Below are 72,089 nucleotides of genomic sequence, written 5' to 3'. Positions count from 1 at the left end.
AGTAGTGGCGCCCTGTGGAACGCCCTTCCAGCAGATGTCAAAGCAATAAACAACTACCTGACATTCAGAAGACATCTTAAGGCAGCCCTGTTCAGGGAAGTTTTTAACGTATGATATTTTACTGTATTTTTGGTTTCTATGGAAGCCGCCCAGAGTGGCTGGGGAGGCCCAGCCAGATGGGCGGGGTACAATAAATAAATTATTATTATTATTATTATTATTATTATTATTATTATTATTACTGCATTTACCAAAGTGATAAAGCTGGCACAGTGCAGAGAAGCATGCAGAAGATGTAGCATTTAATGTAAATAGGGTCCCCAGGGAATAGGGATTTCCTACTAAGAAATCCAATCACTTTCTCCATGACCTGAAGCAGTATGTGTGGTGGGGATGATTACCTATGCCAGATGTTATGGGACTCCAATTCCCATCAGTCCCAGCCACATGGCCAGTTCTCAGGGATGGTGGGAGCTGCAGTTCTACAACATCAGGAGAATAATAGATTCCCCATCTGTGTTTCTAGTATCTGCAAATACAAAAAAACCCATGTATTTCTTCCTGAACTACTTTACTTGCATGGGCAAGAGAGGTATAAGAAATCTAAGAGCCCTAGGAAAGTTGTGCAATAATCAGAGGACTAGTAGTTTTTAAAATAAATCAGATAACTGAAGAATTTCACTTGCAGACTAATATGAAAAATAAATGTAGCAAGAAAGTAAAGGTTAATAACACTTTGGTAAACATATACTATTTCTCTAAAATTGTGTCTGTATGTAATAATGAGCAACTTCTTATAAAATAAGCTGGCTTTGTTGATAAAACTATTCATTATTTTCCTAAGGGACAAATGTAATTTCCCAGCATTTGGCTATATATATCCTGGCAACTACCTGTAAATTAAACATTACTTTGAGGCAGTGCTTTTTTCTGGGGGTACTCAAGTGTACACAGTACTGGCACCTTTTTTTTCCTAGAAGAAAAGCATTGCTTTTAGGCCCACAAGTTCTGTTTCATTCTTTATATATCTGAATAAGATTTTCTTTGGAACTGTGACATTCTGTAATTTGAAACATTAGAGGTAAGATTTCTTTCAAGACTTCATTGATATTTGGACATGATGAACAGAATACAAAGAGTGGCACCTCAACACCTATTTTGTGCATTTTAATAAATGATGCTCTGTTAAATAGTGTTAAACACCAATGGTAAATTATTTTTTAAAATACATTTTCCTTTATATTAGCACTGATTACATTCCAAGGTCAAAGGATTGCTACCTTGGTGGCCACATTGCAACCATTACCACAATGGTTAGAGCTGAATTGGATTAAAAAAAAAGGAGAAAGGAGAAAGTAATGGTGCAGATGAGCTAGTGATAGACGGTCAGTAGTCCAAAGAGAGCAAGAGAAAGAAAAAGTCAAAGAAAATAGGCATCACCAGAGTAGGGTAGCCATTTATCCTGATTTACAGAGGAGAGTCCCTTATCCGAGTGGCTGTCAGAGGATAGTTCTCTTTTTGAACCCATTTAAAAGTGTGCCTTGTCCAAATGCTGTTTAAAGGTAGAAAGAAAAAGAAAAACCCTAAGAAGGGACAACAAGAATCTTGAAGCTGCTCAAGAATAGTTGGCATCTGGGCAGCAGACTGAATAGGAACACTGGTCATCTGGTCACAGTCGTAGACCTCCCCTTTCTCTTTAAATTATAGGAAGCTCTTCTAAATATGCATCTATATATAGAAAATAGCATAGTGAATTTCATGCAAATACTGTTTTGTGTATCTGCTTTTCTTGCAATGTATAACTGACCACTCTAGTCCAGAACCAGCTGGTTGGGAAAGGAATCTGGGTCTAGCAGTCTCTCTCTCTCTCTCTCTCTCTCTCTCTCTCTCTCTCTCTCTCTCTCTCACACACACACACACACACACACCCTACCTCTTCATGTCATTTTGAAATCAGTGTACTAGCTATCAAATGTTTCTCACAATCTTCTGTAGAAACATTCACTTTTCTAGAGCTGCCTTCTATTGCTAGCAGGTGAGAGCCCACAGTTGAAATATAAAGATGTCAAAGTCCCCTAGAGATGGAAATGAGTTTACTTTCACTCATAATGTCATCCTCCAATAAAATGTCCCAGCTCTACTCTTGTTTTCTCTGTGCTTTAACCTCTTCTCTCTAACATCTGTGGCCTGGCTGTGATTTTTCAGCAGCTGTTCCCTTGTGACATGTCCCTCTTTTAACTTTCTTTTTCCATTAGAAAAGCTAATCTGGGAGTTCTTTGCTCCTGCTCCCAATTCTGTACATTTAAATAGAAAATAAAAACCACAACCAGGTGGCTGGGCAGCAGAGCTAGGACCAAGAAAAGGTGCACTATTCACCATCTCTATTATTCGCTTTTTCACTGGCCTTAGTCCTTGGTGTAGCATGTCATTTAATAGTCTTCAGACCTTAAGTACAACCAACAGCACTTAATCTAGCTGTGTATTTTAAATACAGGTTGCTGTTGGTGGTGGTAGTGGTTATATATTTATTTATAACTCACCTTGTTCCATGACAGGTACTCAATGCATCTTATAGATAAAAGGTGGATTATGTACATAAAGTCTAGGCTGCACTCCTCAGATCACTGAATCTAGAACAGGTCAGTGGAGTTATCTAGTACACTAAATTCAGAACAAAGTTGGAAAAGAAGCAGCCTATAGATCAGGATCCAGAATTGTTTTGGCATGCCTAAGGGGTTGGGCATGGCTAGTAGGGTATTCTTTCTACCTTTGTATGATAGAGCCCCATGCCATTTCACAGTATTGCTCTTGAAGTTCCTCTCCATTGCAAAAACTGTCCATCATTCATGGAGAATAGATTTTTGAGAAACAAAAGTCCAAACTGCCCTTGGATGTGTGGAACATGTTGTGTTTTGGGGGTGGGGAGGTGTCCAGGTCATTGTCTGTAATGTAGCTGCTGCATCCAAGCCAACATAATTGGTCTAGGGCAGCCTTTCTCTACCTGAGGCACTCCAGATGTTGTTGGACTACAACTCCCACCATGCCTGACTGTTGGCCATGCTGGCTGTAGCTGATGGGAGCTGAAGTTCAACTTAATTGTAATTGTAATTAATTGTAATTGTAATTAATTGTAATAATTGATTGTTGTCCTGAGAATATTGAGGGTGTCATGAATGAAACGAACACAGAGAAGAGTGTGGTTGGTATCAGGCAATCATAGCCAGTAATGGCAGTTTTGGGGAAAATAGATCGGGTCACAGCCATTTCAATTAATAGCTGTCCCATTTTATTTTATTTCAGTCATATGTGGAGTGCTTTTCAAAACCTTTGCAATTAGCAAAAAAGAGGGATTACATATATCTAATATATGTGGATACAGTAGCAACTTAATAACATACATCAAGAATAAACAATTTTAATGATTATGACAATATGCATGCATGCTTTAAAAGTTTTATTTAATTTACATAATCCCAAAGCCAACTCACGTCAGCCTATTGCCCATTTGCAACCTGATTATGAGATGCGTTTCCCACTGGAATTCTGAGGCTTTACACCTGACTCCTATGGAAAATACTGAATGGTAATTGGTCCAGCAAGATCCAAATATTCTCTAGGATGGCCACAGAGAAAGTTTTAGAATAATTAAACACTAGAGCTGAGCTTTCATTGAAATGCTTACCTTTCCTGAATGTTAGATTTCAGATGAAAATCTGCCTGGTTCACCATACCTTGACTATTTGGAAACTGCCTTAGTAATATATTATAACACTTTAATAATATAGCATTCTCATAATAAACAGCTAATAAACCAGAGCTGACCTTTACTTTTTCTTTGTATTAGTTTCCACACCTCTTTATGGCTGAGAGGAATTCTAAGCACAGCACTTCGGTGAACAGGGTCAGGTTGCAGGAAACGGAATCTTGTGTAAATAAGGAACATAAGAACTTCTGGATCAGGACAAAGGCCTATCTTATTCAGCACCCTCTTCTCACAGTGGCCAAGCAGATGAGTCTGAGAAGCCTGCAACAGCACTGCCCCCTCCCTTGATTCTCAGCATCTGGTGTTCAGAGGCCTCCAGCACTGTAGGTAACACATAGCAATCATGGCTAGTAGCCACTGACAGCCTTAACCTCCATGAATTTGTTTAATTGTCTTTTAAAGCCATCCAAGTTGTTGGCCATCAGTACCTCTTATGGAAGTGAATTCCAATAGACTTTGTGTTTTGTGAAGAAGTCATTTTCTTTCTTCTGTCCTGAACCTTCCAGTGTTCAGCTTCATTGGATTGTCCTGAGTTCTAGCATTATGAAAAAGGGAGGAAAATGTGGGAACGCAGCCTTCACAGCTGCATCTCATCATAGCAAGCATGATTACAGTGTTGGGACATGATTCTCAAGAGATATAAAATGTGGTTACTGATGTATTTTGCCTTTGATCTGAATCAACTCTTTGGGATGGTGTCTTCTTCTTCTTTAAGTGCAATCTGTTAGTGTAATCAATCATTTAAAAATTAATCTGATTATACATGGAACCACCACGACAAATGTAATCAGTTATTTTAACATTCCTAGGGAGAATTACCTAGGTTGAATGGCCTTGTCATAATGAAGACATGATGGTTCAAAGCAGTGTGGAAACTAAGGAAAGGAGTGAATGTTCCCATGAAGGGGACAGTGGTTCTTTGCTAAGAGTACAAAGAAAGAGGTGACACTATTATTGCATCAATGCCGTGTTCCAGAATACTCTCACGAAAAGCTCACCAGTCTGGAGGGCCTCTTAGTCTTCTGCTAGAAGTGGCTACCTGCTATTTTTCCCTGTTCTTTTGCCCCCATGCTATATAGCAGCAACTTACCTGAAGGTAAACATATCAGCACAGGTGCTATTTGACAATGGAATAGACTAGTTTGGAAGGTGGTGGACTCTCTGTCATTGGAGGTTTTTAAACAGAGGTTGGATGTCCATCTGTCAGGAATTCTTTAGCAGTGATTCCTGCACTGCAGTGGGTTGCACTAGATGGCCCTTGGGGGTCCCTACCATCTCTACAATTCTATGATTCCACATTAATTCAAATGCTAGGGCAACAGCGAGAAAAATAAGAGCAAACTAGAGACGGGAGGGGGGAATGCACAAGAAGACATTCTGGGAATAGGATTAATCAAGCTGAGATTACTCCAGCCCTTCCTCAGAGCTTCTTAGGGTGGGGCTTTCAAAGCAACCTGAAGATCCCAGAACTAAAATGACATTTTCATCTGACATTACATTCATGCAGTGTGTCATTAAGCTGCCATGTTGCAGCTGAGAAATCAAACAATGCTGTTCAAATGGCATGTCCCTGGAAGCCCTTCAACACTTTGTTGCCGTCTAACCATATTTCTAATCTCCCTCTAACCAACGTGGCTATTCCTCAAAAGTAAATATAAACCGAAAGTCTACGGTATTTATATCTGTTGCCCTATAAATCTGATAACACCTATCTATCTTTTCCCTTCCAATAAGCAAGTAGTGCTAAGCCTGAGGCATGCCAGAACATGGACTTCAAATAAGTGGTAGGCTTGTCTGTCTGTCTAATGTATATATTTTATCGCTGTTACAGCAGTAGCCCTGAAACTGACAGAAAGCAGTCCTTGATCAAGGAGCTGAGAAATACATCCTGGCTGTATATTTTCTCCTTGTGATAAGACAGCTTACTCCTTCGGGATGCCTTGACAGCTTCCCCAGCCCATTCTTCAAGGCATTGCGCCTTAGCCTGTTCAGGTTACAGTTCTCAGATTAGACTTTGGCCGTATAGATATATTTTTGACCATGGCTATTTGAACTTTCATTTGCATTAGCCTCCAGGGGCATGAACCAAGTTTGAGTCTAGCTGTGTTAAAGAAGCAGTATTACATCAGGGCCAAGTTACAGTTCATGCTGGGCCACATGGCTGTCTACCACTTAAATTTAGCATAAAAATGGTAAAATGCATGATGCAGAAGGACTGAAGCTCAGTGGCAGAGCATGTGCTTTACATACAGAAGGTCTTCGGTTCTATCCCTAGCATCTTCAGGGAGGACTGGGAAAGATTCTCTATTTGAAATCCTGGAGAGCTTCTGCCAGTCAGTGTGGACAAGAGTGAGCTACACAGACCACAGATCTGATTCAGTGTCTAGAAGCATCCTATGTTCCCAGTGGTTCAACTTCTGAGCAATGCTTCTGAGCAATCCATGGGTGGCAGCTGCTTTCCTTCATTTGCTTCCTAGAGCAATGGCTTAGAAGTCACATTATGATTCAGGCTACTGTAGCCATTTCTCATTAGACCCTGGCAATACTTTCTGGTGCCCTCTGTGCCATTTTCCATCCTGATGTGTCTGGGGAAGGCACAAGAACTGCCATGCCCGATTGGTTCCTCATTTTTTTCTTTTCCTAGATGAAGAAAACTGAAAGGCTGTGCCTGGAAATACTGGAAAAACTCACTGGGGATTATGTTTTAATTGGCTATCCCCCACACTACCAGCATCCTAACATTTCAGACATGAATATCTTAACCTTCCTAATTATATATGAGAAAGTGAGTAGGTACACACACTTTAAGAGAGCTTGCTGGTTGGCCAAGCATGCTTGTATTTCTTGCATGTGAAATTACAAACCTAGAAGCATGAGGTTCCTCATCCCTGGGTGAGGTTTACCAATATACCTGAGATTAAAGAGAATTAGAGAAGCTATTTTTGAAAAAGTGGGTTTGAGCTTCTCAAAAAATAAAATAAAAAATAAGGATTATCTGGGACACCAGGATCCAAATATTTTCATTTCTTAAGTACAATTCTAAGTAAAACAAGAGCAGATGTATTTATGAGGTATGGGTTGGAGTGGTGGTTATATTGGCGGTAGGAAGAATTAGATGCAATAACTTTATACTGAAGCCATTAAATATTGATGAGATGTGTGCACACTCTAAAGCAGCCTCTTCATTGTCATGGTAAAGGAAGACTTTATGCATCCTTTTAAATAGCTGGCTGCTTTTAGAATCTGTTTCTTTTACAAATATTACTCCTGGGAACCAGCAACTTTGAGCATTCATGATGCGATGAACCAAGCAAAGTGTTCTCTCAGTTACAGTACTTTGATCACCAAGCTATCGGGTAAGATGGAATCTCACAGTTGTCTATAAATTCAAATGAAATTAAAATGGTGAAAAGGGAAGGTACACCAGTGAAAGGTATCTGATGCATCTTTAAATTATTGGATTATATGTCAGGCTGAAGGAACTGACATAATAAATTGTCATTATGGGTCTCTCCTGCCTCATAAGAAATAAATCAGGATCATTGGAATTGTATGTTTACTAGACACTTTTTAAAAAGATTATTTTGCTCTTTCAAGTCAAGTATATGTATTAGAATGCACCATGTGTTGTAACAGAATCATAGAATCATTCCATTAAGTACATAATAGCTATAATTTTGTTGTTGTTGTTGTTTAGTCATTTAGTCGTGTCTGACTCTTCATGACCCCATGGACCAGAGCACGCCAGGCACCTCTGTCTTCCACTGCCTCCCACAGTTTGGTCAAACTCATGCTGGTAGCTTCGAGAACACTGTCCAACCATCTTGTCCTCTGCTGTCCCCTTCTCCTTGTGCCCTCCATCTTTCCCAACATCAGGGTCTTTTCCAAGGAGTGGTCAAACTGCAGATGTTCTGGGACTCCAACTCCCATTAGTCCCAGCCAGCAAGATATGGGTCAGTGATGATGAGAGTTGTAGTCCAACAACCTCTGGTTCCCTTATCCCACTATACTACCTTCTGAATTTCCTGGGTTGAATCCATTGGCTGCATGAGTGATAGGTAGCATATGCAACCAAACTTTGATTTCTCCTGCACACTGAAGTCCCTTGTGCCTCAACAAAGAAAGAAGGTAGTGAAGGCACTGCTAGGAATCAGGCTAGGCCTCCTATTTATGGTCCAGAAGCAGAGCAGGAGAGAGAGAGAGAGAGAGAGAGAGAGAGAGAGAGAGAGAGAAAGAGAGCGCACTTCCCTTTCAGGTCCTCAATGGAACTGAATCCTGAGAAGCTAGTTGCTGTAGCCAATTGACCCTGTGAAGAGCTAAAACAATGGCATGGCCAAGTGGCAGGCCTTTGGCCAGAAGGTGCAGGTCCTGCTCTTCAGCCCACTTGGAAGGTGCAGGTGAAGGCTTCTGGTAAGTGGGCACTCAGTGGCATATGCCCACATTACATTAGCTCCATAATGTGATTTGGCCCAGTGAGATAAGTTAGATGGAGAAACTGTGGCTGACCCAGTAAGATTCATGGCTGAGCATACATTAGCAGGTTGCTTGATACAGCTGAACCTAAGAAATGAAAGGGCACCTGCAATTGGTCCCTGCGGTGTCACTAGATGGACCAATGGTAGAAGGCAGCTTCCTATGTATCTATGTTCCTAACCCCCAACCAGGCTTTAGCAACTGAAGCAACTTATTAATGTTGGGATGTGGGAAGGCAGAAGGTAAAAAAACTTCAAAGCGGAGGCATATGTCCAAAGCCTTTGAGAAACAGTGACTTACAAGCATACCTTGCAATCCAGATTCCTGCATAGTCTTACCTTTGTGAACCATTTGATCTATTGAGTTCATTATTTCCACCTCCCCTCTCAGTGCTAAGAGGGCTGACTCTTTTGTGTATGAGTCATTAAAGCCTAACCTTGAATTTGAAATGTATGACTCGCTAGAGACCTTTGATATACAAAGAAGGGTTTAATTACATTACATTAACTAAAATGTACTTAGGGCAGAAGCAGTGACAGATAACTTGAAAGGGAATTAGCTTAGTATTTTTGGATAAGTTTGGCATTAGCTACAAGATCCCAGGATTGGAGATATTCCCCTTTAAGCCTCTAAATTGACATAAAAGAGATATCGATGCCACTATCTTTATGAGTCCTCTGACCAGACAAGAATCTGGTTAATGCAGTTCCTGGAACATTGACCCGGAACAAGCTTGGAACCAAACAATGGTTCATTTATCCATTCCTTTATTTTAATAATTTATATACAGCGTAATATCATACTTTTGACACAGTTTATAACAGGGATGCAGCACACATCGTAAAAATAGTCACAGTGAACTAATATTTATTGATGTTTTATTTATGTACTGTTGTTCTATTGCTGTTAGGAATTGATTGATAGTTATAATATATTGGCATTGTTTTACTTACCTGCTAGCTACCCTGAAAAGATTTAAAGTGGACTGTGGCATAGAATGTGTACAGTGTCATATGTGGCATGTATATTGTAATATGGTTCAGAATACATCCTGTAATTCTAGCAACTTAACTATAGGTTGTGTAGGAACTTGGTGGTGTATTAATTTTCTTATCAAAATGAAGAGGTGCGTATCTTTAGGGTTAAGCCAAAGCCCCCCTGCCATGGGCCAAGTCAAGGACCACCAGACCCAGATCTGGTCCCAGAACAATTCATGGGTGGGGCTAATGTTTAATTAGTTTCCCTCAACCCCCAATTAAATGTACGGTGGAGAGGAGGAGGGAGGACATGCTGCATCTCCTACACCAGGCATAGGTAAACTTGGCCCTCCAGACGTTTTGGGACTACAACTCCCATCATCCCTAGCTAACAGGACCAGTGGTCAAGGATGATGGGAGTTGTAGTCCCAAAACATCTGGAGGGCTGAGTTTGCCTGTGCCTGTCACACACACACACACACACACACACACACACACACACACACCACTAACTGAAAGCAGAAAGGGTTTAGTCCTCCAATCCTGCTGGGGTCTGCTTCCCCAGTGTATTTCTTGAAGCATCCCAACCCAGTGTGATCCAGGGTTGCCTTGATCCAACTACGCTCAAGCTGTGATCTCCCCAAGCTGGCCCAATTCAGTTTGGGCTTGGGCCAAATCTGGTGCACATTCCTATGTTTAAAAATGAAACTGGTTGGCAATATTTCAAAAACCAAAACTGATAATCCTGCAATGTTGGGTTGGAAACTGTTTTATGCCTGTGTTGTTTGGTGCATGTTTCCCTTAGTGCCTTCCACAAATGAGATCCTGGGAGTGGCAGTCTATACACTTAGTCACATGGCATGTAGCAAACAAAACACTGATGACTAGATGCATGTGACATGTTGATGTCTAGATCCTGACACTATAGTGTTCTCCATCAGAGAGCTGAAGAAGAAATAATCCAAGTAGGTCAACTCAGCCAATGAAATACCCCATAGCATTTGATGATGGTACATATTCACATGCTATTCACATGAAGCAGGTTCCTTGCATTGAAGGGGCTGCAGCTCTGATTGCATCCTCACTTATGCCTGCTGTATAGCCCTGACCTTCATGTATTGCACATGGGATTCTGTATCAGGGAAGCCTACATGCATAAAGCTCTACACGAACAGGCTTTCATATGTGATTGAGCAGGATTCCAGAATGTGTAGGAGCTGATGTGTGCAAAGTTCTAGACATGTAGACTTCCTTGCAGATGCTCATGCTCAATACATGGACTTCATGGCTGGTGCCAGTTGTTGCACACAATGCGAGGGGCAGATACAGCAGTGCAGTCTCATAGCCCCTTCACATATGAGTAACATTTGACTTATGGTGTATTTAGTTACCATCACATGTATTTGCCTCCCACCTTTCAGTGCAAATTTGATTGTGCTTCCTTACAAAACGATCTTTTTCAGCTGAAAAAACAGTAAACTACCCAAGACCAAGTAAGTTTCATAACTGAGCAGACCTTTCAGGCAGCTGCTCCTTGACTTAATAATGATAATAGAAAAAGTGGTGTTTTGTTTGAAACATTTTATCACCATGCTGCTGTAAACCCATATAATTCAGAGGTGAGAATATACTGTTGATAATGTGGACAAATAAGAAAATACACAAGTAGTTTCCCGTTGAAACATTAGATAAAATTGAACTATGGATGAACACTACTCTGCTGACCTTAAAAAAAGAAACAGACACACAAGACCCAAGGGCAAGATGGGAAGCTGAAGAGGGTACACTGAATGATTTCCCATAATCCTGACAATATTCTCCTTCAGAGAGCTGCAGTGACATTAAGTGCTGAATGAGGGTTGTTTAATGTTCAAACACCATCGATTCCTTTGCCACCAGCTGCTTCTGTACTTGCTTGTTAGCAATAACGTTCATGTCACAACACATTATTGTTCTTTTAAGCATTTGCTATGATAAAAAAACACATACACTTGATCGAGGCCAACTGTGAGAAGCTGACATGAAAGTGAAACCCAGCCTTTGGCCCTAGGGCAGCTCCCTCTACCAAACGTCTTAACCCATATTCAGATTGTGACAGAGCACTGGCATTTTCATAAAGGACTATTTCTGTACAATTTTGGAGGCTTAAAAAAAGAGGAAGGCAGAAGACAGAACTCAAATTAATTTTTCAGCAAATCACACAATGGGCTTGTACAGCTTTGCCTCCCACAGTCTTTATACCAATGAATTGTCTAGTTAAATGCCAATAAACATGCATAACATTCCTAACAAGACACAAATGGGCTAATTGATGCTGTGGTTGTCAGCTGTTTCCTGCTACTAGTCAGACGTCAGCAAGGTAGTGGTAAAATACTAAGTGTTGGAGAAAAGGAGAGGTTCTCTCTCTCTCTCTCTCTCTCTCTCTCTCAGAGCTGAGATAGTTGAGTTGGTAGAGCATGAGACTCTTAACCTCACAGTCATGGGAAAAGCCCCACATCGGTCATTTCCAACTCTACAACTCTATGATTTTATGATTCTTTCCCCCTCTCTCATGCATGCTCTTTGATAGGGCCCTTCAGCATCCAAACACCTTTAAGTGTTCAGCAGATAGACTGACAACATGCATTCAGCTTCCTAGGTCAGCCACCAACCATTTCAGCTGGTGTCATAGGCTGCTGGACTTTCCAGGCAGAATTGTTCAGCCTTTCATTTCTTCAGAAAGCAATAATGCAGTTTTTGCATGTGGCGATCCTTTCATTCTTCTCTTCACAGTGCCATGAAATGTCTGGGCAAGGATATCACATGGAAGACTGCACCTTGGAAGTTGGGGTGCTGCAGAGTCTTATTCTATGGGGACAGCTATATCAAAAGCTTGAAGAAAAAGTAGGTGCTCCTCCTCCTCCTCCTCTTCTCTCTCTCTCTCTCTCTCTCTCTCTCTCTCTCTCTCTGTGTGTGTGTGTGTGTGTGTTCCATTAGTATGTTAGACTGAGATAAGAACATAAGAAGAGCCTGATGGATCAAGTCAATGGTCCATTTAGTCCAGCATCCTGTTCTCACAATGGCAAACAAGATGCCTCTGGGAAAACAGCAAGCAGGACTTGAGCCCAAGAACACTCTCCTCATCTGCCTCTTATACCTGAAGGAACGTCTCCACCCCCATCATTCATCCCGGATACTGGGGTCCAGCTCCAAGGGCCTTCTAGTGGTTCCCTCACTTCAAGAAGCTAAATTACAGGGAACCAGGCAGAGGGCTTTCTTGGTAGTGGCGCCCACCATGTGGAACGCCCTCCCATCAGATATCAAAGAAATAAACAACTATTTGACATTTAGAAGACATCTGAAGATAGCCCTGTTTAGGGATGTTTTTAATGACTGATGTTTTAATGTATTTTTAATCTTTAGTTGGAAGCTGCCCAGGGTGGCTGGGGAGACCCAGCCAGATGGGAGAGGTGTTATTATTATTATTATCTGCAGTTTCCATCAACTGATACTCAGAAGGATATTGCCAGTGACCATGGAGGCAAAGCACTGTTTCCACAGTCCATGGATGAAGAGCATACCTTCCACCATAGACTGGGCCATAGGTTCCTTGGCACTAGCATACATTAAGAGAGCTGGAGGGAATTTTCTCAGGCTTGCAAGCAAAACTGCTCACATCAGTCCCAGATGGTGATATTCCAACTTCTTAAAAGAAAGGTAACTTGCTAAGTATCATGGGAGAGGAGGCACTATGACACAACCATGTACCCTGCTTTTCTTTGTTTGCTTCCACTACTAGACATTGGCCTTACTTACATATACTGTTTCCGCAGAGTTCAGTATGACTCAGTCAGTGCCTTTGACTAACCAGGTAATTAGTCCCACTGTGCAGTTTCACCCTGCACAGTTTTTGACACTGTATAAAATGTGTTTCGTTGCACATTAGAATAAAGCATGAGCTGTTTCCAGTCTGAGAAGACAATAATCTGATTTGCTATAAGTTACCTTCTTATGTGCTGCATCTCATGTGCTGTAGCAGGGTCTGACATCTGGAGAGCTGCACAATACAGGAGTGCTGTGTAGTTGCATGAAAACAACTACCAAGTGGGCCACACATGGATGTTCTGCATCCAAGGAACCTGGGATGTAGGACCATAGGAGATCCATGGTGTGGGAAGCCACAAGTAAACCTGAACTTTCAGGCTAGGACAGAGTGGATCTTTATAAAGGAATATTTGAGAGGCTAACTAGGACATTTCTGTAACAGGCATTTGGCAACTTCAATGGCAAAGCAATGTTTTCCTCTGCCGTGATGGCACATCTCACATAATGCACACAGGTCAACTATCATGTGGACCTTTGTTTCTGCAAGGCAACAGAACAGAGTGGGAGTATGCTACAGTTTAATACATTCTGAATGACAATGACATGTCCTTGGCCTCATTCAGGCTCATTGGGATCTAAAGTGAAAAGATAATCTCAAAAGGATCTGTGAATAAAGATACAGTATGTCCATTTTCTCCACCTTTCTTCCTCTGCCACAACCCCTTTATTTATTCACACTGAAAGAAATGATTGCCTACTTAACTACTGTGGGAATGTTCAGGGTGGCAGGAGAGGATATATTGTTTATTAATATCCCTCCTAACTTGTGTGAGCGAGTTTCTTTACTTAGCAGAGTGCATTCCCCTTACACAGCAGAAAACTAGTTGCAAACTCATGTGAGTTTCTTAAGACAATACGCAATTCCATCTAGCTTGTCCAGATTGAAATGTGTTCTAATATTTTCCTGGTAAGACCCCTTGAATCCCTCCTAAAGGAATAAAGACTCCACAGTCTTATTCATAAGCAATTAAAAAGGAGATTGCTCATGATCAGGCAGAGCACAGTGTGATCCCTGAAGGCAGGTTTTAGGCTTAAAGTTACAAACTTATATTAACAGGTTTATCCCATAAGGGAGATGACCTGGGGGACTGCTTGACTGGTAGCCAGCAGTTCATTCCAGGAAGTTTGCAGGATGAAAAGAAGATAGAAGAGAGCGAGAGAGTGGCAGCATCCATTGTCCTTTTACCAGGTCTGGAAAGGTCATGCCCACCCACTAGTCACATGCAAGGAAAGATGCTCCACGCCAGAAGGAACAGGAAGTTTCAACTGGCTGGACCAAACATTCCCTTGCATGTCGACTCTAGCAAAACAAGGAATGTTGTATTTGACTGCTCCCAGTGAATTACATCCCACAACTACCTATCTTTTTATACCCTCAGGGCAGTTTACAACACTAAGTAAAATAATCCAAATGCAGTAAAATGCCAAACAACCCAAAAAGCCATTAACATTGTAAAGATTTTAAGAAAGCAGATCTGACATATGAAACTCATCAAAACTATCTTAGATGCAATGAGTATAAGAGAAAATTGTGGATGACTATCCTTCCCATGTTTTTAGCTGGTCTTATTTTAATTGTTCTTGAAGCTACCAGCATGAGTTTGACCAAACTGCGGGAGGCAGTGAAAGACCAGTGCCTGGCGTGCTCTGGTCCATGGGGTCATGAAGAGTCGGACATGACTAAATGATTAAACAACAACAACAATTTTAATTGTAAGATGCCTGGAGGCCCTGTTAGGGGAAAAGGTGAGATGTAAATAAATATATAACACCAACAGCAACAGCAACAGCAACAATGGCATCAATATGCAAATGATATTCCCCTCAATCTCTCTGTTTAATTTGAAACAGGAGAGGTGATTGAGGTGTTAGACTGGTGCTTGGAGGCTGTGCTGGGCTGGATATGGGCCAATAAACTGAGGCTGAATCCTGGAAAGACAGAGGTGTTATGTGCCCCAAGTTCTCACATCTGGGAGATGGGAAGACAGCCTGTGCTGGATGAAGTTGCACTCCCCTGGAAGGAGCAGATCTGTGGCTTGGGGTACTCCTAGATTCAGCAATGTCACTGAGGCTCAAGTGGTCTCAGTGACTAGGGTTACCTTTTTCCAGGTCCGACTGGTTCTCCAGCTACTACCCCTTTGGGGAATAAATGACCTGGCCACTGTACTTCATGCTCTGGCAAACTCCAGATTGGATTATTGCAATGCACTTTATGTAGGGCTGCCCTTGAAGGCAATGCAGAAAGTTCAGTTGGTCCAAAAGGCAAGAGCAAGATTGCTGACTGGTGTTCCATCTGTAGAGCTCATAAAACCCCGTTCTAAAAGAGCTGCAGTTCTGGAGTTTTAGAACTGACTGCCAGTTTATTTCTGAGTCCAATTCAAGGTGCTTTAAATACCTGAAAGATGACATTTTTCTCTACAGACTCTATCAGTTGCTAAGACCAGCAGAGGGGTCCTCTTGGTAGTTCCATTACCATTCCAGAAGCTTGGGGACATGGTAGACTAAGAGAGAGCATTCCCTGTGGCAGTCTCTAAATTGCGGAACTCCTTCCTCTCAGAGGTCTGGCAAATTCACTAGACAGTTTTCGGCATATGCTGAAGATGCACCACTTTGACACAAGATATGTATACATTTAGAACCCACCCCATCTTTGTGGTTGCAATTCATTGTAAACTGCTTTTATGGTTGCATATTAAATTGATGTAATCTACTGTGGAACCTTAGGGTGATGGGTTGGTAATAAATTTAATCATCAGCATCATCTTTAGGTGACAGAGCTCCACAATGTGGGTGCTATCAGAGAAAAAGCCATCAGCTATCAGCATGTACCAGCCTCATCACAGGAGGTGGAGATATGTGAAGAAGGGCATCTGGTGAGCATCTCGGATGACAACAGTTTCGTATGGGAAAATGTGGTCCATTAAACAGCCCTAGGCTGTTTAGGATTCATCATATGCAAGCCATATATGGGGAATGTTTGGCTTGATTAGCCATCCTCGGAACAGACTTCTCTTAGGGAAAAGTAAGGAATGTGTATTATTAATTATGAGGCAAAATGAATGCATATAATGCTGAAAATTAAAGCTACTTTCCAATATAAAAGCAAATATGGGGAGTGTTGAAAGAAAATGCTTGCAAAGCTTGTTTATTTACATCACAAACGGCACTTAGCCCCATCTCTATTGCAAATCAGTTTTCCCCAAGTATATTTTTGCTGCATTTCCATTACCAACTGCATAAAATAAGAAACATGATAACCCTTCCTATGCTGGAATTTTCTATGCCAAGAAATAGCTTATGGTGCTTTGCATGAAGGATGCTAATTTGATCACTGTTAACTACTAAGCACTGAAATAATGCACATTCCGCTTTTACTTCACTTCTAATCAGATTTCTCTTTTTCTGATTTCTAGGATATGTGGATGTTCTCCATTCCAATTTTATTGTTCTGTGGGTTGGCTCTGTCTTGCCCTTTCTTCTGACTCCTGAGATTTTGTAAGTTTAATTTTTGGAACAGACATGTACACAGTTTGCCACAGTTTTCAGCTCATGTCTCCCCACCCCCTCTACTGGTTACTGATGTAGGCATTTGCATATATGCATCAATTAACACACTGAAAAACTTTGATTAAATTGCACTGCAATGAGAATGCATGGTGTTAGTGTGCAATCACATCAAGATTTCTTTTTGCATGGTGCATTAATCAGCATATGTATGTGTTTGTGTTGGTTGGCATCCGTCTGCTTTTGGAGACAATGGAGAAGTGTGCATTTGGGGGTGAAGTCAAACTGTGGCTGTAGAGACCAATACTGAAGAGACATGTTTTGTTGCAGCTGGGGAAGATGAAGGTGCCTGACTGTACTGCTGCAGATGCCCCATGGTGTTTATTTTCTCTGCGCTTCTCCTAGCCATGTACATTGGTAACAAATAAAGGTAGGGAGACCACATAGATATCACCAGAACAGAGCAACCATATCACTTAAAAAAGAGAACAAAAGAGGGCACAGTTCCCTGAAATGGAATATCAATTGAAAATTGTTGCAATTTGAAGAGCCGTAGAAGTCTGATCAAACTATGATTTTTTTAAATAAATAAATAAATAAATAAATAAATAAATAAATAAATAAATACATGGAAGAATGGTAGATTGTTAGCATGTTGGTACTGTTCTGCAAAATGAGCAGGTAATTCAGAATCCCTATATCCAGGAAGAAACTCAGATCAGGAGAATTTTGTAAGCGTCTCGTCCCCGCTGCCCTAGTCTTAGGCACATCAAGTCCATATTCTTCTACAGTTTCTTTTTAAAAAAATTTAAAAATGAGGGAAGCTTCTAGAAAAGATCATTTTGAAAGGAAATTTTTATTAAATGGCAGAAGCAGAAAGTATCACATGTGAAGGATCTAGCGTAACAGAGAGGTAGAAAGTCCCAGGTTCAAATCTTGCCTTCTCCATTTAAAAAATAGACTTCTGGTTGAGAACATGGAGAGCTGACAGAATTCATACACATTGTCTGACTTGGTTACAATAGCTCTGTATGTCTGTCTGACTCTACCCAGCCATATTGCACTTAACTGCTTTAGAACCAATTAATTGATGCAAACAATGTGTCATTAAAAAGCCTATAAATCCAAAGCAATACTTGCAAGCCGCATTCCATTGGAGAGTTAAGTCACAGCTACATGAGTATGTGGTCAGTTTATTGAATAAAGTTAGAATCATAGAATCATAGAATCATAGAGTTGGAAGAGACCACAAGGGCCATCGAGTCCAACCCCCTGCCAAGCAGGAAACACCATCAGAGCACTCCTGACATATGGTTGTCAAGCCTCTGCTTAAAGACCTCCAAAGAAGGAGACTCCACCACACTCCTTGGCAGCAAATTCCACTGTTGAACAGCTCTTACTGTCAGGAAGTTCTTCCTAATGTTTAGGTGGACTCTTCTTTCTTGTAGTTTGGAACCATTGCTCCGTGTCTGCTTCTCTGGAGCAGCAGAAAACAACCTTTCTCCCTCCTCAATGTGACATCATTTTATATATTTGAACATGGCTATCATATCACCCCTTAACCTCCTCTTCTCCAGGCTAAACATGCCCAGCTCCCTTAGCCGTTCCTCATAAGGCATCGGTTCCAGGCCTTTGACCATTTTGGCTGCCCTCCTCTGGACACGTTCCAGTTTGTCAGTGTCCTTCTTGAACTGTGGTGCCCAGAACTGGACACAGTACTCCAGGTGAGATCTGACCAGAGCAGAATACAGTGGCACTATTACTTCCCTTGATCTAGATGTTATATTCCTATTGATGCAGCCCAGAATTGCATTGGCTTTTTTAGCTGCCACGTCACACTGTTGGCTCATGTCAAGTTTGTGGTCAACCAAGACTCCTAGATCCTTTTCACATGTACTGCCCTCAAGCCAGGTGTCACCCAACTTGTATTTGTGCCTCTCATTTTTTTTGCCCAAGTGCAATACTTTACATTTCTCCCTGTTAAAATTCATCTTGTTTGTTTTGGCCCAGTTCTCTAATCTGTCAAGGTCATTTTGAAGTGTGATCCTGTCCTCTGGGGTGTTAGCCACCCCTCCCAGTTTGGTGTCATCTGCAAATTTGATCAGAATGCCCTTGAGTCCATCATCCAAGTCGTTGATAAAGATGTTGAATAAGACCGGGCCCAAGACAGAACCCTGTGGCACCCCACTAGTCACTCTTCTCCAGGATGAAGAGGAACCATTGATGAGCACCCTTTGGGTTTGGTCAGTCAGCCAGTTACAAATCCACTGAGTGGTAGCATAGTCAAGACCGCATTTTACCAGCTTCTTTACAAGAATATCATGGGGCACCTTGTCAAATGTCTTGCTGAAATCAAGGTAGGCTACATCCACTGCGTTCCCTTCATCTACCAGGCTTGTAATTCTGTCAAAAAACGAGATCAGGTTAGTCTGACATGACTTATTTTTCAGAAATCCATGCTGACTATTGGTGATCACAGTATTCCTTTCTAGGTGCTCACAGACTGTTTGCTTAATGATCTGCTTCAGAATCTTCCCTGGTATTGATGTCAGACTGACTGGGCGGTAATTATTTGGGTCCTCTCTTTTCCCCTTTTTGAAAATAGGGACAACATTTGCCCTCCTCCAGTCTGCCGGGACTTTGCCTGTTCTCCAGGAATTCTCAAAGATGACTGCCAGTGGTTCTGAGATCACATCTGCCAGTTCTTTTAATACTCTTGGATGTAGTTCAGCTGGCCCTGGAGACTTGAATACATCTAAACTAGCCAAGTATTCTTGTATTCACTGACCCTGGCATACAGCAGGCAGCCTGTGAATAGGTTGACAGAAAGGCTAAAGTTGGGTTATTGTCAGTGAAAGTATTTTACAGAAGTGGCTCTTCAATGTGGAATATTCTTTCATCAGATTTCTTACATTGAGCCTATTGTTATTTCTGCGGATAAAGCAGTCCCTATTTAATACATCACTGACATCAATGAAATCAAGATTTCACCTTGTGTGTGTGTGGGGGGGGGTGCCTTTGATTTAGCCATTGCACAGTAAACTGACTTCTTGAAACTACCCTTTAGATTTCAATTCCTAGGAGAAGTAAAGGTTAATTAAATGACTGTTTAGAGTAAACAGAATATTTTTTTCCTCTCCAAGTTGATCTTTAACCCAGTTTGGAAATATACCAGAAACAATTTCATGGAGCTGAGACACGAAATTGCTTTCTATCAGTTCAGCTCAGAAGTTTTCCTTAATTAATTTAGAGTTGAATTTTGAACTTCTTATTAATTCCTTAGATTTATAATGCATTCTTCAAAGAAATCAATGCAGAGGTCAAGTTAGTGCAGTGTGACCTTTGAAGAATGAATGAATGTGCCCCAAATTTCAAGCAGTGATAGCAGCATAGCAAATGGAAAAAGACGCTGAAAGTGCTTAAATCCTAATATGTGGGGTGTTGGGCCATGAAAGTTCTTTCTCCTAAATCCATGTGCAGTAGAGTGGGCTATGGGTATCAGGCAGGAAAAAGTGGTCACACCTTGTATCTGCCCACATGATTGAAAAACATGGAGCAAGTTATTTTAGTTAAGCATATACTGGGGGCTGGAGGGGGGGGGAGGCAGGATGACAATGACACACAATTATGCTGCAAAGTATTCACTCCAATGGTCCCTTTTGATGGAGCTCAAACATGGAGCACAATTATGTGTTTTTTTCTAGTAAATTGCTGTCCCTATTTTATCTTAGTGTTGGAGGGGAGAGAAATGGATTTCAAGTTTTATCCTCTTACCCCTGCCATCTAGAAATTGAAAGTAGTTAGGGGAAAGCATATGCATGGATGCATCTTGACTCCGTTATGTGTGTGGAAAATCCCATGCAGCAATGCTAAAGGCATGTCCACCTTTGATCATGATTTATCTGTTAATCCAATTTTCCCCCATTTGGATCAGTTCACACCTACAGGTATTTGAATTTGTACATGAGGAGCAAATTCATTCTTTCCCATTCATATCATTCATTGCAATTCAATGATGTATTGTTCTAGTACATGCTCAACCTGGGCTGCGTATGTACTCCCATTTATTCTACCTCCAGGGTGGTCTTATTGCTGGTTTGGGAAGCAGTATACACATGATTTTAGTGTGTACCACAACATGTGGTAAAATGCTTGTTTACAAAGCTATTGTACTACTAACCTTACTATATGCTTGTGAAACATGGACCACTTATAAATGCCATCTCTAACTCCTCAAAAGATTCCATCAACGGTGTCTCTGAAAAATTTTACACATCACTTGGGAAGACAGGCGAACTAATATTAGTGTACTGGAAGAAGCAAAGATCACCAGTTGAAGCAATAATTCATTGGACTGGTCATGTTGTGCGGATGCCTGATGATCGTCTTCCAAAGCGACTACTCTGTTCTGAACTTAAAAATGGAAAGCGTAATGCTGGTGGTCAACAAAAGAGTTTTAAAGACTGTCTCAAGGCAAAACTAAAAAAATGTAGTATAAACATTGACAACTGGGAAACACGCCTGTGAGCGTTCTAGTTGGAGAACAGCCTTTACCAAAGGTGTCATGGACTTTGAAGACACTCAAACTTAGGATGCAAGGGAGAAACGTGCTAAGAGGAAGGCACACTTGGCAAATCCACACCGTGATCAACTCCCACCCAGAAACCAATGTCCCCATCGGGGAAGGACGTGTGGATCCAGAATTGGCCTCCACAGTCACTTGTGGACTCATTGTTAAAACCGTGTCTATGGAAGACAATCTTACTCGGCTATGAGTGATCGCCAAAGAAGAAGAAGAAGACAGACCTCCTGTCTTTAGGGTCCTCCTGCTCATTCTGCAAAGCAAAATTTCAGTTTTAACATCTAGATATCAGTCTGGGGCCACTAAACTGGATGGATTGACAATGTCTGATGTGATTGCTAAAGGGAAAAGATTTGAAGCTCACAAGACCTTGAAATTGGCAACTGTAAGGTTTCAGTATGCTTCATTCATTTGGTGGTGTTTTGTAATTCCGCCTTATTCACCCAGCTGCTTTTGTTTGATGCGCCTTGTTTGCAAAGCTCCTCAAATCAGACAAGACTCTTTGACACCTGTGAATATTTGCTTCTCTTCTAGGCAAGATTTGTGTTTGTAGAAGAAGGAGAGTTTGTTGTATGCACAGATTAGAATTTAAAACACAATGATTTTAATAACCCTGTTTGAATGTGCTTTGTGGGCAATAATTAGAAGCATCACAGTTCTTTAAATATGACACCATCCCTTTACTGGACAGTAATGATTCATCTCCCAGTAGAAAAAGGACTGCACAGAAAATTAAGAATACAATAATTTCATTCCAGTGCCTTTCTGGGGTTTTTTAGTGGCCAATCACTCAAACATATATCCTTGTTCTGACAGTATTATTGCATCACTGAAGAATGTTAAAAGACTCTGCTAAAAAACAGAAACCTACTCACTTTAAAGCACAGAGATCAGAGCACTTATTCAGGACTGGAATGAAATAAAAGGGTCTCATTTTCACCCCTGAGTTCTAGAGTTAGCAACTTGTTCTGTCATGTCTAGGAGGCCTCAAGAACTTTGGGAATAAGGAGATGAGTGACTTCTTTGCTTTCACTGGTCTATGAAATGCATCTCCCCCACCTTGTGTACAGTTTCTTGTTTTTATTCATATGATATACTGCAGAGGCACCAAATAATGGTTATAAGTAGAGGAACAAAAAATCTGCAACAACTTGCTCAGTGAGGAACACAATTGCAAGCTGGAAGTTAAAAAAAAACATTGTTTTCACACCATTTGGCCTGAATTGCTTTCGGAAAGGGAAATCTCTTCCCCAATGAACACTTAAAATGCAGATATAGGGCTTTCATGATACAACCAAGGGCATTTTGTTTTAGAAGTGGCCAAAGAAGATGTGTGGATTTTTAATGCATTTTTTTTTAAAAAAGAGTTCTATAATGAAGCATGCAAATATGCAGATAGTTCTTCCATTTAGCAAAGCATATCCTCATCCCCACCTGCCAGTCCAAGCAATCTTGCTGTTTTCCACTTTCAAGTTCGTAAAGTGGGGTGGGTTGAGGTTAAGAGAGCAACAGAGAACAAACAGACAAATATTATTCTACTATCTACAGTCTCTTCTGAATATGATTTCTGATTCTTAGGCTTATTAGGAATGTACTATCACTATTTCCCTCTCAAATCTGACCTTTGTTCCATTGGTACTTTTCTCATACACTTTAATCCAAATACTTTCAGTGGCAAATCTAGGAAGCAGCTGGTGTCAATCCCTAGTGATCTGGTTAAAAAATAATCACCTTTCGTTTATTTTTTATTTTTTATATATTAAAAAACAAGGCGAGAACAAGCTGTGTTATATTTAGCCTGCTGTAGTCTTAACCTTTCTTTGAAATGCGAATATCAGCTCTGCCCACAGAGGAGTACAGCTGTGATAAGTGGCAGGAAAAAAAAGTTTACTGATGTGTAATCAGCAACCCAAGTAGGCAGGCAGAAGTGATTTGATAGCACCCTTTCCATGCCAAGGTGCCTAGGTCTAGCAGCCGAGTCTTACAATATAGTAGCAGATGAAAGTCATGCAAAAAGCAGCCTATGAGCAATCACGTACCAAGTGTACACTGTGCCATAGTATGTGTCTATACTTGGGATTCCAATGTTGCCATCTTGATGCTTTGCCAGAGTTTCTGAAAAAGGAGGCACACACTGGAGAGAGAAAACATCACCATACAGATGCTGTCATCTTACAGTCACAGGAGGGTAAACGTCTCAGTCTCTTGGGGGCACTAAAGTTAAATATATTTAGGAAGCAGATCCAGGAAAACAATTTTGAAGCACACGTGGAATCCATATATTTACCCAATAGCTTCAATGGCCAGCTCATGCATCTGATGCAATAGGCTGCCTTGTTTATGAAACCTCATGTCATAAAGGTAAAGGTAAAGGTACCCCTGCCCGTACGGGCCAGTCCTGACAGACTCTGGGGTTGTGCGCCCATCTCACTTAAGAGGCCAGGGGCCAGCGCTGTCCGGAGACACTTCCGGGTCACGTGGCCAGCGTGACATCGCTGCTCATGTCATAGACAATAATAAATAGACAATAAGGGTTGAGTGGAGCATTGGAATTTAACACTTGTTGTTGTTGTTTAGTCGTTTAGTCGTGTCCGACTCTTCGTGACCCCATGGACCAGAGAACGCCAGGCACTCCTGTCCTCCACTGCCCCCCGCAGCTTGGTCAGACTCATGCTGGTAACCTCGAAAACACTATCCAACCATCTCGTCCTCTGTCGCCCCCTTCTCCTTGTGCCCTCCATCTTTCCCAACATCAGGGTCTTCTCCAGGGAGTCTTCTCTTCTCATGAGGTGGCCAAAGTACTGGAGCCTCAGCTTCACAATCTGTCCTTCCAGTGAGCACTCAGGGCTGATTTCCTTCAGAATGGATAGGTTTGATCTTCTTGCAGTCCATGGGACTCTCAAGCGTCTCCTCCAGCACCATAATTCAAAAGCATCCATTCTTCGGCGATCAGCCTTCTTTATGGTCCAGCTCTCACTTCCATACATCACTACTGGGAAAACCATAGCTTTAACTATACGGACCTTTGTTGGCAAGGTGATGTCTCTACTTCTCAAGATGCTGTCTAGGCCTGTCATTGCCCTTCTCCCAAGAAGCAGGCGTCTTTTAATTTCGTGGCTGCTGTCACCATCTGCAGTGATCATGGAGCCCAAGAAAGTAAAATCTCTCACTGCCTCCATTTCTTCCCCTTCTATTTGCCAGGAGGTGATGGGACCAGTAGCCATGATCTTCGTTTTTTTGATGTTGAGCTTCAGACCATATTTTGCACTCTCCTCTTTCACCCTCAATAAAAGGTTCTTTAATTCCTCCTCACTTTCTGCCATCAAGGTTGTGTCATCTGCATATCTGAGGTTGTTGATATTTCTTCCGGCAATCTTAATTCCGGCTAGGGATTCATCCAGCCCAGCCTTTCGCATGATGAATTCTGCATACAAGTTAAATAAGCAGGGAGACAAAATGCAGCCTTGTCGTAATCCTTTCCCAATTTTGAACCAGTCAGTTGTTCCATATCCAGTTCTAACTGTAGCTTCTCGTCCCACATAGAGATTTCTCAGGAGATAGATGAGGTGATCAGGCACTCCCATTTCTTTAAGAACTTGCCATAGTTTGCCATGGTCGACACAGTCAAAGGCTTTTGCATAGTCAATGAAGCAGAAGTAAATGTCTTTCTGGAACTCTCTAGCTTTCTCCATAATCCAGCGCAGGTTTGCAATTTGGTCTCTGGTTCCTCTGCCTCTTCTAAATCCAGCTTGCACTTCTGGGAGTTCTCGGTCCACATACTCCTTGAGCCTTCCTTGTAGAATTTTAAGCATAACCTTGCTAGCGTGAGAAATTAGTGCAATTGTGCGATAGTTGGAGCATTCTTTGGCACTGCCCTTCTTTGGGATTGGGATGTAGACTGATCTTCTCCAATCTTCTGGCCACTGCTGAGTTTTCCAAACTTGCTGCCATTTAACACAGTACCCCACATTATCCCTAGTGTGTGAAAAGGCCATTATGTTTGGTTGCTTTATGAAGTAGGGAAATTACACGACAGGAGGTAAAGCTGATAATACGGCTCAAAACACGTTGCTGTATCTTAATGAAACTTGTTTATTGTAGGTGGCTGCAGTAATCAGTGCAGTATTGATTAGGTGAAATATGGGCACTGTAAACCGTCACAGTAAAACTAGTTGCAAGGGGGAACTTTGATTGATTCTTTCTGCTACTTTCCCTTCCCCTGGAACACACACAGACACACACAAGTAAGCAATGAATGCTTGTCATGGACAAAACCTCAACACCAATGACTGTCAAGACCTCTCAAACAATGGTGTACTAAACTTTGTAGAATGATGCTTTGCGGACAGAACATGGAAGATCAATTGTACAGAGCCCTGCAGTTGGTATTTATTATGTTTTACATAATGATTTTTTCAGATCTCATAATTTATCCAGTGTTTCCTGAACAATCCTCATGACAGCTTCTTCTTGCTGCTCTCCTTCCTGTTATGACTATTATATATCGTAAAATGCTGCTTATGCAGTTCACGCATAAGAAAAAAGACAGTGGCCATGCATCCCACCTCATAATACTTTGGTCAAAAAGCTATTATAAGGGCTATCTTGTCCAAGAACATAGAACAGGGGCCCTAAAATTGCCTGTCAAGAGTTAGGGTCTAGACAGCAAACAGGGCAAGCAAAAAGGATCCCTGAATTACAGCCTTCCCACTGTGTAAGATGTATTGTGTTTCTTCTTGAATTATAGTAGTTATTTCCAGATTTGCATCTACGTATATAAAATCTGTGTATGTAAATTTTATGTAAAACTGTATATTTTTGGGGTCTTTTTTTAGTGAAGCAATTCTTCCTTTTTAGTGATGCACTGGTGATAATCCCATAGATCAGAGGTGGGGAACCTTTTTTTTCTCACAAGATGACAAAATGTCTTGGTCTGACACTCCTCATTACTGGGACTCAGATCACCCTTTCGCCTTTGTCTTCAATTACGCATGCTTTCCACATTTTTAATAATAATAAATAATAATAATAATAATAATAATAATAATAATAATAAACCTTTATTGTCACTACACCACCTGTGTGCAGTGAAATTGAACGAGCCCTCCCATTCATTGTTTAACGCTACAGCTGATCTGAGAACGAGCATCTTCTCATCTTCTCTCCATCAGACCTTTCATCCTCTTCCCAAAGAATTGAAATGACCTATCATTTTATGAAACAAGAATAAAAGATGCTTTAATTTTCTCTAAAAGCAAAAGGATAATAACAGCTCTCTTTCTCTCTCACTCTTGGCAAACATATGACTATATGAAAGAGACTCGGGCTCCATCCCTTTGAAGATGCTAGCAAGTTTGCGTTCAGTGTGAAAACATACATGCATTCAGAGTTATCCTTCTCTGACCTCCTGCACTATGTATTCCAGTCTGCATCAACAGGAGCAACTAGAAGAGTTGTATCAAGAAACCACAGCAACTGACCCCTCTCCCCCACCACCCCCACCATTAGCCAACTTTGTTGTTTCAGCACAGGAGATAAAAATAAATTACATGAATGCCGTTTCAGAAAGACAAAGGTACTTAATTGGCTTGCAGTTTGCTGCACTGTAAATAATAAATCACAGTGTTATGAACGTGACCTTCCTTTCTGCTATCAGCCTGATCTTCTCTGAGCAGGGGTACAGAAACCAGCAGTCTCCATGGTAGCACTGTCAGCATCTCAGAAATTGCAGGCAATAAGTGGAGGCTTCTGGATCAACAGATATCACCCTGGCACAGCCTTGCACATCTGGCTTTGCTTTTTGGAAGCAGGTGGCCTCCACAGTACATCCAGCTGCAACATTGTTTTCACTGAAAGACAAGGAGAAAGACAAACAATGGTTGTGATGAAGCTGAAGCCATGAATTATCCTGACAAGATGCCAAACATCTTCTGCAATGAAAGATGGAATGGTTTGTGTAGGTAAAACAGGCACACGCATTATCACAGGGACTAGGGTAGTGAGCATAATCATAGCCAGCAAATAGTGCCAATTTAATTGGCAAGGCATTTACTTAAAATTTGTTAATATTTGGGGAGTTATTTACTCCGGAGGTGGTTTAAATGTTGTGCCTTGTTCAATAATCTCAGGGTTGGTTTAAAATAATAATTAGGGCTAGATCCAGCTTTACACAAGTTTTGAGCACATCCATTGAAATAATGGTTTACGACGCGGGTGGTGCTGTGGGTTAAACCACAGAGCCTAGGACTTGCCGATCAGAAGGTCGGCGGTTCAAATCCCGCAACGGGGTGAGCTCCCACTGCTCAGTCCCTGCTCCTGCCAACCTAGCAGTTCGAAAGCACGTCAAAGTGCAAGTAGATAAATGGGTACCACTCTGGCGGGAAGGTAAACAGCGTTTCCGTGTGCTGCTCTGGTTCGCCAAAAGCAGCTTAGTCATGCTGGCCACATGACCCGGAAGCTGTACACTGGCTCCCTCAGCCAATAAAGCGAGATGAGCGCCGCAACCCCAGAGTCGGCCATGACTGGACCTAATGGTCAGGGGTCCCTTTACCTTTACCTACAAACAACTCCCTTTGATTTCAGTGGCTCTACTCTAAGCACACCTGCGAATGGCTCCAAACCTCAGTCAATAAAATAGATATGTATCCAGCTAAGTTCTTCAGAAACTCAGCTGAAACTAATGTGCCCAGGTAGGTTAGACTGGAAGAGAGTGACTGGCCCAAAGTGGACTTCATGGCTGAGGGGAGATTTGAACCCTGGTCTCCCAGGTCCTATTTCAGCACTCTAAATGTAAACTGCCTCCCACATGTGCTTGCACATTTTCCATAGCATAAAAATACAGATATAAATACATATAGTAGATTTAGAGATAGTGATTACACTCCACTGTCACCTCTCTCTCTCTCTCTCTCTCTCTCTCTCTCTCTCTTTCTCTCTCTCTCTCACACACACACACACACTTGTCCTGGTCCTTTTTTTCCTGTGCTTCTCCGTTCAGGTACAATCATTATCCTACCAAAAATACACCAACAAAAAACAGTTGAACTTCAGCTCCTCCTTTCTTTGAATTGGATCCAATGAGCCTTGCACACCACACAAGAACATCCAAATCTACCATACAGGACCTCTGGATTTGCCATTACAACTGTAGCACATTATGCTGATTCATTGAGTGTCCTTGATCTTTCTGCAGTATCAGAAGAGAGTGGACCCTTGAGGGTAAGGACCCTTGAGCTGTTTGATCTTTGTGAACTGCTATTTGGCAAATAATGTGAAGAAGAAGCAGGGCTGCATTAATGGACCTGCCCCTGGCACAGCATACCCCCATTAGCCTTGCTCCCACATCGGGCACAGACACAGGCAAAGAAACCCACACAGAGAGGCTTCACGCAATCTGGACAATCTGGGTGGCTCAGGGATTTGCCAGTGGAAGTAGAGCCAGTAGCACAGCCTCACTTCTGCTTCATCACATGAGTGATTACTCATTCTGAGTAATACATGAATAGGGGTACTGGTACAGACCTATCAGTGGCAGAACCAGCAGAGCTCGTGCTCATTCTAAAAGTTCTGGATTATGCTTTTGGTGTCTTCATTTAACACAATAGATTTCTAACAGCCTTGCCACCTTCCACTTGCATATGATAAGAGGCTCATACACATGAGAATGAAAGGAGTGTTGCATTGTCATTGGTGCTAGTAGGAAGATGGCATTTTAGCTTTTTATAATAATCTTCAGGAAGTCAAAGGCAAATGTCACAACTGCAAATGTTAACACCGATAAGTAATTATTTAGTTTCCGGATCTTGAAATACACAAGAAAAAATATTCACTCCTGCTTTCCATATTTGACAGCTCCACACGTATACATGAAGGTCACCCGCACATCCTGATTTCACTTCTATTCGGTGGAAGTTTCAAGATTTTATTGAAGCCTATCTCAGGTCTCTGGATATACTGTGTTGATTTTCTGGGCAGACAACAACAGACTGAAGCTCTGCTATGTTGGAGCTGGTTCCATTCTAATCAGGGAAAAGAGAACCACTGGAGTCAATTCTACACAGTAAATTGGATTCAGGCTTTGTTCCATAGCCACTGGCATTCAAAATTGCATGCACTAAAGGCAATATCCTCAAGCAACTTATCTACAAGTAGTGCTGAAATGGACAGAAAACAGCATAATGCTGGGAGTTCCAGAGAAGCCTACAGCACTGATAATGTCACTCTGTGAATTAATTTACCAATGGAATGTCTATACAGGTGTATGAAAATTTTTAACACTCTGCAAGTTGTTGAGATTAGGGCTTGTTTTTGTATAGGTACTCAGCTGGATACAGACTTTGGCTGCCATCTTATGCACACTTACTGGGAAGTTTATTCTCACTGAAGTCTATGGAAATTATGTCTGAGTAAATCTGCATAGGCTTTTCACTGTTACTTGAACTTAATTTCCATTGAAATGAATGGGTCACCATTTAGCCATGAGGTAACTTTTCACATTGTTTTCAGTGTGACCTAAGTGCAACTAACATACTCTGGATCAAACATACGCTGTTCTGGATGTTTATGACAGGGCATATGCACCTACTTTCCTTGGAATGAGAATCAGAAAGGAGGAACAGGTTTCTGAACAGAAACTTGGGACATTATTTCAAATCCAAAAGCAGAGGTTATATACACAGTTCTCTGTGTGGTGTTGGACCTGTGATGGTTGTTTTACCTATTCAGGTCAATACAGCCATCGTGAAATGAATATGCATGCATGTTGTTGTTTTTCCTAATGAGCCTCTGGTTTTGTGTGTTCACTTCAAGAAATATCTTCCTGGTTGGCATGCAGAATTTGATTCTGTAGCTTTGTATGGGTCACTGCTTCTGTGTGATACTGTGTGATACTGTTGCATCTGCTTGGTTTCATGCTAATATATGAACTACCAGACCAATGATTCATTCGAGCTTGCTAATGAGTCTTTGACTGTCAGTGGCTCTCCACATCATGCAGAGGTCTCACTAACTCTGCTACAAGAACTTTTAGCTGCAAATGCCAGCCATTGAGCATAGCAAAAATAGCTCTGAACTATGGCCCCTCCCCTAAGAGTGCAATCTTATACACACTTACCTGGGAGTCCTACTGAACCCAAAGGACTTAATTCTGAGGGGGCAGGCATAGGATTGTACTGATAAACAATTAACTGCCTTAACGCATGTCAAAAAAGGCATGGTGCTCCACATTCTGTTCTGGGGCCAAAGGAATATCAGTGGAGGGGAAAACATGGGGAAGGAGCTACGTGTATCATTCATAGGCTGAAAAAAGTCCTTTCTTCTTGTTGCCTCTCTGCTACTGTTGGACTTGATGTGGTTGGCTGGTGCTCCAGAAACATCTGATCACCACAAGGGCTTTGGTGATACCCCAGTCCAGGCTCCAGAGTTCGTGACATTCCCATGTTCAAGCTTCCATGTTCAGTGTTATTCTGCAAAATCTATCAAATTTGTCCAAGGTGTGCTGAACAGCAGCATAATCTGCTGTTCAGTTTTGCTTTTACAGTACCTACTCAACCATCTACTTTGTTCATCTCTCCATCAGCTAAATATGGCTTCCTTGTCAAAACATCATTTTACCATTATTGCTTATTTCCAGAACATTTTTTAATTATCCAGCTCACAAACCAGCATGCAACCAAAGCTGGTGAAGCAGCTTCTGATTTACATGGGCATCACTGTATGGTGGATTCAGTCTTCTGAAAATAATGCTTGCTGTATGTATGTATGTTTGTTTGTTTGTTTGTTTGTTTGTGTGTGTGTGTGTGTGTGTGTAGAGGGAGAGAGAGAGAGAGAGAGAGAGAGATGGTATTACACAGACATCTACTGCAAAGTAATGGAAGAAATTGAAAAATGCAATTACTGCCTGGCTGATAACAAAATCACCAATAGCAAGAGTCAAACTTGTGTAGAGGCCTACTTTAAGAGTTTTTAAAGTCTCACCCACCTGTATCCAAGGACTCTTTCACAGATTGTGTAGTAAGGATTCCTTCAACACACCCACTGTCTCTCAAATATTGCACAAAGCATACAACTCTTTGGCCCTTTTATCTGCTCATGTGGGACCAATATAGATAGCTGGCCCTGATGAATACTTGAGGTTCCCGAGCCCTACATTTGAAATTCGTGGGCAGTCATTTAATTTTATCCTGATTCTAATTCTTAAGCTGTATTTTAATCAATTGTTTGGTTGTGTTTTAATGAATTTGATATTTCATGTTAGCCTCCCTGAGCCCGGTCCTGGCCGGAAAGGGTGGGGTATAAATAAAAATTTACTTGTTGTTGTTGTTTAGTCGTTTAGTCGTGTCCGACTCTTTGTGACCCCATGGACCAGAGCACACGAGGCACTTCTGTCTTCCACTGCCTCCCGCAGTTTGGTCAGACTCATGCTGGTAGCTTCGAGAACACTATCCAACCATCTCGTCCTCTGTCGTCCCCTTCTCCTTTCAATACCATTTCTGGTTTATATACTTTTAGCAGTAGTTGCCAACAATATTCCAAAATAAATTTAGCAGCGAAAACTAAGGACTCCCCCTTCCCCCCAATTCTGCAGAAGATACTGGATTTTGCACTAAAATCTAATGCTCTAGGTTACAGTCCATCACCAGTTGAGCATCTTTCTACATTCCTGGAAGAGAACAAATATGAAGCATATTTCTACACTCCTGGCAGAGAATATATTGTGAAGGAAATGCCTAAAGTCTTTGCACCCCAAAACTTTGTAACCCTAGGCTTAAAATAGAGAAATAACTCACACAGGGTCTTAATTAGAAGCTACAAAGAGCTGTTACTTAAATTCAGAGAGAAAATGATGGAAAGTTTCACTATTTATATGTTTAAGCATTAGTTGTCTGTTTAATATACCAGATGTCTCTGTTTTTTCTACTGGCTGACGCTTATGGACTTGTCCTCTCAACTTTACCTGTATGCAAATATATACCTTGTGCTATGAGTGTGATTAAAATTGGCAGAAACTGAAATATCTGAAATATCTCAAAGATTAAAGAGTTATGTAACAAATACTATGTGCACATGTATTGGGATATGCCAAGCAAAGTATAATAGTCTCAATGATTTCCTTCTCTGGGGAAGCAAATTTGGGGTTCCACCAAAGGTGGAGGTCTTGCCCTGAGGTTCTGTACTGGTGCAGCAGAAATTTTTAAAAAGGTGCTTAAATCTGGCCTGCTTTGCTTTGAATATGCCTTGCATGCATTTTTATTCCAGAAACCTCCTACTTAGGAATGAACCTGGGGTTTCTGGCCATGCCCACGATCAATGGTGGTTGATCTTCATAGCCCTTTGGGGGCTGCGAGGAAGTTCAGGCACGGGGAAAGAGGTAGTGGGGTCTGGGGAGTTCACTGCATCCCACAGTGGTACACAATCCTGTGTCTGCCAACTTGAAATGCAGAGTGCGCGCGACCTGGGAGTATGTCCCTGTCATGGACAAGCCTCTGTTACTGGCATGATTTGTACATGGCTCCTCCTTAATCTGGACAATTGGCATTCATCAAGAGGTACTCCTGGACTGACACATGCTAATGGGCTGTGATCAATCAGCTGACAAAAGGACTAGGCTTGGCTCTCTGAAGGTATTTGAATGTTTTTCTGAAGCTTGAGAATCCCTACAACAGCCGGGAAAAGAAGGACAAGGACAAGGTGCTTTGTGCTTTCTTACGGTTTTCAAATGGTCTTTCCTTTTCTTGTCCTCCCCTGCACAATGAAAGAGACGTGTGTAGCCATTGGTTTGTTACTCTGTCTGAAACTTCAAAAAGTGGAGGGAGGCTTTTTATTTATGTTCAATAAGGAATTTAATATGGTTTTGCTATGCCCCCCCCCCCCAGATCTAGACTGAATGGATTTTATCTATGAGTATCTGGACTGGGGTGTTGTAGAAGGAATGGGAGGAGGGAGAGAATGAGCTGCAGCTGAACAGATGTGGAAAAGAGGCTGAATTTGAGAAAATATCTTGCTCTTAACTGTGTGCCGAGAAAGAACTCCAGGGGGGAATTTTAATGGTGGAAGCTTGGAGGTGCGCCCTGTGTATTATTTATTGCTGCAGCTCATATGCTAGTTTGCAAACAGCAGAAGGAATGGAATGTGATCTTGTACAATTCAGATAAACACTGCAAAGAACTGGACAATGGAAGATAGTAATGAACTTTCTTGGCACATCAGGTCTGGAGCAAAAATGTATATGAAGGACTACCCACATGAACTGGATTTTATATTTATAAGATGTAACAGAGGTGCTATTTGTAAGGAGGAAAAAGCGGTCAGCTAGAAGAATGGTTTAATGGTTTAATGCGGCGATATGATTGACATATATTTGCAACACGAGCGGGAAACCTGATTTTAAGAAATTGTATTAAATTAAAGTAGTTCAATTTGTTTTGTAGTAATTTGGAAAAACCATAAAAATAAATAAATAAATAAAATGAATGAACGTGGGAGTGGAACTGGCCACCCCCTTGACAAAATGAACATTTCATGAGACTACTGACTCTTTGAAATCAGTAGACAATGATTACTCCTGACTGATATCATAGCAAGAGTTAGTGCAGCATAGTGGCTAAGGGACTGAACTACAGTATCTTACCTCTGCTATGAAATCACTAGGCAGAATTAGAACATTTGTGCAGGAGAGCAGGGGGAAAAAAAGAAAAAAAAAAGAGGAGAAGAGAGAACAACAAGAACAACAAGAAAAACAAAAATTGGACAAAGTTGGAAGATAGACCCTTTCTAAGATTGGAGATTTGAAATTAAAGATGATTAAAAGACGGTAAAGATTATTAAAAAGACGGCAAAGCGGACAGGTGAAGGATTATGGTTCAGATTATGGCTCAGATGTGGGAGCTCCAGGAGACAGTGGATACTGATGGACATTGGGAACGCAACTGGGAAAGGGGGGAGGGAAATTTGGAATCCAAAGGGTGTTAAATTATATTTTATTCTTTTTTTAACTCTTTTATGTTAATCTATATCTTATATTAAAGAGGGGAACTCGTGGAAGGGAACAGGTCGATTTTAGGGGATGGGAAAATATTTTTTAAATTGGGTTAATGATAATAATTTTAAAATTTGGGGTAAGAATTTGTTGAATCTATTTGAAGGAATTGGAATACAAGAGGGGGTGGGGAGGGGGAAGTCCTGGAAAGATGATATTGAAAATAAGGCCTTAAATTTGGATGTTTTTCTTTTTTTTTGTTATATTTGAAAATCTTTAATAAATATTATTAAAAAAAAAATGAGATCACTAGGCAGCCTTATACTCTCATCTTCCACTCTGAAATGACAGTACAGAAATAATAAAACTGATCTATCTTACAGTGCTGCTGAATGAATTAATGAGCTAATGCATTTGAAATGCTTTCAGCTCTCTCAAGCACAACACAGAAATGCAAATAACCATTGTGGAATATGCAGGTCTTTACTATTAAGAACTATGTAAAATTCCTTTAGAACATTAGAAGCTAGTATGCTTGATTGCTGACATTTTCCGTTCCTGCACATATTTGCTCTGATCCAGCAAAGACAACCTGTGGTTTGGGGAAAGAATTCCATGAATGCTGCAGAGAGAGAAATAAACCTCAAGCATGCCACTATTAAGTGATGCCCAACACAGGCATCCAGAAACCAAAAGTACTATTTCATTATGAGGGAAATTCTAAAAATGAGTAACACTGCCACTGACCTGGCTTAGTGTGGTTCTTAATTTATAGGCATTCTTGAATCAAACTTATAGTGGGGCTCAAAAAGCTGGAATTTACTTGGTTCCATACAGAACTTAGCAGAGCTCAGAGCAATCAGCCCAGGTCTGTGTCTATGGCTCTGCTTTCAAATCCTTTTATTTATTTGTCATGCTAGAACGTTAGAAGGGGATGTGTGGTATGGGATGGAACCCAGGAACTGGCTGCCTCATTTATTCTGGATTATCAGTGCATTTTAAAACTCTGGCAAACTAATTCTCTCTACAGTCACATTTCCACATCACAATGAAAACATTTGCCTTGACAAGGAATGAATTTAGCTCCTTTTGTTATAATTAAGGCCAATGCATGTCAAAGGCAGCATGTACGCCATATATCACTGAATTACCTGTCTGTTGGGCAATACTTTTTAAGCACTTTAAAGTTTTCACTACCTGCTGCTTTTCATTTAGACACAATTAATCTTGTAATGAGGTGGAACCTATTTCCCAGCCCTTACAGTTTGCTTTTTCAGCTTCCCAAACCATGCATGAAGAGGTAAATTTCCAGTGGGTCTCTCAGTTGCTGCTCTGTTTATATTCAATAGAATCGGCTTGCCCTGATTTCAATTCTGGTCTGGTCATTTTAAAATTGGAACTCCTGAAAAACAAAATGAAAAACATGCTATTTCCAAAGCAATATACAGTAAATCCAAGCATGACCACAGAGTTCCTTGACCAATCCTATATGATCAGGCCTCATCTTAACACATCCAAAATGGATCTCCTAGAAATAAAAATGTCTATGTGTCAGTAGTGATAGGCCACATATCTAAAAATGCTGGCAATGCTCATCAAAATGCTCAGAAGGTTCTACAGATGAAAGTTAGGCTTGTTGACAACTAAGCAGGATCACAGGAGGTTAATGAAGTAGACCAGGAACATGGCAATCAAATAAGGAGAATGGATCATACATAAATATCATTTGGATCAGCCCATCTAGTAGAGTACTTAACAAAGATGAGCAGGCCAGGATCTGATCAGTGCTTGGAAGAGAGACCACTTGGGAAGCCTACACATACTTCCTTCAGTTCCAGAAAGAAAGTTCGGACACAATGTAATATATCACATCAGTGAACAGAGCTGGTGTTAAGCACCCTATGGTCAGTTTAGTTGTTCTGATGCTCTTTTAATATTTGTAATGATTTGAACTCTGTTTGAAAGGTTGCATCATGTTATGTATTTTCTGCTGCTCTGAGTTCCTACAGGAGGAAAGGCAAGGTAAAAATCTTATAACTAAAATAAAGTAGTGAAACACAATAAAATAGGATAAAAGAAGGAAAAAGTAGCAATGAAGAAGTTGCAATTTTTTCTAGAATTTTATGGTGCCCTCCATGACAAGCTCTCCCAGTAGCCATCTCCTTCTCATTTCTGCCAAACAGAAAGTTCTGTGCATGCCAATCAGCCTCTTACTGCACCCCAGCCCCAGTGTGCTCCCTCCAAAACTGGCTTGGGGAGGGTCAGGAGAACCCCAAAAACAGGGCAGGGGGAAGAGAAGTGCTGACATGCTTGCTTGCACATATGGAATGTTTATAATAACATGGCATGACTTTACCTCTGAAGGCATACTCTTCCATTGTCTCCCGAGACAGACAGATGCCAACAATTCCACCTGATATTTATATGCCTTACTCCAGGCATTCACATGAGAGAAGCATTGCCTTGACATAAATGTACTTAGTACAGAATATAGCCTTGGATGTCTGATAAACCACTAATCCATTCATTTCCAGAAACATCATAATTAGATGTATGCTCACCTAATTATATCCCTGTGTTAATAAGGTCTCATTGACCTCGGCCTTTAATATTGTCCATTATTGCTTTGCGCCATGAAACCTGTCCCCAAGTACACTGAGGTTAAGCTTTTAAAGCCATGTTGACCCCCTGCAGAAAGCAGTAAATGGCTATGCCAAGACTTAATTGTACTTGAGAGGTATTTCAAGTACCTCTCAAATCTCTCCCTTGCTCTCTGTTAACCCTTGCACCCAAATAAATCTAAGTTGGAAATGAGTTGAGAGCCAGAAATATTCAGCACTGCATCTCACTTCCATTGGCAATACAAAATACCATCTTGGCATGTGTTTGGGAAAGTTCCCCTATGTAGGCTCTACGTGAACACAAATGTAAGCAGGCAACTCAGTGCTAAAGCATAGCTGATAGACGAAAAGACTAAGCCCCCTACTACAGTCATACCTCATGTTACATTTGCTTCATGTTACGTTCTTTCGGGTTACGTCCCACGGCGACCCGGAAGTACCAGAAAGGGTTACTTCTGGATTTCGCAGCTCACGCATTCACAGAAGTGCAAAATGATGTCATGCGCATGTGCAGAAGCGGCGAATAGCAACCCGCACGTGTGCAGACGTGCCGCTGTGGGTTGCGCTCTTTTCATGTTGCGAATGGGCCTCTGAAATGGATCCCGTTCGCAACCAGAGGTACTACTGTATTTATATTGGGCCTGACTTATCAGAGGCTACCGTATTTTTTGCACCATAACACTCACTTTTTTCCTCCTAGAAAGTAAGGGGAAATGTCTGTGCGTGTTATGGAGCAAGTGTCTGTGGGTGGCGGGGGGGATCTGCTGCAGTCGTGAGCAGAGGATCCATGGTTCCCCTTCCTTCCCTTCTCCGTGGTTATAAAGCATGGATCCACATGGATCCTCAGGATTTTTGCATTGGGCTACTCCAAACTCACTGTCAGATCACATGTCTGTGGCCACAGCATGAACCACAAAAATCATATATCCACTATTTCGTTTAGAATATTTTTTTTTCTTGTTTTCCTCCTCTAAAAATTACGTGCGTGTTATGGTCTGGTGCGTGTTATAGAGCGAAAAATACGGTATATACTTCTGGCCAATCAGTAGGAATATAGTCAGGAATTTTCCTGCATAAGAAAAGGATGTATAGCTTATTAAGGATTCTTCAGCCTTGGTCAGTGAATTGAGGGCTTCTTTGCAAGTTGTGTTTACCCAGAAGGCCATGGAAATCAGTGGGGCTTATCATTTGGGCAATGTGCACAAGATTGCAGTCTTAGCAGAACTGGAAGAATACAATATATTGAATATATGTCAATTTTTTTATTTAAGGATTAGAGGATTCAAATACATATTACATGAAAAAAAAAACTATTAAAAAATCTAAGGAAGTGTTTGAAAGGGGTGATTTGGAATGGAAAATCAGCAGAGGGAGTTGCTATCCCAACCCATCAGGTGGGAGGGAGGTATTCATGGTGAGTTCCACCACCTCGTCTTCTAGGAAAATGGCACTGCATAGCATTGTTTTCTCTGTATTGCCACATTCCTCTAACAGGAATGATTTGCAGCAGCACAGAGGCAAGACACAGCAAACTTTTACAGGAGAGCACTTTGCCACGTGGCACAGCTATTTTGTGTGAGGAGCCTCTCATTAACTCAGGGACATGTTTGGATTTCAAAGAAGCTATTAATTCAAAGAGCTTGTTGACCACTGCTAAATTCCCTAATAGGAGTAGATTTGGAAAGCGTTCAAGTGAATTCTCTCCTGATAAGTCAGATGCAAGCTCCTTGCCTTCCTGAAACAGAGGTTAATTTACAAAGTTGGTCAGAAAGTTTAAACAGCAATTTAATTTTTTGAAATATTAATGCATAACCATAGCTTGGCGCCAGGGAGGAAATTGCATTAGGGCTGAAATAGCCCTGCTGTCTAATGTCTACACCTAATATGTACGCTTGGTTTTTAATGCTCTGCAATTCATTTGATGGAAAACTCTAAGGATTAAATTTACAGTAAAGAAATTATTTAAGGTTATAGGTACATTTCTGAATTTATGGCATTTTGACATTCAACGTGTGAGACTGAATTTCTACTTCCATAACCTGCTAATTACCCATGCACAGAGCTGGGTAATGAATTGAGTGAAGGACAGCTTAGCCCAGGAATTCTGCTGCAATGAATCACCAAGCAGTGCATTGAACGGGAAACATCAGAGGAGGGTGGCTGAGCAGAAAATATTTTTTTTACCGGACTTAAGCCAAGGTCAAAGGAAGGAGAAGAGATAGGCCAGTACTTAGCAAGTAGGCTGGAGGCTCAAACAAGTTGAGTTAAATTTCCAGGTTGTTTTCTCCAGTTATTCTGTGCTCTGTGACCTTTAATAGGGCTGTGAGCAGGACTTTTTTCAGCTGGAACTCACCAGAACAAAATTCTGGCACCTCACAGGTGGGCACCATTGCCATTATAAGAGAACAAAGCAGGCATTCATGGTGATCTCCAGCACCTTTTTTTCTAGAAAAATAGCACTGGGTATGAGTTAGTGTTGATGTGCAGGGAGGAACCAAATACATTTGTGTGAGATATTTTGGAGGGAAGGGCCATGGCTCAGGGGTAGAACATCTGCTTTGCATACAGGTTCAATCCCTGGCAGGTTCAATCCCATGAGCATGTATGTGGTACAGCTTGACTTTCCATATTTTCATTATTTTAAAACACCTCTGTCACTCATAACACCACTGTTTTGTCTTCAGTTAGCTAACTGTATGAAAGTTGCATTCACCCACTAAAGGCAGCTACTGATCCACAGCAAGGCAGACAGGAGGTCCCCAGTGTAGGAGTCAGGCTGGGACCAAATGTGTGGCTATACTGAAATCTAGATGTAGCGGAGTCAGGCTGGGACCAAATGTGTGGCTATACTGAAATCTAGATGTAGCGGTTGGGTTCTCCAGCCCAGGTTCCTGGAGGTCCATAGCTTAAGCTAGAACTTGACATGCAGTAAGGAGAATGCCTCTGTTGACCAGACAAAGGTGGAAGACCCAGCTTCTCCCATTTAGGGACAAATCAGAGGCTTCAGAGTTCTGGGCTATCATTAGGAACTGATGTTGCATGTCCCTGTTCCCTCGGACATTTGAGCACCTGCAGTCCATGGTATCTCACTGGGCTAGGTCACATGCGTGGTTTGTGGCTCAAGGTCCAGGACAGGCAGGTCTGAATGATCTTCTGATACACTAGAACAGGGTGGTCCAACTCACCCTTGGCAACATTTGATGCATGCCTCAGCCCAGCCCTCGTGTTGCCTTTCCAAAGCTGGGAAAGCAAGGCGCTGGGCTTTGGGAAGAAGGCATGAGGGGTCTGACAGAGTTCTAGAGTCCCCCTGATGCCTTCTCAAAGCCTAGTTAGTGCTTTTCCATGTTGGGAAAGGAGGTGGGAGGGCTCTGAGTCCCTGCCAGAGCCTTGTGCCTCCTTCCCAAAGCCTGGCAACTCACTTTGGGAAGGCAGAGCAAGGCAGGGGGTGGACATCAAGTTTTGGCCTCGCTCCCCCTCCCCCAGTGTGACAAGGCAGTGTGGGCTCTATCAAAGTACTCTTGAGGCCTACTTGGTTTGAAAAGTTGGCCAGCTCTGCACTAGACAATAGCCAAGCCATCCTACCCAGGAGAAGGATGCTGCAGCCACTTCCTTCAACCAGGTTCCATAACAGTAACAGCTGTTCTACTGGCATTTTATAATTATGTTGCATTTTTGTCTCACAACAACAATAATAATGCTATTTTTCTTAGACCCCACTCTTCCTCTTATGAGTAACAAACACAATTTTCTCATGCAATTAGATCACATTCTGCAAATCAGCAGACTTTGATAAGTAATTACTGCCCCCCCAATGTTCCGTTGTATGCTTTTCAAATTAATGAATATATAAATGTATTCCAGTTACTAATTATGAATATGCAATTGTTCCCCCCTCTAGATTTCCTTGATTAATCAATTAAACCATATTATTAATCAACTCATTTTGTGTGTGTGTGTGTGTGTGTGTGTGTGTGTGTGTGTGTATTCAGAATAGTTACTGAAATTCATTACATTTGGGTGTGGGTGCTAAATAAATTAAAGACCTACAAGTTGCTCTTAGTAGTATACTTTTTGCTATACCTAAAATCATCTTCCAGTTATGGTTACAGATACCTTTCAAGTTTCAGCATTGTGGGAAGATACTCTAGGCCCCCACCTCCATTTGTATGGACACATAGTTCCTACCATGGCACTGTTGCAGTGAATCCACTGACCTTTTCCAATTGTGGCATCTGATGTTGTAGTTCATCTCTGCAAACAGATGGACAGATGAAATGAGGTGAGCTGCATTGGAGCCCTGGCTTTCACAAATATTCTTTCATTTGTGAAAAGTGCTGTTTTTCTGGTGGGGGAGGGTGTATCAGGTGTAGAAGCAATTGCGATAAAGGAATTCCAAAGCAATCAGGTTGGCACTTCCACTTTGTGACACTACACAGTGTCACAGTGAAATCACACTGTGCAACACAGAAAGTTTGGAAGTGCCATTCCAGTTGCCTGGACAATAGGCCAGAGCACTCCCTATTCTCTACATGATTCAGATTGAGGGCAATGAGGGTGGAGTGAGGGTAATTTAGCAGCCCCGGCAGGTGGCGATAGTAGAAGGAGGCCAAGTCCCAGAGAAGAGGAGCTGTCAGCCGTTGAAGCCACATTCGGCTCCACCCCTGACTCCTCCCAGTGTCTCAGCATCACACACATGCCATGTGTGCGTCATTGCGCCCCCTCCCCCCTTGCTCAAGTTGGCACCTCTGGTGCCAAGGACTACTTCTTACCACTGTACTGTTGACTCTTTGTTTCCTGTGTTTGAACTACTATATACGTAAGCTTTTGTTCTGAAGTGCCTCGGGGCAGACCTTCTCAACCAGATCATTGAGTTGAGTGAGCCCTGTCCTATTGCAATAGCTATAACAAATGCTGTGCCCCTAAATCTGGATGCTGGACTTAGAAATAGTTTCATTGGTTCTGTGGTTTATTCGAAAGGTGGTTGTTCCTTACCTGGGTAGCGAACAAGGTGGTGCAGAGGTGAATTCTTACCACATCACCATCAGTAGCTTGCAATGCATCACATTTCTATGGACTTTCTAGGCTGGGCTGTTAGGCCATAATATTCTGCGGGTGATAGATAGATAGATAGATAATACTTTATTCGGCTATAAGCCCACAAGGTAAAACAAGTCAACAAATAAAATAGCATTTTACAATCTAAAACATCAACTAAAATATTTCTATGCATAATCTCTTTCACATTACTTACAATCTCTAGATGTACTGTATTATGGCCTTGAAGATAAAGATGGTGCATAGAGTTTACTAGATTTTTAATAGTCATGCAGCATTCCATGAAGTCTTTTATATGAAAGAACTGAAATCAGGAATCTGGCAACCTGTTCTATAAGAGTCATTGTCCTGGAGTAGATAAGCTAGATGGAATTCAGGTGGTTTAGCCACAATTTCCAGAATGACTGAACTCAGAATCCTTGATCGGGGAACAATGTATAAGGGGCAATTAAACAAGATATGATAAAGGGATTCTATTGATTTGTTGTCACATGCGCATAAAACAGAGGTTTTACCATTAGAAAATCTATTGCTCAGCACATTTGAGGGGAACACATTAAATCTGGCTCTAACAAATGCGAATCTATGCGACGCAGCCGATAAGGTAGACAGATATCGAGGTATCTGGGACGTAGATGTAATGCCCTGATTTATCGGGGAACATGTACCTCCACCTCTAGTAAGATTTTGTTGCAAATCAACCTCCTCCAATCTTTGTTTGATGACCTTTTTAGCTGTAATTAGATCTAAATTAAGTATATCGGAAGGAGAGATTCCATAAGACAACAGTTTGGAATGGATTTTTGTTGCCCATGGGCTGGTGAATTCATCTCTCCAAAGGCACTGAATAAGATGGTAATTTGGCAATTTAAGCCAAAGGGACAGCCAATAATTAAAGGCATGTCTCCACATCAGAATCTCTAAGGAGGGGGTCTTAAGTTCTAAGTGAATGGCAGAGTTGCTTACACAGGAGGGTAGTTTCAAAAGGCGTCTTAGAAAAAGATTTTGCAATGTCACCAGAGGCATGAGGTTTACAAAGGCGCCCCATAAAGGGACCGCATAGGCCATAGTTGCAACCACTTTTGCACTATAAACTTTTAAGGCGGATGGAACATGCATAGCCCCCTCAGTAAAGAAGAAGCGTAATAGAGCGTAGATAAGGGCTTTAACCTTATTTTGTAAATATGTGATATGCGCTTTCCATCCCATATTATACTGTAAGTAAATTCCTAGATATTGAAATTTGTAAACTTGTTCAATTGGCTTCCCCTCGAGTTCCCATCTATACAGTTTACGACTCCTGGAAAAAATTAGGACTTTAGATTTGGAATGGTTAATAGTAAGTAAATTTGTCTGGCAATATAGCGCAAAAATCTTAAGGGCCCTCCTCAAACCGATTCGAGAATATGAGAGGATCACCGCATCGTCAGCGTACAATAATAAGGGGCAGCGATAGTCTGCAAGCCTGGGTGCATGAATGGTGGTTTGGGCCTCAGCTAGAGGAGTTCTCATGTCACTAATATAGCGGTTAAAAAGATAGGGGGCAAGGATGCACCCTTGTCGTACCCCCTTATTTATTGGTACAGAGTTTGTGAGATCGCCCTCAGGTGTTAACCTCACCCTAGCGGCTGTCCCTTCATGTAATTTAATCATAAGCCACAACAGCCTTTTATCTATGCCCCACTTTGCCAGTTTTTCCCATACCAGCTCTCTAGAGATACTGTCAAAAGCCGCCTTCAGGTCTATAAAAGCGGCACATCTGCGGGTGATTCAATGCTCATTAATGAAAATGATTTTTTTCTTGTTTTTTAAAAAGGTGCTGCTTAATATTACACTGTTGGAATTACCTTATTGCACAATAATTTCAATAAAATGGCACATGAATTAGTAATAGGATGAGATAGCTTGAAGAACAGCAGCCTTTTCAGTATGCACAAATTCAGTAATAGCTGTAATTATAATGAAGTAATAATAAAACACAATGTCTTACTCTTTTCATTCAAGGGCAGCAAGTATGAATAATGGATCCCTCTCTGACTTCCTTTTAGTCATTCTTCTCTTAATTATGGACTGAAATAAAACAGGGTTCCTTAAATTTTGAAGGTTAGTAGAACATTGTTGGCGATACTATCATTTTTCAATGCTCCCAGTTATTTGATGCAATGCCAAATGATGACTGCAGGAAACCACCATATGTATGAAAGGTTTTAGCATGATCATCATCAACATCATCATTTTATTAAATTTCCATACCACTCTTCATCCGTAGATCTCAGGGGGGTTCACAGTATGGGTTAAAACAAGAAGTGGTTTTCTGAAAACAAAGCATACACTTTTTCTGTATTCATCTGTCTTTTCCAAGCCACTGGCTGAGTTACAGGTAACTCCCTGCCACTATTGGCTGCATTGATGTGATGTCATAGAATGTTGATGGAGAGTGTAAAGGAAGTGAAAAGTATGTCTTGCTAGGGAACAAAGGAATGCAGAACTTTGGGGAAAGAGAGGTTGTTGATATGAAATGGCCAAGGATGCCAGCCAGTTTGGGATGCTGGATTTCAAAGCTGATATAAAATTGGGCTCTAGAAGAATGATAGCCAAAAGACAAGAGGCCTGGGAGCCAGAGTGCCTAAAAGACAAGCAATAGACTGAGGACTCAGAACAAGGACCTGGAGGAAAGACCACCAGAAGAGGCAACGGTCTGGTTCATGATACTAGTTATTACTATATAATTGTGTGCTTGGGTACACAAGCATGTGGACAAAGTTTAGTGAGACTTGGACGTTTAGTGGACATTTGCACAGGAAGAATCACAGTTTCTGCAAAAACAATGGTTTGCCAGGTGGAGAAGGTAGCAAACTGAAGCAGCCTGGGACTAACTGCAGAGGAAAAGGACCTCAGGAACAGGAAGTACTAATCCCTCCAAGCTATATGTTCTTGGTTGGAAGAAAAGCAAAAAACAAAGGAGCAGCAGCTGGTCTGAGAGGCAAGCAGGCCATTAGCTAAGAAATGTGTGTCTGTATATTCATTATTTGGATAAATGATTCTATCTATAGCTACAGGTTTTTAATTAAGAAGTATTTAAGTATAACATTTTAACCCAATCTTATGATAATGCTAACAAATACTTGAGACACAAGTTATTGTTTGCTAGGAATTTGCACCTTCCCTGTTGTTCACAGTTTCTTCTCTCACTTCTGTTCCCACAAGCATGGATGAAATATGTAGACCGCCAGAAGATCAGGAGCATCTTATATGTACCTAGATAGATGTGTGCCTTTGATTATGCCAATCTTTCCCCCCATTTGTTCTATTTATTGCGGCTTTAAAATATCTCTGCCAGGTCCATTTGCTTTTTTTAAAGCAGATGAAAAAAATTATGAAAGGCCCATTATGCCAAGGCTTGCTTGTGATTCCCTGCCAATTACACGGTTGCACTGATGTGAGATCAGAGTGCCAGAAAAAAATATCGAGAATTGTTCTATGTAGACATGTCTACCTCTTTGGATACAACCCATGCTGATGATTTATTGCTTGCCTGCCAAAAAAAGTGTGTGCAACATGTTGCTCTCAGTGGAGGAAGCCGCTGGTGGTGAAAATGGGAGGCTTTAAGCTGCTTTGAAAAAACATTCATGTTGAAAATACACCAATTTCTTTCTTCCTAAACAAACCACCTCAGTGGGTGAATTTAAAAGGATGATTTTCTGACAACTGCCTGTGCTTCCATTTTGGCACTGAACAGTGTGGGGAGCCAGTTCCTCTGTGTCAAACTGTCCTTTGGCCCTTTTCACTTGTATTGAAAGTTTTTCAAGGAAAGCTCTACTTTCTGCTTCCATATTTCTATTGGAATTGTGGGAGATTTCCATACCTTTGCTGCTTCCAGCCTTGCTGTGACCAAGAGGAAGATAAGAAAGCAGGTATTTTGGTGCTGATCCTCTTTTCCCCTTCAGAGAGTATAAAATGCAAATTGTTCCACTCAAAGATTAACCACAGCAGTGATAGAGGGTACCCCTCTTTTGTACCCCATTCAGTTTCTACTGACATGCTGGAGCATGTAGCTCTGAATGACAAATGCAATGATAACAGGGTTCTTTTATCATGAATACCATATTTCACCCCATACTGGTCGCCACCGCATGCTAGTCGCACCCCCCTTATTTGGACCCTGAAATTGGTTCCAGAGCATTCCCCACATAATAGTCACAGCACACACACTCTCAGCACCAGTATATTTCTGTCCGTGGTCAGCAGGCAGAGGTGGCAGCTCTGAAGAGGGATTACGGTAGCGCTGGAAAGAAAGCCAAGCGAAAAATGCAACAAGCACAGCCTGCGACCACTGAGGCTCTGCTCCTCTCTCTCTCCCTGTGGACAATTCTGGTGCCTTGGCCGAACTTTGTGGCACTGCCTGCGTACCTCTTTTGCATGGCCCTGGACGTGGTATGAGGGAGAGAAAGAGGGACAGGCTTGAGTCCAAGGAAAAGAGAAGCAGCTGGGTGGCAAGGAGGTGAAGGCAGGTGGGTGAGCGAGTGCATGAGGAGTTTCCTCTTTCGCTGCGCCTTCCAAGGCAGGTTGGATGAGGGCAGTGTGTGTGTGTGTGTGTGTGTGTGTGTGTGTGTGCGCGCGCGCGCGGAGAGAGAGCTTTGCAAGGGGCCTGCACCTGGGAACATGCCAGCTTCCAGCCACCTCACCAGCTTCCAACTGCCTTACTGGAATTCACCGCATAATGGTCACACACCTCTTTTTGGAGAGGAAAAATCATCACAAAAATGCAACCATTATGCAGTGAATACAGTAGTTGTGCAGAAAAGAGAATTGTGCCAGGTGCAATTACTAGTGTGATAGTGCTGCAGGGGTGACAAAAGCTGCATCTATCCAAACTCTTTCTTTCAGACACGGTGATGGCATTTATAGACATCATAGCCCTGTTCTTTGTTGCACGTGGTCCCCTTAAATGTTGTTGATATTTATTCTTTAATTGAATTTCTATCCTGCCCTTCCATGACGGCTATGCTCTGCCTCCACACTCCAGGCAGCAATACTTCTGATTCGCAGTTTCTGGGATCCACAAGAGTCCCCTCTTGTGCGGGAATCAGGGGCAGAGGAAGGGGTGTGTGGTGGAGGCGGGCTACCCCGGGTGTCACCACTGGGGGGGTGACAAAATGCCAGGCGGCACTCCTGAGAGAGACATGGTGGCTTGGGTGTGCACAGGCTCTGTGCTGCCCCAAATGGTCCGCCCACTGCCTTCCCCTCAGCTGTAGGGTGGCTGAATGGGAGGAGGCAGGCAGATTCCTTGGAGGCCCTGAGGAGTGTCCTGTCCCGGCTGGCCCTGCATATGTGCTGCCCCAGGCTCCCGATCAGCTTGCTCCACCACTGGTGGGAATCCTGCTTGTGGGTTTCCCACAGGCATCTGGCTGGCCGCTGTGAGAGCAGGATGTTGGACTAGATGGGCCATTGGCCTGATCCAGCAATTTCTTCCCATATCGTCCAAGGTCCCTATTTGCCAGGGACGTCCCTGATTTAGAGAAGCCATCCCAGTTTCTGATTTGATCCTGGTATGTCCCGCATTTCCTTAGGGTGACCCTATTTTCATTGGATAAATGTTGGAGGCCATGGAGTTATTTGACTCCTGAGCTGTCTGAAGACAATCCTGTATAGTTTTATTAATGTGTAATGTTTTATTATGTTTTCATATATGTTGGAAGCTGCCCAGAGTGCTGGGGCAACCCAGTAAGATGTGTGGGGTATAAATAGTAAAATTATCATTATGAAATGGGACGTCCCTATTTCCATCGGAGAAATATTGAAAGGTATGTCTTCCTATGTTCTTAGGTTCCTCCCTGGGCAGCAAATACCAAAGTAATAAAACAATCTTATTCAAAATAAAATAAAAACTTAATTAAAACATTTGAAAACAATTCAGAACTTTTATAAACACTTAAACACTTAACCGTCACACTTAATAATTCCAAGGGTGCAAGGAGCAGTATCTTTAGCCCCCACATGCCTAAGTGGGCAGCCATGTTTTGAAGTACTTATTGAAAGTTAATAATGAGGGAGACAGATGCTCGGCACCAGGGAGGGCATTGTTACAGCTGTGAAGCTTTTGGTCACACTGATAATGCTGCGGTTGCCAAATCAATCACTATTCCAGTTGATAAGCAACTCATTTCACTTCCTTTCATTTCTCATTCAGAATATGACTTCATTGGGAGCTTATTTTTAATTTCATAGCTAAAAATAGCTGCTTTAAAAATCCCTAATCCTGTATAATTAGCTCTTTGTTTACTTTTCAACAGATGTTCGCTCCTTGATGCTTTTGAATAGTAGGGTTTGAGTAATGGCTTTTGCTAGATAAGCTATTCAAAAGAGATGTAACACATAGGATTCAAGTGGCTGTAAAATGGAACACCCCCCACTCCAACCCTGAGATTCCAGGCAGAGTCACCTCTTCTTTCTATAGATATATGGGGCATCCCTTAGTTCCCCAAAGGAACTGAGATTTATTTACAGAGTGTGGGATTCACCTAATGAGCTCCATCAGCAAAAGCCCAGCATAAGGATGTCTGCTTGCACAGCAGGATTCCCTGTCCCCAAGTGCCCCCCCCCCAAAAAAAAATCTTGGATCAGGCTGGGCAGGCACCCCCCCCCCCAAGAAGCACACAGGGAGAGAGGGTGGAAGATCATTCTGCCTGACAGACTGCAATGTTCGTATTGTAACACTGATTTCCATCCAGAGCAATCCCCCCTCCCTCCCTTCCAAGGAACATTTAAAAAAATAACACGCAACATACTAAGCTGAAAATTAAATTAAATTAAATTAATGATTGGTATATGTATTGGAGGGATTAAATACCTCCTTCCATTGTCATGACTGATAATAAATTAGGTAAATCTGTTTTTCTTCTTGAGAATATGAAGCAGATATTGAGCATCTGCAGTCTCTACCACTCAAGGCTTCCAAGTCCACTGCATTCACATTAATTATAGATCCACCACATTGTTTGCTGAATGCTTTATATCAACCCAGGTGGAAACATCACAGAGATCTATTAGGTTGAAGAAAGTGCCAATGTAAGGACCAGGGCCTGCATCAAGGGTAGGCATCATTGCAACTGACAAGGCTTCAGGAGGGACTTGCAATGTGGGGCAGAGCTGCAGCAATAGCCCCTCAACAGCAGAGTGTCTCCTGCTTGCAGGGAAAGATGAAAGGGTACAGGAAGGCTGGGTCTGCAGAGATTTACCAGGGGAGTCAACCTGGTGCCCTGAGCTTGCCTCTTCCTCACTCATTGTGTTCTCAGTAAAAGTCAGTGACTGCTAAAAGGTAAAGGTAAAGGTACCCCTGCCCATACGGGCCAGTCTTGACAGACTCTGGGGTTGTGCGCCCATCTCACTCAAGAGGCCAGGGGCCAGCGCTGTCCGGAGACACTTCCGGGTCACGTGGCCAGCGTGACATCGCTGCTCTGGCGAGCCAGAGCCGCACACGGAAACGCCGTTTACCTTCCCGCTGGTAAGCGGTCCCTATTTATCTACTTGCACCCGGAGGTGCTTTCGAACTGCTAGGTTGGCAGGCGCTGGGACCGAGCAGCGGGAGCGCACCCCGCTGCAGGGATTCGAACTGCCGACCTTTCGATCGGCAAGTCCTAGGTGCTGAGGCTTTAACCCACAGCGCCACCTGCTACTGGGAGGTTATTGCTGTGGCTTCCACTCCTGCAAAGGCCCAGCCTCCAGACTATAAGTCTGTGTTCTGCAGTATTAGTGCTACACTTTGGCCCTATCCACACTACTGCTGGTTCATGTTACCAGGGTTAGAATCACCCTAAGAACGGGAGTTCTTTTGTAAGTGTTTTTGAGGACACTCCCATGCACAATTTTTGGAATACCATTGGTCTAGCAAATTCAAGCAATATGCTAAACGCTGGAGAACAACCGAGTGTAAAAAATTGAATTTATGTTCATTTTAAAGATGGGTTTGGGAACCCCAGAACACCATTTGGGGCATATGGTGGTAAGACTGGAATAGCAAGCTTTATAGTTTAGTTAAAGGGAACAGGATAGGAAGAAAAAATATTGAGATCTAGTAATTTGAGATTACACCTGTACACACACTCTGGGGAATTCTTTACTCAAAAGTAATTAAATATGTTGCTCCCTTTTGGAGTGCTTTGGCTAAACAGTATGTTCCAAACCAGCAAATTGTGAACTGAGTATCTGATCCTCTGCCCAAATGACAAACAAAAACTGAGCTTCCCATCCCATCCCATCCCATCCCATCCCATCCCATCCCATCCCATCCCATCCCATCCCATCCATTCTATCTCTTGTTTTTCATTTACCATTCTGTATATTGCTATTGATATATTGCATTATCTTCCTACCCACCCTACCCAAAACAAATCCTGGGTTTTCTGTAATTCCATGGAGTCCAACCATGGAGTAACAACATACATAATTTGATTACAAGCCTCTTTCATTCTCAACAGTTTCGTACCACATTAAAAAACTTGGGTTTTTTTTTCAAACATTCTAAATGTTCTCTTTTTAAACTTTTCTCTTTGTTCCCATTATTGTGCACTGTGTTGTAATTATAAAAATAAATTACTGATACACAACTTGAGATTTCACCCCAGATTGGTTTTCTCTGACGAGCTAAACTGGGTTTATACAACATGCAGAAACCACTAAATGAAGCCATTTTTGTGAAATAACCTTTTTTTTGGGGTGGGGGGGGGGTTTAAATCTTTGATTCCGTTTGTGTCCATGGGTCATGACACTGAATGAGTTTCTTTCTAAGTCTGGATCAAATGGAGATGGGAAGGGTAAGGGGAGGACTTCCGGGTTAGCGCCATCGGCAATGGCGGTGTTCCTCTGACTGAGAGGAACCTGCTCTGTGGAATTTGGGTCGTGCCGCGGCGGCTAAGGCGGAGACCCTTTAAAAATCCCAGGCGGAGGAAGCCTGGGAACGTGGGATTCGGCTGACACCAGGAGCCCCCCTACCCTCAGGGAAACCCCTTTTTTGGGGTTCTGAAGTGACGTGGGGTGAGCGGCGCGGTGTTTTGAATCGACCGCTATTTTTTATGGAGTGAAGCCGCGTAGCCGTTGCCGGAGAGCACTGACTTTTTCTTGTGGACAATTGGATTTCAAACAACAACCCGTGAGTAGAACGGAAATTGGACTTTTAAAGTACTTTTAAATTGGTACCGATCGGGGAAGGTCTAAACAGGAAGTCCACCTCCCCTTTCTGTAAATAAACTGAAGCAAAGAACTTGTTAACTAAGGTTGTGGAGAGTCTTACCTAAAGGATTAAAACTCCACTGATTGAAATTACTATCAATACTCTTTTTGGAAGCAGGGAAGCCTGCAGGAGAAGGTCAAAATTGGGGAATTGAAGCGCCACTTCCCTAAACCCAGGAGTGGTCTGCGAGAGCCCGTGGAGGGTGAAGAGATAAATTTGACAGCTAGCTGTCAAGATACAAAAGAAGGACTTTGTTGCTATTGTCAGTTTCTGTGTTTCTGTGTTTAAAAAGAAGGAAGGCAATTGCTACAATTTTACGTTTGGGACTTTTGGGACTGTGCTAGAAGGAGTGTAAATGGAAACTGTGTCCCTCTAGAGGGAGCTTTGGGATAGTGTTGCAAGGATGCAGCTGGGAAATTGATTTTAAAGATAAAGTCTCTGAGAAACTAGCTTTGACCTTGGACATTTCAAGGATGGCAGATGAGAAGGAAGTCGCGTCTGAACTGAATAGGACATTTTATCTGCTGGGAAAGCTGCAAGAACAGATAAACGTCATGACTACCAATGTTGAAATTTTGGGAACAAAAGTAGGCATCAGTAAAGAAGTAGACAAGAACCCGGCACAGGAATCTCTTTTAACTAAACAAATTGAAGAACCAGAGAAGGAGAAAGTTGCTGTTGTTAAAGTGATGCATGGGGGAGTCGTAACCCTACAGAGGCAAATGGTGGATTACAACTTCAGGCCTTATACGTCTGATATTAGGAGAAGCCAGTTTTTGGAGATGAAAGCCTGGCTTGGTTTGGAAAATGAAAGATGGAGAGATCACCCTATGTGGGGATCGAATAACTTTTGGGATTTGAATCTGAGTCAGGTGGAGATTGGAGCCTCTGGGGCCTTTGGATTTGGCAGGAGTGTGAAACAAGATTTGGAATATTCTATGGGCCCTACCTTTAACTATGGAAGTCTGGCAGACTCGCTAAGAAGGAATTTGACTACCATTGGGTTGGAACTCCCCCAAGATTTGTTCTTTAACACCAAAGACTATCAAAAAGATCGGCAGAGGGGACATGAAAGAGAGTTAAGAGCCTCGGACTTAAGATCTCCAGGTTGATGGGCTTTTGGAGAACTGTTGGCAGGGGCCGAGACCGGGGAGGGGAGATGGTGAAAGAAAAATTGGGAATTTAAAGTGTATATATTGTGATATTAAAAAAAAATAAATTATTTTCTTTTAATGAGAGATGGGAAAATCGTGGAATGGAATCTTTGTGACCCTAGGGGAAATGTTTTAAGAGAATAATTTCAGATATATAAGTTTTAAGGAGAAATAAGATTAAATAAAGTAAAAGTGGATGGCTAATAGGTGAATGAGAGAATGGAAAATTACAGTATATTAAGACAAGTTATAAAGATGAAAATAAAGATGAAGGATTTGCTGAAATATCTATTTGAATTAGAATACAAAGAGGGGAGGTGTGAGGAGGTCAAGGAGATAAGTTAAGAAAGGGAGTTATATTAAGGTTTAATTTGTTCTTTTGTCGTTTTTTGATTGTATTTTTTTCCCTTTTAGATGTTTTTCCTTTTTTATTTCTTTTATTTTTATTTTATTTTCATGGATGTGTTTTGTTTTTGTATTCTGTGCTCCTTTTTGTAACCTTTTAAAACTTGAATAAATATTATTTGGGGGGGGGGAGGGAAGGGTAAGGGGAAATGGAAACCCAGTACCTAAACATAGATGATCCACAAATGGAGCCCAGTCAGTTTCTGCTATGATCTAATGATTAGCAGCTTGTGGTAGCATGGAGGCAGGCTTTTTCACTGATGGCATCACTGTTGTGGAATGCTCTCCCTGCTGATATACAAAAGGCCTAATCCGGACTGGCATTCCATCAGCCTTTGAAAGCATACCTGTTCAGATAAGCATTCCCCTGATCTCCTGATGAGAACCTCCTGCTTTGTGTTAATTGCTGTTTTAACTCTTTAAATTATTCTTCTATTTTAGTGGGTTTATTTTATTGTATGTTTTCACTATGAATATTTTGATAAATTTGTTTCATTGTGCATTATAACTATTTTTTTTGTGTGCACACACACACATATCTGTTTCCTACTTGTAAGCTGCTTAGAAGCCACCTTGTCAATAAAGCTGTATATTTATTTATTTCATGAAATTTCTACACCAATTGATTGAAAATGCATCAAAGTGGTTTACAAAAGAAAACAACAACAGTAAAATCAAGAAGAATTTACAACCCTACTTTAAAACATACAAAAGTTAAAAAACTAAAACAGATTAAAATTACATCAACTTTCTAAGAATCTGGATAGGCTTTTCGAAACAAAAATGTTTTAAGCAGGCACTGAAAACAGGTGCCTGTTTGATCTCTGTAGGCGGGGAGTTCCAAAATGTAGGCACTGCCGCACTTACTGATTAAGTTCTTAGAAATGCAGATAATAATACTTGGAATAAGACATTGCCAAAAGAAAGGGCCTGAGTTTGAGGGTTTAATGAGGGATGAGTTAAGAATCCTCTGAATAATCAAATGCAATGGCCATCTAGGTTTCAACATGCCCAGATTTCAAGCTGAAAAGCTTTGGCGTAAGTGATGGGAACTTGGAAGGACAGAGAGTGAGGAAAAGAGAGGAAAGAGCAAGTGAACAAGTGCCAGGCATGCTTAAAACAGTTGGAGACCCAGAGGCAAAAGCAGCAGGAGTAGCAGGAACATAATTTAAGAATTTTTATACCTGCAAAAGGTCAAGGTCACCCCCCAAAAAACTTGTCACTCTCCAACAAGAGAGTGTTTCTTCTACCTACCTCTTTTCCTGGACCAAGAATTGTGTGGCAATGATTGCTCAATCACAAATAACTCTAGGCAAGATGCTTGAGAAGGGGATGACTGGCCAACTTCAGGAAGTTCTGAGCCAGTATTTCAAACTGTGTTTAATTTGCTCATTCCTAGTGGGGAGAGGTGAATAACAAAGTTTGGGTGGGTGAGGCAGAAATTGCATAAGAAATCTGCAGAGGGAGGATTTCCTATTCTTCCTCTCACCATAGGTTAACGTCACTGAGTGGCGTATGTGCTTGCTTTTAACCTTTGCCTCGCTTTCAGCCTCCCTGCACTCATCCCCCTTGCTTGCTGTAGTTCATCAGCCTGGCTCTGCTTGCTGGCATCACTATGGAAACCAAATGTTTTCATGGATGCTACAGCAAGTGGTGGCAAACTACAGAAAGGGAAGAGAGCCATTCTAGACATATTTGAGGCCTGGGTTTGGCATGGACGGAGCTTAGGTTGCCCTGATTGATGGTTTCTGTAATGGGAGAGGTGGGAAATGTGGCGTTGTTGACTTTCCTTGATCTCTCAGCAGCATTTGATACCATCAACCATGGTATCCTCCTGGACCAGCACTGTAGGTTGGGAATTGGAGGCATCGGTTCCTCTCCTGCCTGTGGGGCTGGTTTCAGAGGGCAGTTGTAGAAGAGGTCTGCATGGCCTCATGGCAATTGCTGTGGGGGGCCCACAGGAATCCATCTTGGCTTTCATAGTTAACGTCTGTCTAAAGCCATTGGGTGCCCCTTTGGAGACCTGAAAGAGCTCTTAGATCATCTGGGGAAACTCTACTCATGGTACCATACCCTACAGACTACATAGGGTAGAGACCAGAAACTGGCATTTTCCAGTGATAACTGAAAGCATTTCTGCTTTGCCAGGTCTTTGAACAAGAGTTGTGGGCTGTCAATAATACACTGTGAGTTATGAGAAATATTGTGATTGTTTCAAAGGTTTTCTATTGATTTATTTTCTGGTCATCTATTGCATTTATTGTATAAATTTCACTCACATGAACAAACCTTTCCAGCAAGGAGCTTGCCTCATTTCTTTCCGTTTCCAGTTCTGGGTTCCAAACTGCTTTCTTCTGCTCCTTTTTCAAAGTCAGCCATAATCATAGCTCTCAGTGCACCGCTAAGGCATTATGCACTTGGCTACATGAAGACAACCCTCTAAAAAGGAAAAAAGGAAAAAATGCCACTACAGTTGCTCATAAGGGCCCTTAACTTTCTCTACTGTGGGAAGAATCTTTTTATTCCTCCAGCTCCTACTGGGATAAATTACAGCAATCTCCTGGGGAGAAAATGCATCTGATCCACTGAGCAGCAGCTTATAAAAGCCTCACCCTACAAGTGTCTGGTTCAATCTACAATGTGTGTACATAACCCTTATTTTGATGCAAATGGTATGTAAATAATAGTTAGCAATTGGCTGTGTCCTTGATGCATCATCAATCACTTATGATAGAAGATAGCTTCCTTACAAAGCAGATTAGGACAAGATGCCTGGCAAATGTGCCAGGCTAACTACTCTAGATATGCATTCAGTTTTTCTCTCCCCATCCCCACCTCCAAAAATAGAAAGATATGTAAAATGTTGACATGTGTTTTAATCTGATTTTACCTTATCATTGATTTTAATAAATTTTTGAATGTTTAAATAACTATTTTTATGAATATTTTTTTGTTATTTTATTCTTTTTGTAAACTGCTTTGAGGTTTTGTTTTGTTTTGTTTTTACAACCAAGTGGTATATAAAGTTTATTATATGATAACTTTATTTAGCGCACATTGAAAATGTCAGAGACAGCTTGGGTTTCTAATTAGCCATCATCATATCATGACATTTAGACTCATGAGAGATCTTGAAATCAACTCTGCTGATAAGTGAAAGTCACAGTACAGGCCACTGCTTTTATGTATGCATTCATTTACACCATGTGATGCCGGAAGCTCTATTTATGTCCCAAAGCTTATGCTTCTTGTTGGCCAAAGTAGAACATACAAACTTTAAGTTACAGATAGGTAGCCGTGTTGGTCTGCCATAGTCAAAACAAAATAAAAAAAAATTTCTTCCAGTAGCACCTTAAAGACCAACTAAGTTAGTTCTTGGTTAGTTCTAAGTTAGCTCATACCAAGAACTAACTTAGTTGGTCTTTAAGGTGCTACTGGAAGAATTTTTTTTTATTTTTTTTTGATACAAACTTTAAAACATGCATGGGGTGGGGCGTGCTGCATGGAGCCTCTCCACTATCTCCTCCTCAGGTGTAGGGTGGCTGAGGGAGAGGTGGAGGGCAGATGCAAGTCCCACGCTGCTATTTCAGGCAGTGCGGAGCCTGCAGGTGCCCAAGCCACCATGTCACTCCCAGGTGAGATGCATGGCTCAGGCATGCTGCAGGCCCTATGTTAAGTGCCAGCGCCTGCGGTGTGGCACCCAGTGCCAGCTGCGTTTTGTTACATTTGTTGACTGAACTAAAAAGTTTCGTGAGCCCAATTTTTTATTTTTATTTTTATTTTTTTTATTTTAAAATCATTTTTATTGATTTTCCAATAAAGACAGCCAATCAACATGTCCACATCATAATCTATTTTTAAAAAAGCACTAAAAAAATAAATAAAAGAGACCAAATTGTAATCCAAATTTTAATTTTTCCAGGCTCCCCATAGTCTGGAACTCTGAAGCATATTATTTTTATCTTTGGCCTTTTGCCACTCCCCCTTCAATGATGACACCCAGGGCGGCCCACATCATCTGCACCCCCTTCCTCCACCACTGCTGTCGCTGCCTTGTATTTGGATGGTAAATATTTTTGTGCCAGGTATTTGGTTTTAGTTTAAAGATGGTATGTTACAGAGCAGGGATGGGAAACCTGTGGCCCTCCAGATGTTGCTAGACTGTCGCTCCCAACATCCTTGATCATGGGTTATATGGGATGCAGCTGATGGGATTTGGAGGTCAGCAACATCTGGAGGGCCACAGGTACCCCGACCTGTCCTAGGGGAACTATTCCCCTTGGTGATCCTGGTTCTTTTGTGTTGGAGGATCGCCCCCCCCCAAAAAAAAAAAAAAAAATATGGCCCAGAAACTAACAACCTTACCAAATACAAAGGAGCCAGGCCTGGAAGTTAACCAAGATTATACTGCTTTGCATGGGAAAAGTCCTAGGTTCAGTTCCCAGCATTTCCAGGTACAGCTGTAGGTAGCCCTGTCTGAAATTGGTCACTCTTGATTGGTCACTGTAGACAATCTTGAACTAGACAAACCAATAATCTGTGTTCCCATTGGAGCCTTTCTAGAAATGTTGATGAAGAAGAATTCTATTTATTTGTCAGGTTTCTCACTAAAGCGACTTATTAAAAAAAAAAAAAAAAAAACCCAGAACATTGTGCAGAACAGTGGCCTCTGGCAACACCTCCAACCTGTGTCTTTATAATACAGTGGATGGTATTTTTTATTACTGTCAAAAAATACCTCTGACATTGGCCCAGAGGCACAATGTAATTCTGGAGGAGGAGAACAGACTAGAGAGTCTGGCACCTCCTGCATTTCACCACAGGCCTGGTATTTATGGATCAGAATAAGATGGGAGATCCTGCTGTTCTCATGATTTGTGTACTTGGGGAAGCATTCAAAATACAACAACTGTAGACTGAAGTGGTACAGCCTATCCTATTACTTCAGCATCCCACCACTCCAATGCCATAGACCGTACCTTCCAGCTATTAGGAACTGCAGACTTGGCCATTCCAGAAAGTCTAGTAACATCTGTTTTTCTCTCCCCTACCCTTCTTTTCCTCTGCTTGCTTAATATCCAGCATGGCAAATAATTGTTTTGACCATGAGAGCTTGCTCACTTCCTAGTGGGGCCCTCACTTTATTTTGCATTCATGATGATATGTGCTCATAATTATATCTAGGTGACCAAAAGCAATCCTGCTTTTGATACTGTTTGTGCCTGCAAAAGTTTTGAGGTGGATGCCCTTTTTTCATTTCCAATCAGTGCATGCCCCATCACTTCCTGTTGAAATCCTGCAGCTTTTAATTCCACAAATGCCCCAGTTTATTTTTTGTCCAGTTTTCCCTGCACTATAGTGCAAGAGTGCCCCTCCATATGGCAATAATGCAGTAACATTGGGAAAGCATTACAGAACAATTAATACAGCGGAAAGAGGGATAGAAGGTCCAAGTCCAATCTTTATTACAGTCATAAAAGTAAAGATACCCCTGACCATTAGCTCCAGTCACGGACGACTCTGGGGTTGCAGCACTCATCTCACTCTATAGGCCGAGGGAGCCGGCGTTTGTACGTAGACAGCTTCTGGGTCGTGTGGCCAGCATGACTAAGCCGCTTCTGCTGAAACCAGAGCAGCGCACGGAAACACCGTTTACCTTCCCGCCAGAGCAGTACTTATTTATCTACTTGCACTTTGACATGCTTTCAAACTGCTAGGTTGGCAGGAGCTGGGACCGAGCAATGGGAGCTCACCCCGTCGTGGGGATTTGAACCACCGACCTTCTGATCGGCAAGCCCTAGGCTCTGTGGTTTAGACCACAGCACCACCCGCGTCACTCTATTACAGTCATAGGTAAAAGTAAAGGGACTCCTGACCATTAGGTCCACTCACGGACGACTCTGGGGTTGCGGCGCTCATCTTGCTTTAATGGCCAAGGGAGCCAGCGTACAGTCATGTGGCCAGTATGACAAAGCTGCTTCTGGCGAACCAGAGCAGTGCACGGAAACGCCATTTACCTTCCTGCCAGAGTGGTACCTATTTATCTACTTGCACTTTGACGTGCTTTCAAACTGCTAGGTTGGCAGGAGCAGGGACCGAGCAATGGGAGCTCACCCCGTTGCGGGGATTCGAACTGCCAACCTTCTGATCGGCAAGTCCTAGGCTCAGTGGTTTAACCCACAGCGCCATAGACCAGCATAAATAGAAGGTCCCGTTACTGAAATGTTGCAGAATACACCCAATGATCCCACCTCCCCAAAACAAAAACAAAACCCCCCACCGCACAGTCTGATGGAGTCCTAGGATCATTTAACACATCCTAACAGGTATTCTGTTGCTTTCCGCAGGGATTTTTCTACTGGACCAAACATTGTTATCCATCATTTTTATTACAAATAAATGCTAATAAATGCCAGTGCTGAAACAAATATAAGTCAGCGATTAGGCAGTAGGTGAGTCTGAGTGACTGCAGAGGTTTTTGCCAGGGCAGCTTCTATCACCTACTATATCTCACTTGCAGCTTTGACACTTGTTAAAAAACACAATTTGCAAAGCACAGTATCTCTACATTGGGCCAGATCAGCGAAAATTTGAGTCTGTGAAATAATGGAAAGCAACATTTTCAAAACCCTTTAAGAACTTTCATTTTCCTCTCACAGTTAACATTTTGTAGAAGCAGATGGACATTTAATACCAGGGTACCCCAAACTTCTGAGCTCGCTAACCCCTAAGGTTGTCATTGGCCACAGTCCAAATTCTTAGAAATCTAAATGAAATAAAGTCAATCAATATCAATATATGTATAAACAACATTGATTAATCACCAATCACCATAACTAGGCATAATTAAAATTGCACAAAAATAAAGAAGTAAAGCAATAAAGCAGCATGCTCTGCAAATACTGTTGGATGCCAGAAAAAGAGACATGTAGAGGTCAGAAAAAGGTGATCTACTTTCCATCCTTAGGATCTCCTGGGAAACTCACCAAACCAGACCTGTTCTAGTCTAGAACAGGATATGTGCAGCACAGCTGATTCAAGTGCTGAATGGAACACAGATATGGGCAGCCTGAGAAATGGTTTGGATGGTTTTATTGTGTGTTTTTGTAACATTTGTAGTTGCTGTGGTAGTTTGCTATACAGGTGTGTGTGTGTGTGTATCAGTATAGAAAATGCCTAAATAAATATATGAATAAGATATTGTGGAATCACCTTTTTAAATACAGCGGTTCCTCACAGGCAAGGGAGGTCTACTCTGTACAGGCCCTGTAGAGATGGACTGGGAAGTCTGGAGATATGAATTGATCAAAGGTAAATCCCAAGGGTCACCTAGTCCAATGCCCTGCAGTGAAGGAATATGCAGCTATCCCATTGAATCTGCAACCTTCGTGTTATCAGAATCATGTTCTAACCAACAGAGTTATCCATCGATCCCAGGGTGTCAAGATTGACCACTTTGGGAAACCCTGCTTTAGAGAAAGCCCCTGATTATTATTTTTAAGCTCAGTGCTTAAGTGGTGTTTATAGCAAGAGAGAGAGAGCGAGAGAGAGAGCTGTGTGTAGGAAATGCCAGCTTGAGCTTTGAGTGCATTCTACTGCCTCTGAATGCTTTAACCTCATTTATCCTTTAGGTACTTACAGAACCATTTTACATATGAGCACTTAAAGGATTAAATGAAATACATGGAAATGATTATTACTGCACACAGCAAAGCTAATGTTTAAGGACATGCTGTTTTGCTGCAAACTGGAACGGCATTTGCACTGTATGAAGATTTAGCAAGCCTTTCAAAGGAGCTAGTGATGAATCACACTATCTCAAACACTCCACTGCTAATGTGAAATCTGCTAGTAATATGTTTTTTTATGTCTCTGGCTCTCTGAAAAAGTAACCCGGATACTGATTCCCTTCCCATTTAATCTTTAAAGTCAAATGAGATGAGATGAAGGCTGCCTAAGCTTAAACAATAGCGATGTTGATAGCTTACATTAGTCTCTAAATGGCTTTTGTATGTTGCATTGATACCACTAAATGAGAATATTGATTTTTCAAATATTTGTCATTGCAAAATACAGAACACTTTTTCAGTGGCACAAAATTGAAGTGCTCCCCCCCAAAATATGCATATTCTGTTGAGAAGGATACTAATAGAAGAACAGATAATTGTCTAATCCCACCTGACTCTAATGCTAGATACAAGTCAAACATGTCTTCCAAGCATAGCCCTAGGGAGTAATGCAAAACAAATATGAACTGAAATTAAATTTTAGAAAACGGTCTCCAGCGTCTAAAATGAGAGAATTGAGGCTCTGTGCCTTAATATCAGGTGAAAGATGGCAACTCTGGTTACTGAGTGGCAAGAAGAGACAATCTGTACAAGCTCAGAAGCATTATTGCTCACATGTTCCCAGCACTGAAAATAGGCACTCACAGTTGCCATCTGAATGTTTATGATGGTTAATTCCTTTAAAATCCTTTTCTTTTGTAGTTCAAATACACACACAGCTCCTGTGAATAAGAACTGCATGTCTGAGCAGAAGGGACATAGCTCATCTTGCCTTCTTTGCCTTCATTGGTTTTTCTACTGCATGGTGAAGCTTTTCCTTTTTAGGAAATTCTTTGCCCCTTTGGCCATCTGTTTATTTTTACACTGTAACTGTTCTTATTGCATTGTTTTTGTTCCAAGGCTAGTTCTGTTGTTCAAATCTTCTGCTTCTGGTTTTAATTAAGGCATTTTTTATATCTTTATTCTGTTTTAAATAACATTTTCATGCTGCCCTTTTTGTATATTATGAATCAGGTCTTTTGTATTAAACGTTAGCCACCTTCAACTGCTTGGTAAAGGTAGAGTGAGTAGATTTGGTAAATAAATAAACATTTACATTGTAGATCAGCAGTGGGGAACCTGTGGACCTTCAGAGGTTGTTGAGCTACAACTCCCACCAGCCCTTGCAGGCATGGGCAATGACCAGGCATGATGGAAGTTGCAGTTTCAGGCATAGTGGTAGTTACCAAAGGTTCTGCATGCCAGTTTTTTCTTTACTTATAGAAATATTTATATACCGCTGTATCATAAAAACAAAACACAGTGACTGACAACAATATAAAAACATAAAACCAGACGATAAATTCATAAAAAGTTTAAAACAAGCTAAAAGCAACAATAAATTGAAAGCAAACATCAGTAGACCACTGTGGAGGATATACAGTGGTACCTCGGGTTAAGTACTTAATTCGTTCTGGAGGTCCGTTCTTAACCTGAAACTGTTCTTAACCTGAAGCACCACTTTCGCTAATGGGACCTCCTTCTGCCGCTGTGCCGCCGGAGCACGATTTCTGTTCTCATCCTGAAGCAAAGTTCTTAACCCGAGGTAATATTTCTGGGTTAGCAGAGTCTGTAACCTGAAGCGTATGTAACCTGAAGCGAATGTAACCCGAGGTACCACTGTACTCTTAATTACATGCATAGGTTTAGTGGAATGGAAAAGTTTTCAGCAGGTGTTTAAAAGTTGGCACAGGCGGTGCTGGCTAAATCCTTATTGGCAAGACTGGGCCAAGGACTCCATAGCTGTCAATGTTTCCCTTTTTAAAAAATGGAAATTCTCTTATTCCAAATAGGATTCCTCACAAGAATAGGGAAAAGTTGACAGCTATGCTTGGCAAGGACCCATCACCTATCGGGGGTATAAATGTTTTGGCTATCCCTGAAGTATCCTGGACCCAAGTTGTTCAGGGCTCTATAATCCAATACATGTTGCAGATTCTACAAAAATGTACTAATGTGCAGACTATGCAAGCCATTTTCAAACTTTCAGGAACCACGTGAACTGAACAGATGAAGGGGAACCACCATTTGAAGTTGGTTTATTGATATAGCATGTTCTCACTGAAAGAGAGCACGGGTTGCGGATGGGGCTAACAGAACACCCCATAGTTGCCAGGCAGGATAGATTGAAGAGCCTTGAATCAGATTGGAGGTTGGAGTTGCTGGGGTAAATATGATGTTGCCAATTTAGGGGTGGGACCTGAGGTTATTTAAGTAAGGTCCACTGCTCTTTCCTTTCTCTTTTGCTGTGGACACCGGATCACCCGCCCGCCCTCCCTTGCTTGGGCTTCGCTCTGACCTTGCTATGCCTGTCATGGGGTCGTTCGCATTGGTGCGGGAGCCCGGTAGGAATTTTTCCTTTTGGCTGATTAGTGCGTGCCAATTGGGTTTTGCCTACTGCGTAGCAAATCGTCACAACTTGTAAGGTTGGCAGTTAGGCATTGGTTAAATTGGTTGGTGGAGGGGTGTGGATTGGCTGTGCCTACCCCTCCAATGCTGCTGCTGCTGGGAATTCCGTTAAAGGAATTCTGGGGCTTACCAGCCCCTCGTCCAAACCCTTGGAGCAGGGTGCGGGCCGTGTAAGTTCCCAAGGGGCAAGCAGGGAGTAGCTGAGGGTCTGTGTCTCAGCCCCAGTTGTCCCTGGTCTTGTTCCTCCACACTGACTCACGGGAGTCAGCGCTGTCCCCCAAGGCGGGGGGGACAGCTAGTCATAACCAATGCCTAAGCAACCACTCACAATCTTGTATGATAATAAAGTTGTGGCCAAAATTATGCCAAAAACCTTAAACAAAAATTAAGTGTGATGTGTGAGTTATTGGGGAAGGGGTGTCCTGGGGACCTCAGCACGCAACCTGGCTTGTTTGGGTTAATTATGTTTCACGGTGAAAGGATGGGGCACAAATGGGCCTTCATGCATGAGCAACAGGCTCGTGCATGCCTGAGATTTATAAGATGAGATAAGATTGTTCAAATGGACTGAATGTCAGGAGGGGGAAAAGCTGTCCCCAAATGAAACAGATATAAAGGAAATTTAAGCTGCAGCTGCTGTTTTGGTTGGAGGAACTGTGTTGAAGTAATGTGTACCTCTGGCCTTAGTGATGTCGCACCACTTAATAGCAGGCCTTTAAAACAAAAACAAAGCCTAGCTGAGTCCTAGACATCACTTTTTGTTGCAGCTTTCTCAACTTACTGTGGAAGGGAAATTGGATGCAAATGATTACATCTTGCTGATTTCCCCTTGCTCTTCTTTTCTTCTCCTTCACTGGAAGGATCACTTGCCCTGCAGTAAAGACCAGGACAACTGCCTATGCTCTACACTTCGTAGAGGGGGGTGAATAGGGTGGGCCAAAGGATAAAACAGTCTCTGCAAGGCAGCCTGCTAACTTCTTGGGTAGCAGCAGTGCAAGCAAGATCCAGCTTCTGTTTCAGTGGAGTTCTTTACTTAAAACATGATTAAACACTTATATAATTCATCACACAATGAATATTATATGTAAAGCCATTAATCAAACAAATGTACATTTTAATGAACTGACATCGAAGGAGCTTTATAACTGATGTATTAGCTGATAATTCCTCTTAGCCATAGTCCTTGTAGTCCCTTTCTTTTCTGAATTTGTTTCAAGTCTGATTACATTACTTGTCTCTAGGTTTCATATGCTCCCCTTTTCCGGAAACACATCTGGTGTGTGTGTGTGTGTGTCGGATCTCCCATTTCCAAAAGAAAAGGGTGCTGAAGACATTCTTTGAATCTTCATTAGTCTAAACCGGAATGGGGAATCTGTGGCCCTCCAGACTGCAACATCCATCATCACTGACCATTGGCCATGTTCGCTGAGGCTGATGGGAACCGACATTCCTCATTATCCGGAGTGCCAAAAGTTCCCATCCCTGCTCTAAACCTTTAGGCCTGATTCACACATATATTCTAGTTATGACAACACAGTCATGGTACTGTAAATACATGTCAGTGTTCCTAAAGGGGTGGGATCATATCTGCTCATGCTCACTAGCCGCTCCCCTGCCTCTGCACATGTTTGGCATAACTAGTGAAGCAACATGCAAACTGTCTATCCCCTACTATGCTCCAGCCAAGCAACTGGAAACACTGCCCAAATCAGCTTGCATACTAGCAGGCTCTTTTAAAAGTTATGCCAACCATATGTACAGAAGAAAAAGACATAGGTCTTGGGCCAGGTGTATTATATAACATTAATAGCATTTTTATGCCACCCTTCACAGTGATGATCTCAGGATGAGGAAAATTTTAAATACAGTAAAACCAGGTTATGGGAGTTGCATTGGAATAGATGTGGAGAGGTACTGTGCTGCTATAACTGAATTGTGTCATCTCCCTGTGCTTGAACTGGGTCCAGAGGAGGGGGAAAGCAAACAAATAGAGGGTTGTGATGTCAAAGGTGGAGGTGAGCCCAATAAGGGGACCATTCCCAATGTCCCCCCAAAAACTTTGAACCAGCTCCGTACGCTCAGTCCTCCTCAGTCGCTATGTATGTATCACTCTGCAGAAACGAAACCTCAAAATTCACCCTAATTGTGGGCAGTGAAATAGGGGGTGGGGTGGGGAATTTCACTGTATTTCTTAAAGAGGAAAAATTCTCCAGCAGTTTCTCCAGGGCGCAGCTCACCATGAGGAGCACCAAGAGCTCAGCTTCTTTCTCCCCCCCCCCAACCCGTGACAGCCTGCCTTTTCATAGTCCTGTCAGTCTCATAACACACACATACACACTTCATAATAGTTTGAAAGTTTCTGAGAAGCCTCTAGAGCTGATGACTGGGCACACACCTTGTTATTTTAAACACTTTATAAAGAATAAGGAATAATATAGGAAATCTCTCAGGCGGCACAACTAAGTGGTTGCCCAATCATCTATTATGGGGAAAGTGCTTTGGCAGCTATAATACCAAGGCCTGGTTAAGACATTTTGCTGCCAGAGGCAGAATAGCAAATCACCCCCGCCCCAAAATCAAGGTGCACAGAATCCAAGGCTGGCCAAGTTATTTTAGCATAAATTTCACAGGTGTCTTTTACTGGGAGCGAATAAGTAGCAAAAAGTCGATTGCCAAAGTCAATTGCTTGAGGCTTCTACTTCACTCTGCCTAATGATAGGGCCAGCCCTGCATAACACCCAATGTCTCAGAGAAGAATTTGACTTTATTTCTCCCATCTAGTAGGCTGTCTTTAACTTCAGCTCCCTTTGTATATGGACTGGTCAATAATCTCATTCCAATGGGGATTCCTGCCACCTACTGTATTAATATCCCCCATTGTTTTCAGTGTAATTTCAGTTAATTACATGCCATCTAGATAAGTTGTAAAGCATCTTATAAACTGAGTAAATAAAAATTATTATTATTATTTTTGCCATATATTAGTGGGTTGTATTTTGTAGCATACCCGGTTTAGGTGGTCGAACCCCCACCCATATTTCGCCCCACCCACAGGATTTTCCCTTTCCTTGAGCTAAGGATTTGTTTCCAGATAGTGTTACAGGAGGGATGTGGCATGGCCAATGGTTGGAAGTGATAAGAGTTGTAGTCCAGTGATTGGAAGGCTACTGGTTGTCCACCCTTGACAATATACATAGTATATTTTCTTAATAGGGTACTATAAACCAATGGAGAGATTCATGATATTTTCTGATGCTGCCTTTTTCAACATTTTTGAAATTTAAAGATGAGTGTCCTTATAAATGTTTTTTATATACAGTATACTGACATATTATATATTTGCATATTTGTTTTATAGTCCTCAAACATCAACAGGATCTTAATAAGTGTCCAAGTGTCCATTCATTCAATTTATATCCCACCTTTCCTCTCTAAGGAGTCCAGATGGGCAATTATATCAATAATAAGAAACATTCTTCAAACATTCTAAAAAGAGATAAAAAGCATAGGAAAAACAGCTAACATACATCTTCTCAGCCAATGATTTCAGGATTGGTAGGAAGAGTACTTTTTGACCATTAAATGTTTTTAACTTCCTCCTTAAAATCGTTGGTGAAGGAGACATACATTCCTCACCAGGTCTTTGAGTCCTTCCTCCTTACCATCCTCCCATTTAAGATCAGGAAAATTTATAGTGTACACCAGGGTTGAGCTGCTAAACTTATTTGGAAGATTTGCCAAACCATGCATGCACACACACATGCACAAAAAGGTAGAGGTAAAGGACCCCTGGACGGTTAAGTCCAGTCAAAGGCGACTATGGGGTGCGGCACTCATTTCACTTCAGGCCAAGGGAGCTGGCATTTGTCTGCAGACAGCTTTCCAGGTCATGTAGCCAGCATGACTAAGCCACTTCTGGCGCAACGGAACACTGTGACAGAAGCCAGAGTGCACAGAAACCGCGTTTACACAAATACACACAGTAGATAGTAGCCCCCTGCTCTTCTGCCAATCAGCAGAACGGCAATGGAAGCCCACTTTTAATGAAATAACTAGCAAAGACTAGCAAGGGGCCACACAGATGACATGCATTTAAAATTTATTTTTTAAGGCAATTTTTTTTAGGAGGACTTAATTTGGAGGGTATCTTAAAAAGTAGCATCTTAAAAAACAGAGACATCACCTTGCCAACAAAGGTCCGTATAGTTAAAGCTATGGTTTTCCCAGTAGTGACGTATGGAAGTGAGAGCTGGACCATGGCTGATCGCCGAAGAATTGATGCTTTTGAATTATGGTGCTGGAGGAGACTCTTGAGAGTCCCATGAACTGCAAGAAGATCAAACCTATCCATTCTGAAGGAAATCAGCCCTGAGTGCTCACTGGAAGGACAGATCCTGAAGCTGAGGCTCCAATACTTTGGCCACCTCATGAGAAGAGAAGACTCCCTGGAAGAAAAGACCCTGATGTTGGGAAAGATTGAGGGCACAAGGATAAGGGGACGACAGAGGACGAGATGGTTGGACAGTGTTCTCGAAGCTACCAACATGAGTTTGACCAAACTGTGGGAGGCAGTGGAAGACAGGAGTGCCTGGTGTGCGCTGGTCCATGGGGTCACGAAGAGTCACGAAGAGTCGGACACGACTAAACAATTTGGAGGGGGGCACATAAAAATGTTGGGAGAGGCTAGATAAGGTCCCTTGCTGTAGGCTGGTCATCTCTGGTGTCCGTCAAAGCAGACACAGTGGAGGAGGTAAGGAAGGCCATATTCTCCTGTTTTCTGTGAGTGGGAAGAATGTTTTGCTACAGCTGGCAGTATATTCGAAAGCATGCTGATGCTGTCAGCTGATGGTTGCTCTCTACGCAAAGTGATCTTTTCTTCAGAAAATAAATAAATAAATAAATAAATAAATAAATAAATAAATAAATAAATAGAACACTTATCTACTTTTCCTCTGTCGGCTCCTTGAGCTATTTTTAGAGAGCCTGCTGTTTTTCAGTGTAAAGTTAAGGATCTATATTATTGAAGACCTTGGGTGAACTGTCAGAGGGAAAGAAAACTGAGCAGCAAAAGCAACAGAGATGGAAGCTATTTCTGAAAGCTTATATATACCTGTATATATATGTAAGTTAAACAAATTTAATATTTAGATAACAGGTGCTAAGTACAACTTTGTAAATAAATCTTGCATATTTCTTATGAAGTGTATGAGCTAAAATAGAGCTGAAGACCAGAAATCCTCAGACAGTTGATGGTATTAGGGAATGGGATCTGGCTCCTGGGTGAGATCCTGAGTTCCCCCAATGCCATGAGGACGTCTTGACAGGTGGGCAAGGCTGCCCACCTCTTAATCATATGATGCAACCGTGACATCAAATTACCTATGTTTTGGATTCAAACTGTGGCACAAAGGATGACCTCATCCAGTCCAACTGGGACTTGAAATCAGCAGTTACCTGAAGCCCCGCTTGGGCTGGTTATACTCCACAGTCCCCAGTAATTCAGAGTGTAATTGATCCCAGCAGAACTTGAAGTCACCACCTGATGGGCAATTGACTTCAAGGCCCACTTTGTATACAAAGTGACTTCACTTGGGAACCCTAATTGGCAGCTCTCAAGTGGAGCCAATCACAGCAGAGCCTGCATTTGGCGCTAAAGTTAAAAGGCATCAAATCCAAGCCCCACCTGCTAAGAAACTATTGTGAGGGCATTTTAAAATGCATTTAATATGCCAGTTTCCATTTCTTTCTGTTTCTCCCAACATTTTTATATGCCCATATGCCTTGTATACAATTTTTTTGCATGCTATTTTCCCTCATATAATGCATTTTTGTATGTTATTTTCAGCAAAATATACATTTATACACACATTTTACCCTAGCACATGCTGGTTGGAGAACTGCATCACTAAATCCAGAAAAGTGTAGATTTTGAAAGATTTCTGTGTTCCGGTTTGCATCTTGTTTTGGAAAGTGTGAATTGGATAAGTTCACCTTTAAAATGTGACATAAATCAAATTTCTCCCTCATCCCTAGTTCATTGCTGTTGTGCCTGGTGCACACTTGACATCATATATGATACCAGGCGTGCAGTAGGGTGGGAATGTTGTGGGGGAAATGACCTCACTGGCCAAACTGGGAATGCTGCGGAGCCCAATCAGGACTGGAGGTTCCCCATTGCTGTTTTAGTTAAATTTCCTGTGATCAGGGAACACCAGAAGTTCAATTAAGAAATTAGTATGAAGAGTTACTCAAATCTTAAAGAAATGGTTACGAGTGTGACACCTGCAAAAAATCTCAGTGAATATCCCCTCAAAAATCCACAATATACAAGAGACTGATTGCTTTTCCCAATCAGTCCTTGTCTGCACTGGTTTGGCCTCTACTATACTGGATACCTACCCACTTACAAATGCCCATATTTCATGAGGTGCCAGGATTGGATGCTCACTGATGTGTGTGCATCTTTGTGCACCATTTTGCAGTCCTGCCCCCACTTTCCCTTTTAGCTTTGGCAGCCACTATGGTTGGGGAGCCCTGAAAGCAGCATGAAAGGCAGCCCAGGGGAAGGAATGGCAAGATTGCTTTACCTCAGTACTCCAGTGGTCTGAACATTTTGTATCCCATGAGAACCACAAGAAACTACCGTATTTTTTGCACCATATCACTCACTTTTTTCCTCCTAGAAAGTAAGGGGAAATGTCTGTGCGTGTTATGGAGGGAATGCCTACGGGTGGCATGCCTACAGATTTTCCTCCTCTAAAAACTACGTGCGTGTTATGGTCGGGTGCGTGTTATAGAGCGAAAAATACGGTATCTCTAAATGGATAGCTTGGTTGGTTAGAGCATGGTGCTGATAATGTGAAGGTTGCAGGTTCAATCCCTGTACGGGTCAGCAGCATATTCCTCCAATGCAGGGAGTTGGACTAGATGATCCTCAGGATCCCTTCCAGCTCTACAGTTCTATGATTCTATTTTTCATTCCCTCTCAGGGCCACTGGATCCCAATTCCCACAACAAATATAAGGATCCTTTTCCTTTGCAAAGGGCTGGCTATGATCGGAGTCATTGTTTATAAGCAGGAAGAGGGGAGTGCACTAGATACATACACGAAGAATGTTAATAGCCAATGGTTTAACCTAAGATTTTGACTGGATGGCAGGGAGATAATCAGCATTGGCTCTAAAACAATTATGTTGTTAAGTTTGATATATTATAGCCTTGTCCTTTTTAATGCATAGTATTTATTTGTAAAGTTTATCTTGGGATAATAAGGCATAATGTGTCATCTGAGGGAGGAATTTGCCATGTTATGGGATTTCAAGCCATGTGGTTATTGATTGCATTTAGGGTATCAGCGCTGGGATGGGTAAGTCTTGGCAGAATTATGTCCTTTAAGAAAGCTTGATATGATGCTTTCATAATGTGTACCAAAGTTCTAATGAATTTTAGTATTTTAAAATAGGAATGAAGCAATTTTAGTCCAGTTATGCTTACAAAAGCAATGGAGAAAGAATGGAAATAGTTGCTCATGGTTCTTAGGGAATAAGGGAGCTTCAGGCCACAATGCTTTCTTCTTGCTCTATCATTTACCATATATACTCGAGTATAAGCCGACATTTTCAGCACATTTTTTATGCTGAAAAAGCCCCCCTTGGCTTATCTGAAAGGAGCCCTTTCTCGCCGCTGGTCCCGCCGCCACCACCCGCCTCTTGCAAGGGCAGGCACAGGAGCCATGGTTGGGAGAGGTGCTGCACTGTGTCTCTCCCAATCGTGGCTCCTATGCCTGCTCCTGAGAGTGGCAGAGGCAGGCGGCAGAGGAGGAAAAAGCAGCCCGAAAGCAGCCCTTTCAGGCTGCTTGTTCTTCCTCCGCCGCTGCCACCACCACCAGGTTTGTGGTTTGGTGAACTGGCTTATACTCGAGTCAATAATTTTTCCCAGTTTTTTGTGCTAAAATTAGGTGTCTCGGCTTATATTCGGGTCGGCTTATACTTGAATATATACGGTAATTGTAGAGATTTTTTTTTTAAACTTCAAATCTTAAAGAAATGGATCACGAACATCTACCACAATTTCTGTTTCTCTTTGGTTTAATAATTTACATTGTCCCTGTTTTAGCACAGTGTTTAAACAGTGCAAGGGTAAGACTAAATTAAAAATTATTAATTCAAGAGTTTCTGCCTTTGAAATTAATCACATAATTTACTAACATATTGTAGAATGTTCCTAATTAAAGGTATATCCACTCCCCACTCCCAGAGTTCTTAAGCATATCCTGTCCCTTATGCAGATTCATCTAAATTGTTCATGCCATTTTTCAGATACAGTGAAAGTGAATTTTGAGTATTGATCTGGCTTTTGATATTTCATGGGCAACTTTGCAACCGAGCTGAAACCCTATGATGGATAAAATACTGTTTCCCAGCAACTGTCCAGATGTACCCTGGGATCATTCTGAAGCAATGCAGCAAAAAGGAGAGCACAAAGGTGCGTGCACCGGTCCTATTGGTGTAATTACATTCAACAAGCAATTAGTAATTGTAAACAGTTTCTGCATATGCTTGATTTAATACATTCAGCCTTGCTGGCAGTGCGTGCTGGAACAATCTGGAAATGTTTACATATTACATGATATTGTATAGTGAAGTAAACTTTAGGGGGGGGGAATCTCCCTCTCCCCCCAGAAAATGCTTTCTTTTTTTTCTTTTTCTTGCTTCTAAGAGCTTCCTTGTCTCCGCTCACTATCTCTCAGTCTAGCCTACCTCACAGCATGGTTGCAAGGATAAAGTGGAAAGGGGTAGAAGCAGGTGTGCCGCCTTGAGCTCTTAGGAGGGAAGATGAGATTGTTGTGGGCACCCGTCTGCCTCGAAAGACAATGGAGTGTGCCTCTGGGGACAAAGCCAAATCGCTGTGTTAACAGTACTGAAGTGACCTCCCCAAGCCTGGGCAGTGAGAATGGAGGTCCTGGGCTGCCCAGATGACAAGTCTCCCCCGCCCTGGCCTCACTGATGTGATCCAAAGGAAAATAGAGTAATATGTTTGTCACCAGCTTGGCTGCCGGAATTGCTGGAAGCAGGCATGGGGTTTGCTCCTGAGGCTTTTCTGGAGATATCCCACAAGACAGTGGAGGGTTAAGATCAGAGTTTTCCTTCTCCTAGATGGATTACCTTCCCAGGTTGATGAACCACCTTTGGCCCTCAGCTCCCTGTATAGCACGGGCATAAACTGCCCACTCAATCTACCTGAGCCTGTCT

General features: G+C 41.9%; 2 long non-coding RNA genes across 2 annotated transcripts; one reads left to right on the top strand and one right to left on the bottom strand.

Moving 5' to 3' along the window:
* Positions 1-15,850: 15,850 nt before the first annotated feature.
* On the top strand, positions 15,851-41,118 carry LOC307218163. The gene is made up of 3 exons (XR_013839841.1): positions 15,851-15,950; positions 16,491-16,572; positions 40,870-41,118. It is a non-coding gene; the product is annotated as an uncharacterized lncRNA (long non-coding RNA).
* Positions 34,602-35,526, bottom strand: LOC307218188. Its single transcript, XR_013839867.1, has 2 exons — positions 35,402-35,526; positions 34,602-34,731 (listed from the first exon to the last, which is right to left on the bottom strand). It is a non-coding gene; the product is annotated as an uncharacterized lncRNA (long non-coding RNA).
* Positions 41,119-72,089: the final 30,971 nt, after the last annotated feature.

The sequence above is a fragment of the Podarcis cretensis genome (assembly GCF_951804945.1).
Source record: "Podarcis cretensis genome assembly, chromosome: 6".
Classification (NCBI taxonomy): domain Eukaryota; kingdom Metazoa; phylum Chordata; class Lepidosauria; order Squamata; family Lacertidae; genus Podarcis; species Podarcis cretensis.
Note: the sequence above shows the minus strand (reverse complement) of the source record. Positions and strands in the feature narration are given on the sequence as shown.